This window comes from Ischnura elegans, chromosome 3, assembly GCF_921293095.1.
Source record: "Ischnura elegans chromosome 3, ioIscEleg1.1, whole genome shotgun sequence".
Taxonomy (NCBI): domain Eukaryota; kingdom Metazoa; phylum Arthropoda; class Insecta; order Odonata; family Coenagrionidae; genus Ischnura; species Ischnura elegans.
Window position 1 is genome coordinate 94170742 of NC_060248.1, and position 72089 is coordinate 94242830.

The following is a 72089-nucleotide window of genomic DNA, read 5'->3' on the forward strand; positions in this document are numbered from 1 at the left end:
TGGGCCAATCAGGGCCGTTTCCGGCTTCCGATGTCGGTTAGGTTTAGTCTTCCTAATTTTAGAGTGCTTTTTCACGCTTTCACTAGAAGCCTGTCCTTCTAATTCTCCTTCACTAACACTGGAAAGGTTACACTGGTCCGTTACACACTTGTATTGTCATAATTGTCCTGCGTACGCACCTTGCGTACAATCATCGCCGCTGAAGAGGTGGTATATATACTCACCGGCAGCAGGGCCATCCACGGCTATATATAAGCCGGTTATTTTAAATAAAATAAATAAATCTTTTGCTGCCTGCAAATCTCTTGTTACTCTCTAAGCAAAAGAAAAAATGATGTGATTTAATTTAAATAAACTTGTTCAAATGTTTCACAATCTTTCCTATTCTTCACAAACAATCACTTACACATGCAGCGATACACATGCGCCAATTCTAATTAATTTCTTTTGTAAACTGGCTGGTTGTGGTGAGTTTTGTTCTCACCGGTACAGCAAATATATACTTGCCTTCGGCGCTGACAATTACTGTGACCGTTTTGAGGATCACCGTTGTCGTCATCGGCATAATCAGCCCTGAGGATGTTGGGAAAGTCTCCCAACGAAACGTCGGCCTACAACATGCAAACACGGATGGAAACCCGAGAAGCTTCCATCTATATAGAGGGGGACTTGAGTGTACTGAAAGAATGAATAGGATCTCCTATCTCTCATCTAGGGTTTCTACCCGAAGATTAGCTAGGATGGGTGAGATTACTGTTCGCTCCGCACTGAGCCCCAGACGCATATCTATCACACGTTCAGGGTAAAGCAGGCTCGTAATTAAGCCTTAGCCATAAAGTCAACGCACTTCAACGTTCTCGTGACAAAATAAATGATTAACATTGAGAGAAATTAGGTCCAAATATATAGAAAAAAAACGTATGATAAGGAGAAAAATTTGTAAGCACTAAATATATTATTATTCGCATGCAATGGAATCATTTACGGAATAAAAGCCACCCACACTCGTTAAATACATCTAAAGTGTACAAATTTCATATGATGTATGTGTTTGTAATGGAAGTAAATGGGTTTAATGATTTTCATACATGATATGAAAATTATACTGATTGCGTGTTTCATTCGCAGGCGAAATATTTTTTAAAATTATACAGTGAGCACAATTAAAACTAAGCGTGAAATAGAAATAAAATAAAGCGAGGATTAAAATGCACAAAACAATTCTATAAGAATATTTGTCCTTGATTTTAACCACCCTGAGTAGAATGGACCTAATAAAATAAGGCACATAGGGACGATTTTTCATTTTGTAAGCACTAGACCTATTTTAACCACTCTCAGAAAATCTTTGCCAATGTATCCTTTATTTTCGTCCCTTCAATTTCCCTTTCATAAAACTGGCTCAAAGCGAGTAAACTCCCGGATGCACCCTACATTCACTTTCCCTACGTCATGAGAATTTCTCCCTGCACCCTCCTTTCCAACGCATATATGGGGATCTAACTATTCAAGCCACCAGATCTCCTTCATTACCTTCCTCCACGAGTAAAACACATATCATCAAAAAAGTTATGAAGACCGCATAATAATAAAAGATATTTACGATCGTCACTCATCGGACATACATTCAAGTCTTGTTTTAACTAGTGGTTAATGTGGCATTGTAAAGACGATTATAAATGTTTTAGGAATAGGGCTCAGCTAGCAGTAGGAAGATATCTGTGGGGATTAAGATTTCATCGGCAGATACGTCACTATGTACCGCTGAAAAAATGGAACAATATCATCCACAGTTAAGTTATTAGGTCACGATATATTTTTGCACCTTACAGTTCTCTAGAATTTTGTGTTTGCGAACAATTTTTTATGCTTATCTACATTGGAATATATGCGTTAAATTATTGAATAAGTGCTTATTTATTTTGGAATAACGTTCCATCAATCCACTTACTTTTTCCTTAATCCATAAAATGTTCGCTAGAAGTAATCTATCCAGCCCGGCCCAATTCGCAGCAAGGTAAAGGCTTCGAGAGCTAATCATAGGAACACGGGTTGGGTCCTGACTGACTGGGTCCCTATTTAGGACATTCCTGTGAAAAATAGTCCATTCTATCGTTCTCAGCAACATCAAATGAAAGGCTACGCTTGTTGGGTTTTAGCGGTATTCGCTACTACAAAACTGTCCGGAGGCAAAAGTAATTAGCATATGCCATTTAAAAAATTAGGTTTTAAAGAGATGCTTAGCGCGCACATCGTATTTTTCTTACACGTTGAATCGAAATATAAAATTGGCATTTATAGAATTTTATATTTCCTTGGGTAAGGCAAGGTTAGTAGGCATGATTTTTTACCTTAACCCACACGTTCTCACCTCTTGAAACTAATTGAGCTTTGGTTGGATGAATATTGGAAATACAATTCGAAACGAGCATAGAGTTCATCATTAAATAAAAATTAATATTTCATAATTTATGGGTAGCCATTGCGTTCAGCACTGGTATTACGTAATAGAAGCATTTTAGAAAAAAATATATTAGAAAGAAACGCTTATATGACCCATATTTACCCTATCTTTCTTCAATAATAAATTATGCATGATTTATTTATAAAACCTTACTTGCTATCAACGAATGAAAACAAATAATACGTTTCTTCTCTGCAAAGGCGTAAGGAAAAATGTCGTAGCAGGATATTCATTGGGCAAATTCCAGGAAAATTAGCACTCCGGAAGAACCAACAAACCAATGCTTAGAAAGAATTCATTAAGAGCATTGTTCTCAGTCAACAAGCGAGACGGACACAGATTCTCCACTCAACGATCAAAATTGACGACCCTCAGTCTCGTAATTATCATGCATGCAAATTTCTCGCGCTACTAAAGAGACACTAATTTCATTTCCAAATCCGATATGCCTCGGTTACCACTTTCATCACACTTTCAGATTTCTTACTCTGAGTAATAATTAGAGAGAAGTTCTTTGGCTGCAAATATGGTACCATTCGGCTACCATACTAGGTCGAAGACATTTAAAATGCAAAATACCACTCCTACAGCACTCCCACCCTTCATACCCCAACTAATCGCATAGGAATACAACGCACTCCTTTCTGACTCATTTTCTGACGGTTTCGGTTCGTTAGCCACTGCGCATTTTGCCAATCCATCGTGGATGAATTCCTTACGAAGCCAGTGCCTGCATCCCAGGAATCTTCAATGCAACTCATTCAATGACTCTGTGCTCACAATAACCATGATTAATGATATGTTAATTTCACCAAACATACAAACCCTCACGCGATACCCAACAAAATATTTTTTTACAGTTCTTCCGTTGCAAATATGGAAACGAATAGCTACCATACTGGGTCCAAGCCATTAATTGCAAAATACCACTCCAAAAGTACTCCTATCCTTCATCCCTCAACGTATTGCATGGAAATACGGGTTTTCTTACAAAGCAAGCCTTCCTAGATCTTCACATGGGCTCCGTTCGTTTAGTACTTCGCATTATGCCTATCCATTGTGGTTAAGGTCCCTACGAAGCCAATGCCAGAATCCCAGGAATCTTCAATGCAACTCCTTCAGGGACTAATTGCTCTTAATTACTCTTTCAAACATATTAACCATTTCTAACCCAAGGCTGCTTCGGGGAGAAATTGAATTTCAAGACTTTTCATTTAAAAGATGAGAAAATTTTCAACTCAACCATAATTATTGTGGCATCTACATATTTCGCCATTAAACGTTACAACGCAAAAGAACACGAAGGTTCAATCTCCCATGAATAGAGCTGAAAATGTATACATTTCTGATGTCACTTAAAAGCAACATTGGGTTATAATGGGTCATTGAGATGTTCCTTTCACCAAAAATTCATTAAAACCACAGGCAACATACCACAAAAATATATTTTTACGTACGGAATTGACTTTCATGACTGTTTCCGCAACCATTACGATAGGATACGGGGTGGAGGCCAAGTAGGTTAAGCGCAAGGTTACTGACGACACCATTTCCGTTTCAGGTCCGAGTGCCATCTAAGCACACTTTCTCATCGAATTCTTGAGATATGACATTACGATCGATGCAGATTCGTGAGATATCGAAGGTGACTCATGGTAAAGGCTTCCCTTTTCTAAGTGCTTCGGCTGAACATACCAGTGACTAAGTATGCGTTAAGCTCTATACAAATCAATTGAGGCATGTACTAGAATTCGGCATTTTGGTTTAATGCAAAGATTACTTGAGAATCGCAGAGTATTTCCGTAATGTCTAGCAGTAAAAAATGAGTGTTTTTCTGGGGCAAGGGACTAACCTTGAGTTTGCAAAACTGTGCCTGTGTCATAATATGGTAAGAGTTCTAATTTTACGCATAAAATCTGTGTCTACGTTTGGCCACTCAATTCAACGTAAAGCGTAATTTCCGTACACGCTAAATATCAAATATTGTGAAATATATTCTCGATGGGTGGAATGTGAGCCTAAAAAATATGAATTACGTAGACAATGGCTTCTCCCTAAGAAAACTGTCGAAGCATTTGCGTACATACGGTCAGATACATGCCATCAATTAATACTTTTAATATCGATTGCTGTCTGGTAATAATGTGAGGAAAAACTCTCTACTCTAATATAAACACCAACTGCATAGAGATAACCAGTTCACTGTGCACAGTGTGCATGTTCTTACCAAGTGAAACCATCACCCACTAAACACTTCTTTGAGTTCTATAAACTTAGCGCAGTACAAAAAATAAAAGTGTTCGCCCTCTACACATGTGAGGAATAAATTTTACGTGAGCCACGATTAGTAGATAATAAAATCGTTGGTCGAATATAAAAATATAACTCAAATTAAAAAACATAGAAATTATTGATCGAAAAGTTGAAATGTTCAAAAACCTAACTCTGTGGGAAAACAGATTTCATATTGATGTGAATCATTTTAAAGCGATCAATTTAAAACTAAATAAGAGGAGATATACTAATATTACGATTCAGAAATCCAGGCACAAAGAAGGAGAAAATACATGAGACAAAAATTATTATGTAACCAGCAGCATCATGGAATTCGGTGACACCGGAACGAGTAATTCACCTGGGATGAAATAACTTAGAAAATTTGTCAGAATTCACCGGTTTTCTCGGAAAAACTTTTTTTTCACTATTAAAAAACAACAGTTAAGTCCCCCTTAAAAAGTGAAAACTGGCAAAGGATGAAATTACAGCTGTAGTGCGATCAACTAGAAAGTGTTTTTACCTCAATTATATTGATCATAAAAATATCTCTCGGCGAGGAAATCAAAATTTTTGTATCAAATTGTCTTCAAGTCTTTAAATGGAATTTATGATGGCCGAACGAAGAAGCTGGAATTTCTGCTTTCCATACTAAGAGAACCATATCACACCAAACGATTTATGGCTCTGGTGCCTCCGAAAGTACGGCCAGCTTTTTTCCTAAAGTAAAACAATTATTATTAACCGCTAAGGCATTAATAACCGAGCAATGGTTTCAAGCCTATAGTACTGTTTTTCGTATTATTAATTTCCTCTTTCGATAATCTGCTTCGCACATAGCTTACAAATATACTTTTATGAAAATTCAAGCTTGGAATTAAGTGAGAAAAAAATTCCATGTCCACGGGTGGGTCACACAAAACGAGCTCCATGAAGCATTCATTTCAAATAAAGCCTGCTTTCAAAAATGTAAATTTGAATGAAACCAATTCTTTAATATTAGCTACAGCTAAGTTATTAAGCAACTGCCGATGAATTCGCAAACCTTTCCATCAGTTTCATAGAATTCAATGCTTTTGACTGTCAGTAGCTAGCTAGACTATAGTAGCAATAGTAGCTACAATATTATATTCATTAACTGGTGATGAATATAAACTTGAAGAAACTATTGCTATGAAAATAGCAAATCAATCCATTACTAACGAATAATAATATTCATTAACTTGAGCGTTTAGTTAAAGTTAAGGTTGAACTCAAGGTTCATTTTATAGCGTTTACTAACGTCCTGCAGTTATTTAAAGGATTAGGTAATAGCGCAGAAGTGTAACTTAAATATAATACCCTTAATGGTGCTTTGTGCAAAATTCTAACCTTTGAGGGACTAAATTTCACATCAAGAATCCATTTGTCGCGTAAAGCTAGAAATCGAGGAGCGGTTTACTTTTATGAATAGATGAATACCGTCCTTTGGGTCCCTTTATTCAACTTTCCTCGTCGTATCTTCCCTTTCCTCCTAGATTCGAACTAAAAATCTGGGTGACCTCCCGGAGAAACCATTAACAAGCAGAAGGTGTGGGAGAGCATAGGAGCTAGAGGAGCATATGAACGAGGGTTTTACGTATTTTGTGCGAAGAATATTTATGCTACTTTCAACCCTTTGTCGCTCTATCTAAGCCTATTTAATTCCCTCTTTCGACCCGTGTGCGCCATTTGTAAATCGTAGTATTTGAACGGAAGATATGGCGCGAAAACCTCTATTTTTGGTCATTATTTTATCGGCCTATTCTGACGACTTGCATGAAAATCGAGCCCGCATTGAATGTGTTAATGGTATTATTTCTTTAACGGCGTCGGGATCCTCGCCTACTAATTCTAAGGGTTCGAGTATATTCAAGGTATGAATAAACTTTTCTCGAGTTTCTGCACGGGTAAGAAAACTGTAGCCAGCCAAGGTTAAGTTCCGTCTCATTACCCATCATCAAAGCTACAGTTTAAAAATTTGAAGTCTTGAATTTTCCCAAAACGTCGGCTACCTCATATTTTCTTACGCGCGCGGACACCCGAGAAAAGATTACTGTCTAGGTAGCTCCCGTCTGTCCTGTATTCTCCTTATTGTTACCTGCTATCCCTCACATATGAAAAAGGCCCACTATGGCGGCATTTTTGGGGTATATAAATATAAAAAAGTTGCAACGTTGAGATTAAAATGCACCTACTAACGACACAAAAAAATCTTGCACTGATATAATTCTGAGCTTCAGCGAGATATGGCCAGACATACTATGCGTTTGCCGGTAATTATGCACATATTTTTTTCAGAATACAGTTTAAGGAAACTAAAAAATGAATTTAAAAAATATGTTAATTGTTACACTCTAAAAAGGAGAGGCATTGTATGCAACGTATCTTTCTTATGATTCACGTAACCTGGATTCGAGGAAACTCAGCATCCTACGAAAAAAGAGCGGGAGAAGGAAACATCGTCTCATTACAGGGCCATTTATCAGTAGGAACTTTCTTTCATCGGCCAACACCTTTCTCTCGCTGGTTTCTCAACAGCACATCACGCTACCTTCTGCAATCGAGTATGGTTTATTGCGTATGCTGCCTAACCATGGGTTAACCACTACAAGGAAGGGGTTTGTTCGTTTTCTTGACCCAAATACGAAATTTGAGTCATGTCGGCAAATAAATTTTACAATAATTTTTGACGGAAATAATACTCTTCTACAAAAATCTATGTCTTTGCGGTGATGTCCAGCAGCATGCTCAAAGGACTCACCTATGTCTTTTAAATGATATTCCATTCGCGAATTGAAACGTCGCGTCGTCCAACAAGGATTTCATAACCTGGTGCCCCACACAAGAAGTTCTTTGTAAGGTGAGAGTCTTGCAGTATCTATGATGGGTAGATGGATGCCATGATGACGTCAACTTTGTTCTATGATTGTTTCCGAGAAGCAAGTAACGACTTATATCCATGGTTTCTGAACTATTGGTCATTAAAAATATATGATAAAACGGGAAATTGATTGATTGACAAAAATGACTGATTGATTAGGAAGTGTCCAACGGCCCGTGAAAATGGAATAGGTAACCCAAAACCGTCGATTGAAACTTATAATAATATCCAATGGGAAAGAAAAATGAAGGATTAATAAGTAGCATGAGACCAAATGGCCTAATGAGCATGGTTTCAGACTTAGGATCAAACAAATTCAAATCCTGCCACAGTCGTATGCATTTATCAAACAGGCCAAATATCCTACTGGTAGCTTTTAAAGTATCAATCTTTATTATTCGATTCGTCAATCGATATATCGTCTTTATTATTCGATTGACACAGTTAAGAAATACAGATGCTTGAAATTTATTCATAAAACAATATTTTTAGAACCACTACATTCACATACAATCTCTTGGGTGAAAGCATACAACGAATAGAGAAATTTTTTTTCTCTCCCATCCATAAATATACTTTTAGCTTCAAATGAAATTTTCGTAAATGATAAAATAAAACAAATTATCTTATCTAGACCTAAAATATTAAGGAATATAATTTTTGAGGTACAAAATACAGTTTATGTAAATGATAATAAAAAACAAATGTAGATCTTAAAATATTACGAAAAACTTCCATTTAATGTAAAAAAAATTTAATGTTACAATTCGAATAGAAGTTCAAAAAATAGAATAACTCGGAAATTTCTTACAACCCCACCCGTGAAAATGATTGACTGTACACCGAATAGTAAACGTTGAATAAGGATTCAAAGGGAATCCTTTTGCAAGTTTTATTAATATCTGGAGGAGCAAACTTTCATGGCTACCAATTCTTCAGATGGTCACCGATGCAAAGCAAAGAAATTATGCACATGAACTACTTGTGACCAGTAATAAGAGGGGCGTCATGTTTTTTAAGACATAGCAACGTTGGAGTCTAAATATATCTCTTGTTAGGTTTCGGTGAGTGAATGTGCGAAACTAGCGGGCTTCAGTTCATCCAAAAAAAAGTTACAAAGCATTGACTTGTAACGAAGAAGAGGACGAACCAGCCTCATTGAAGGGCATTGCCCAAAGAACAGTAATACTCAGTTTGACACCTAAGATTCAGTCGTGTTTTCACCCCGTGGACTTGAACGGCATCAATTCAGACAGATGTTTCTGAAGACGTGACAATCTATCCGAAACCGTTTCCGCCTCGAAATATGCTGTCCACACCATTTCTTTTCGTCAGAGGATAGCGAGCGATTCTCTATTTCACTTTGTTTATCCCCCTCCTTTGTTCCCAAGCAACTTCAACCTCTGTTGTCACCCAACGCATAATGCTGACCTCTGTCGGCTCACGCAGGAGACGACGATAAACGTGAGGGGTGGTTGTTTATTTCTCGAAGGTCGAAACTCTCCCTCTCTTTCTCCTCCCTAGGCCGCATTGCGCTGCGGAATGATCGCTTGCGTTTGTTTGTTCATTCTTTTCTCCTACTTCTATCAACACGAGGCCGCCGCGGCATTTGGAAATAGGAAGAAGGACCACACATATTTTTGCATCAAGGTCGAGAGAAATCGGGTGTTTTATCCAAAGGATCATTCACTATGATTACTCTTCACCCATTCAGTGTTTGAATCCCAAGTTTGGTTGCACAGATAAAGATAGAGATTGTCCTTCGCCTCATTTGCATAGTAAAAAAGTCACACGTTCAGACTAGGGAGACATATGCCTTTCCCGTGAAATTTTCAGTTGCACACGTTCTGAAACTAAGAATTTCACATTGCAAAGATTTGAAGCTACACTCATGGGTTTCAGCAGAGAGGAGAATGGCGGTTTCAGCCAGATTTGAAACGATTCACGGACTCACTATCTATATGGCTGTATTCAACATCACGGTCTTTGATCGCCGGCTGAAATATATTATATTATCTCGTGGCCTTCCACATACCCCAAACAAGCTTTAAGCTTATCTGTTACCAAAAACTCAATCATTTATTCATAATTTGATCAGTTTCTTATTGGGCTTGAGCATACGTTATTTTCACTGGCATCAACTTAACCTGAATTTTTGAAACCAAAATTATTTAATTAATATCCAAACGTTTTAATATATTCGCGACAGTTTGAAATATTTGATCAGTTACCTGGTATTTACAAATTTAAGTGTACGAATTGGATAGAAATTTTCGCCTTTGACAAAACGCTCCGGGGCCCTGCGGTTGTTCCCACCTTATTTTATTTCTTCTTCGTGTTTTCCGGTGTTCAAGACTGTGAGTATAAATAAACTAAAACATTTCCTCATTTTAATTTTTTTCCAAGTTAATTCTCCACATTTTGGGACAAAAACCAGACTCAGGATAAACAAGACTAACGCTGTTCCAATAGCTCAAGGTGATGATAGTGATATAACGAAAAGCCGAATGTTGCTGAAAATAGTTAAAATATAATGAAGCGGCTATAACCCATGATTTAAATTCAGGTGACTAATTCAACGCGTTTCCCTAAGAAAATGCTAATTGAGCTGTCATCATTAACTCCATTACTTTACTACACTTATCGAACACTTACCCATAGCTGCTTCCCAAACGATATTTCCATTTCAGTTATTTCAGACATTATAAACTGCTAAATTACGGTTAATGAAATGGAAATGAAAACGAAGATATCTACAAGTCATTATTTTTATAAACTCGGTTATTCTACCACTTCATCGGAAACTTATCAATTGCTTCTCTATTTTGACGTCATTTCACATCTACAGCAAACGCTCACAACCATTTCATTTATCTACTATTTCATCCGGTTATGTTTCTCAACTAATTCAATCTTGTTTTCATCCGTGAGAAACAAGATTAGGATCGAAAAAATAGCGAAACTTTGCTCCGGACTCATCAAATCCTTCGAATGGTTTTCCCTCCTTAAACAGTGCGCAGTAGTTTTGTTTCGTGATCGCTGCGAGCGGAGAAAGCATAAAAAAGGAAAGACGGAGCGAAAGCGTAAGTTTCAAGGTGAGAGAGAGAGAGAGAGAAAGGGGCAGAAAAACACGCGTGCGCATACGAAAGTAAATGCGCATGCGTGAAAAAAAATGTATCATCCCTTTCCGTCCATCTCATCGTGGGAGCATTCAAGTGGGAAGTTAACACAGGTGCCCATTGTCTCAGAGTAAAACACAAAAGTTGCGAGTAAAGGGAAATCTCTACCTGAACTCACTTTTACGTCACTTTCGAAGAGCGCGAACTTCTCGATAATTCGCAAGTGACGCAAGCGAGATAAACTTCGCTCGGGTGCTGCAGCTTTGTAATTTAGTTTTGTAAAACCATAACGGATACACAAGCTGGCATCTAAAGACCACTCTGAGTCAGTATGGTTTATTATCGCAAATATAACAAGTTAACGAACATATTTATGAATTTGCTATCAACAAATGAAAAGTGATGAGTGAATGATTGGCAGCACCAGCACTGGGAAAGATATCAAATAACCGTCATATCGTGAATTTATCAATTTATAACTAATGATGATTAGAAACTGAAAATAAGGCAATTTTTGACGCATATTCGATGGTTACCACCTAACAAACGATTGCTTCAAGAAATCCACTCAGTTAAATTAATCTGCCCATACATGATAAATACCGATTATGGAGTATAAAAAACATTTTAAAATGTATGTTTAACCAAAAGTATAGTTTTAAAACTATGTATTTTCACTCATCAAATAGATAATAAAATTCTAAAACGACAAGGAATCCGTAATTGGGAGCATTGATTCTAGGCTTCTTGTATGGTATTAGATAATTTATGACATGCTATTAATACGAATAGTTATTTTTCCAAGATGATGCATTCGAAGTGGTAACTAAATACAAGTTCCGGTTTAACTGGAAGTAATTACCTTGATTAGTGTAACAGTTACGATTAGTTGGGATTAACATGTTAGATGCTGAAACGTCTAAATCCCACTGAAGAGCAGTATTCGTGTTTCAATCTCATCGATGTGTATGAGGTATTAACTTTGGAGCGCATGATACAGCATGAATTCATACCTGAGAGCAAATACCAATCCCGAAAGTAACTTAGTTGCATCCTAATTTATAATCTGATTTATTGAGAGGACCATATTTTATTAATACTTACCTTGAATTTGGACTAAATTTATAGCTATATTACCATAATTGAACTAACCTTTTTAAAAATAGCTAAAATAATTACAGCTCATTAAAGGGCTATGTACCTGGACAATGGCACAAGTTGCCGAAACCATGGTCGGTGAAAATAAAATAGTGTGGAAACAGACAATTTGTTTTAATAAGCTGAATATCAAAGATTTCCACCGCATCACGCCGGACACTGAATCGTTTAAAATAATTACAGTAATAAATAACATATCAGATGATTTTTCAAGACGAGAGAAAAGGGTATTAATCATGCAAGAATGACTTTTTTTTAATTAAAAGAGAAGAAGAAGTTTTTTGGACAAGAAGTGTCCTTTTAATTCCTTCAAAAAATAACAGTACCACCTAAATGATTAAAAGATGCTGCGCTCATAAAATCGTCTATACCCTTTGTCCTTTCTTTGGGTAATTACCGAGATCATAAGTAAATTCCCTTCATGATGCTCAAACCTTGACTGTTTACCCGGCCCATATGCTAGATTTACCACTCCTTCCCATGATTCGTCCGTCTCCCATAACCTTTTTCGAAAATCCAAAACAACAGCGAGAAACCTCGTATTGCTTTCCAACCTTGGAAGGTCCTTCCCACAAATTATCGAATAATAAAGGCACCCAACAGTGACGTAAGGCCAACCGAGGAAGACAAAACGGTGACGAATTGCCGGGGTCTTTTTTTGGAAAGCACATCCTCCGCCGGAGGCAGAAGAGAAAGCATGATTCACTCGTCTTCCCACGCCTCCGAGCGGCGGAGTTGAATAATGAATGCACCGGCAGAGTCACGATTATGCCACGGGCCGATGCATCGAAAAGGAAACAGCCCGCAAAATAAAAAAAAAGATGAGGACCAATATTATCCCAACCTCAAAACCTTCTTCCTGCCTCATTGTTTCTGCAGTATTCTCCTCTCCAAGGGTTCAGCCTATTTGTCCTTCCTTCTCCAAGCGTCTGAGGCCAATGAATTGCAATTCAATGATGAACTTTCTATATACCAAATTTTCTTCCGTAAATAACCGTTTCCAATCACCACATCATGATTTAAACTATTACAAGCTGCATTCTCACAGACAGGGATTGGTGAGAATTTCGTATTATATTCCAAATAACTATCCTCCTTCAATGGTCCAAACAAAGGTTTTGGAACCTAGGGTACGATGCAGGGACGCCGACTTACACAAAATATTGGGGGACCCAAACCGGGGATCTTGCCCCGAGAAATTTTATAAGTAGTGACTTTTTAGTTTTTTAAGAATTTTAGAAGAGTCATACGGTCAACATTAGAACCCTGAAAACTCGAATCTCGATGTCTGGACACTCAAGGAAAAATCGACAAGCCTGACACAGTTTTTCCTCACACTCATAACGAATTTTTGAGGGGGCTCGGGCCCCCTCAGGCCCCATGGAGTCGGCGCCACTGGTACGATGGTACTTGCAAATACATCCAAAACGTAATAATCTCTATCATGCATAAAAGTTGATCCATTTCAACCTTAAATATATTAACCAAATGCGGCAAATACCACTAGCGATAAGTTAAAGCTTATTCATTCATTATATTCCTCAATATAAATTTACTTAAAAATAATTTACCGAACGCTAAGTAATTGCGACACATAACTTGGGAATTATTTGATGACCTAAACTTTGTGCACTCCTAAGTACCCATTTTGATAATAGTAAAGACATCTTTGCATTGTGAAAATATTCACCAAAGTAGCTACTACCTTTCAGTTTGTTCAACAAAGTAAAATATTCAATGCTCTACATTAAACACATATGTAAAAATCACTATGAGTACATTTCACTTATTTAACTCCCCTAAAATTGCACAGACATCAGTCAGTCACCAACTTTCGTGGAATCGTACGGGGACAGATCCTTTCGGAGGAGTTCTTACATTCCAAAAATCAGCGGGTCGTCTGCACGTGCTAAAAAAGTTGCTGACGAGGTGCTGAATGGAAGAGCACCACAATGCTCAAAAAGAGATTTTTCGGGCGTAGAGATCTCTAAATCAGCGGGCGGGCGCGTGTGGGGAAACCGCCAGGTCTGCCTCTAATTCGCCGCTCGTTGGAGAGCATTTCTCGGCGGAGAAAGCTCGTTCACGGGTCCAAGGACGAAAGGGAAGATGTGTACGTGGGGAGGATAACCTGGAGAAGGGATGGAGAGAACGCAGAGAGAAAGAGAAGCGACGCCCACGCAGCACGAGATGAACGAGGCGCAAAGGCGGGTGGAATTCGTGTGCCATATTCGAGAGCATACCAAAATCCACAGATGATTGTCGAAATACATTTTTATCCACATATTTTTAATATTTAGGTAATACCATAATAGTTGTAGGTACAAATTATCGTTACTTAATCTTCGACTTCAAAATATTAAGCATATTTAGTATTTGATAACTGAAGAAGACGAGCGACACCTGAGATTATTTTCCCGATGAGGGAAGCCCTCTAATGGTTCTTGTATACCTATACAGGTGCCATAATAAAGAAGTGAGTTAGAAAAATGTATGGAAATACAGGTCTTCTGACTCTAGTTGCATGCGGTAAGATTTATCCTCCCTTACGCAAACCAATGAATGGTATTTGGAGGAGACAACCGACATCTGAGGTCATTTGTGCCGAAAGTGAAGAGTATTGAAGGAAGAGAGGTGAGAAAACCGGAATTAGAGTACTGTTAACGGAAGGCGCCAAGGGGACCATGGCTTTACGTCCCAACCGATGGACAGAGTGTTGTTCTTGAAGTTGCCTCCACATAGAACTCAAGTAGAGATTGGTCAGTCTTTGAAAATTCTCTGCCACCGCCGGGTTTTGAACCCGAGTCCATGGGGTGGGGAGTCAACAATCTAATCACCACAACAACCCAGCCCCATTAAGCATATTTTTACTTTAACGTATGTATGTAGATACTGAGATGAGGTAATTAATAGCTTATATCATATGCGCCAAGAGAGAAAGGTAGAGAAGGAAAACAGTAGAGATGGCATAAGGGTGCTCTTATCAGAAGGCGTCAAGGGGACTACAACTTAATGTCCCATCCGAAGGACGGAGTTCTATACTTGTATTGCTTTCCACAATGTACTTAAGCAAGGATCGCGCAGTCTCAGAAAAATCTCGGCCACCACCAGGATTCCAATTCGGTCCCACAGGGTAGAGAACCAACACTCTAGCCACTATAACAACCCGAGGAGAACAAAACGAGCAAATTTCTTTAATTGAATCGACTTCCTTTAGAAATCGTTCGTTGGAATACTAGTTCGAATATGTTACTGAAAACTGCTTTATTTTCTATTACCAACCATGAAACTTAATTATTTAAAATCCTTTCCAAAAATATTATCTCAAAGGATACCGCACTACCCTATTTTAAGATATATATAAGATTATTGAAACCTACGTCCTCTTTTTCGTTATGCATAGTCCATATTCTCCGGGATTGTTAACCATACGAAGTGTAGAACTAACTCATCATAAAACTTGAGTTGGAAGTGCATCCAGAAATTTTGTTTGGAAAGTTTTTTTTACATGTATTCCATCCACGTGCGTTGATTTGATTAAGAAATTTAAGACACCCCATTAAAATTCATGAGAAAGAGTACGTTGGAAGCGGGTCCCAAATAGGTATTAGAGAGGGTGAATGGTGTAAATATAATGAGCATGCAGATGAGTGAGGCCTTCCTTTGACAGCATATTTAGAAATTTAACCTACGACGCGTCGATAGAAGATTAGGTTGTAGTATATAATTACCGAGACTTTCCTCATACCATTGGTGAAAAAAATGTGAAATTCCGTAATGCATTGGTGAGTGAAACGTACCTTAAATACACGTATTTCAACAATTTAGCATGTATTACATAATACGTAACTCCATAGGTTATATGGTGCTATTATATTCTTAGAATGGCCACCGGAAAGACTGGAAATTTGAGAAATGACATCTCGCTCCCGTCCCAATGATGGGAATAAGAGGCCATCAATAATCGTGCATGGCCTAAAATACACAAGAATTCAATATCAAACAGGATACACAAAAGCATTTAGTTTAAAACGTAATACAATTGTAGCACAGGTGAACACCGGATATTATGAAAAGGTAAAATATATTGATGCATAATTTTATACTTTTTTCATTTATCCCAATTTCTAATTTATGAATAATTTGTGCCTGAAGAACTATCGTTGTATTTCCTTCAATTTAATTTGTGCCTTTACAACGTTATCTGCCTTATCATAAAGGATTATCGTACAATCGTAATCTATTTCTTGTCTGAGTGGAATTTCGTAATTAAAGATAAAAAATAACTGATTAGTTAATACGTTATAAAATACGCCATAAATATCATGCTTATCGTCAAGATCTAAGAAATCCGGATTCCAGGAACTCCTACATTTTCTTTCCTGCGAGAGATATACGGATAACGTACGGAACCTTTAATGTTTCCACTAAACCGCCGAAAGGAGGGAATCGTCTTCTCTCATATAAAATGCTTCAAATATTTCATATCTACCCAATGAACCTAACCAGAATTGGCGCACCTTTAACGATGATTTCCCTTAAAAATTTTAGCACGTTAACCATTATAAAGTCTTTCACATGAACATTAAAAAGGAGAAGTAGCCTCTGAATATGAATGAAAGTGGAAGAGCACTTCCACCATGTATTATTTTTGGTTCAGGACAGTAACCCACCATAATATTTAATACTCAGGAAATGAGATTTGTTATCGACAGTGGATGATGCAATCAACATTCATAATACTCTTTTACCTGTCTAAGAATGTTATATCATTTCTGTTTAGTGAATTCGACAATCTTATGAAGATAAAATTCTGCATCCAAATTCGAGGATACGAGCAACGCTTACTCATTCCTACATTACAGGTACATTACAGGAGGCGTACAGACTTCTTAGTTGTAAATGCCTTGAAACCACGACTCAAGCTATAGGAAGAATATTTTACGAGCGAGCTGCTTTTCTGGGAGACTAAGAAGGAGAATGACGGAACGCTATAATTTTATAATTCTTCGGAAGAACTTGGAATCTCAAATAAAATACTGTTAAACCAATTTTTCACCAAAAATATTCATGCATTTGATACTACTGTTCATTCATTTTACAAAATTCAATTTCTAAATTCAATTTTCCTGACGACCCGATCAATTTGATTGGCCGGTATTGTCAAAGATTAGTCAAAGCGGTTTTCCCTCGATTTTTATTTCCTTAATTGACTTACTTTTTTTGAAAATATTTAACGGTCTGTTTAATTGTGTGCTTCTGCATTCCTTTACTTATTTAGGAAATTAAAAAAATACTTGGCACTCAAAACGCTCATAAGCCCTCTAGTTCACCTTCATCAAACAAATGGCATAAATTCACCAAAATCTCCTTTCTGCGTGTGAATTCCTATCACTAAAAACTCTGTTACCCTCTAACTAAGAGACTAAACCGACCAACACTGACAAAAGTCTTAGGGGAATGGAGAAATAAATGGCGCGAGTGAAATATCATGCGGAAACGGATATAGTCCAGGAAATGGATTCCACCGCAATATGCAACGTCGAAAATTCACGCCGGAAGTAAATGTCACAGAGAAGCGTGCGTTACTCGATATATGCTTCAATGGAGGTGGTTGACACAACTGAGTGCTGCCGAAGACGTGCGTTTAAGACTCTTTTGGGACATCCCGTCTCCTTGGGAATCGTGGATGAGTGACCAGTGGCGCAACACTGGCTTGTTGGTGAAGAAGGAGGAGGGTAGGATGAATTGAAACAGGGGGAGGATGGGATGGGGACAAAAACGCAGTAAGGGGACAAGGGTGGGTGGAGGAAAATATTGTGGACTCTACAGGACCGACTGAAACGATGGGATTGGGCGAGCAGGTCTGGGAGGGAGGTGGAGGAGAAAGGCCTTTCTTAGTGCACTGCGTGGAGGGGGAGGAAAGCGTGCGGTTACTGAGCGATGGGGTGAGGTGAGCGGGAGGCTCATAGGAGTGGGGAGAAGTTGTACACTTGTTGATGCGGGGAGGAGAGGGCGTCCAGTGGGGATCTCCCACCGTCGCGATGCCCCAGTCTCCCTGGTGGGGCAGTGACTTCAACGGGTGGGGGTAGTCGGAGACTTCAACGAGCGAGTGAGTAGCTGGAGGGGTAGGGGACCCTTTGGAGGCGGAGCGCTAAGGGAAAGTGTTTGTGAGACGGGTGGGGGAGGTGAAAGATTGGAGGGGATGGCTCTGGTTTGAAGAAAAAGAGGGGTGGTCCAAGGATGATGAGCAGAGGAGGAAGGCAAGGCGTCCGCAGGCAGACGTATATAACGCGGCTGGCGATTCAGACGGGCGGCAAAGCGGTTTTCGGTGCTTCAAGCGGCGGAACACCCCCTCCCAAAACACCGAGCGTGGTGCACGAGACGAGATCGACATGAAGTTGCCGGTAAGTGAGTGAGAGAGTGTGTGCCTGCGCCAGTACGGAGAGGCGGCGAGAGTGCGTACTAACGCTGGGATATCGCATCGCTCGTTAAATGCAAAATAACGTCATCCGAGTGCTGAAATAAAAATGCTCAGTTAAACAACAGAGAGATGGCAGCAGTCCTCGCTACGAGAGGTTTTCAAGGACCTCTCCGCACGTTAGTGGCGGACGGACATGCAAGGTCAGATGTGACATTTCTCTCTAGTAAGACCACACGTACAATCGTGCTGTAAACATGAGAATGACCACGTGAAAAATAGTAAAAATCAATTGTGACGACGACGTTATAATGCATTTAATGAGTGATGCATGCATATAATTCTAAATAATCCCAAAAACAGAGCTTAAAACTATAATTAAAAGGATTACGAGACGAGGGTCCCAGAAAAGGTTGATTATACTCCAAAGGAGACTAAGATTTGGAATTACGTGCATCTATAATTTTGATAAAGGCAATTAATAATGTTAAATCAAAGTAAGTGATATTATTACCAAGAGGGAATTCGCGAACTTTTTTCCTTTGAATAGATAACTCGCTGACTTGAAACAGCCATAATTTTGGAATTTATCCTTCAAAATCAGTTTATATATGCTTACTAAAACTACGAAAAGTATTTCTTTTCACAAATACCCATGGTTACAATATTATAAATGAACGTTTTACATATCCATTTTCTAAATGTCATAAAATCATTATAAAATAAATTGCGTGAGCATAGCTATATATCATTTGACCTATGCTCCAAGGAAATTATTTGAAATATTTGCGTAAATAAACGATGTGAAACGATGTAATAGCTGATTAACAATCCATAACCATGAAGATAACCATGTATAAATTAAAATCAGTGCCTACAGTAGTAAGTCCACGCAAAAAAAACATTAGTCAATATTATGAATAAAATACGTAGCATTTTCATAGCAAAAAAATAATATCAATAGAATTTTAGATAGAAAAAATATTTAAAAAGAATTCCTGTGAACCTCTGCAGTTTTTAAACGTATCAGGTTGTGAAATCATCGGTGCTGAAAACTTTCGAACTTTACTCGTGAAATAATATGTAACTATTTTTTATAAGGCCACAGCTAACCGAGCGTCACGTCTTATCCACGCGAAGTTATCTTGATTACCTCTTAAAAGCTACCCTTTTTCAAGAGATAGATAACCTCTAAGTTTTCTTAAAGCCAATTTAAATGGAATATGCATAAATGTGAAATTTCAAATACCTTTCAGCTTCAAGAAGAATTATCCATTCAACAATACGTTCTGAAAGCGTTAAGCTACTTCATAATTAGGTTGCATCTCAATCGGAGAAAGTAGGATTTATCAATTTTCTCCAATTAACAACGCTGTAGATTGGTAGTAGTTGGTCATTCATAATGTGGGTCGGACGCTAAGCGATTAATGCTAACAAGAAAATGCAACCAATAAAAATTAGAACTGCCTACGATGAATGAAAATAAAAACAGAAAGGGATTCTTAAGGAAAGAATAAAGCGACAGGAAACGTCATCTGGAAACCAACGTCGAGACCACAAGGTGTGGCTGCGAAATGGAAAGTGGATTAGCGAAGTGACAAATTTATGCAGGATTTTGTGACCTCGTTCCGAGCATTTCTTTTGGATTGTTGATCCGTACCTACTTTCTTTTATATACATGTTATTTACCATCACCGGATGAATACTTGAAGGATTTGGGGCGTTTTACTGTCTTTGTTCAGTACAAGACAAATAGTTCAACGACATTGGCCTAAAAATCCACTTTTCCAAAAATTACTGATTACTGATTATAAAACTCATGTCTCCGTATTTTATTCTTTAATTTCGAGAATTTAGCAGAGGATCCGTACAACATAACGATGTATTTATCCCTTTTACAGAATTTCTACACTTATGCTTTAATATTTTTCTAATCACTAATTTGTTAATTTGATACTTGGAATATCTGTAAAACGTTTTTTCTTGATTATGTTATATTATATTATGCCATATTATATTATTTTCTAGTATATATCATATTTTTATATGATATAAACAAGATAATCCAAGTGGCCGATCAGCCGTACAGGTTTGTGTGTTGACTATTGAGCTTATTTTTATTAAATGGAGTAGTTTCTCATCGGTTATTTTGTGGAAAAAATCGCAAAAAGACGCCATGTTCGTAAGTTAACGACCCTGTTTTACATGAGTTAGGCTACGAACGATATTTATGCACTAAGAAATGAAATTTAACCCACTACATAACATGATTTCAGTCAATATTTGCTCATGTTTTTAATTGCTGTCACGTCACATTCGCTTTGGTCTACCAATTAGCGTGGATACAAAGCTTAATGCTCAATTGCTTGAAGGATGAAACGCTTACTACAAACATCGAATGCAAAGGCATTGCAAATCACGTTTAATCTCGGAACAATGGCGATTCAATTTCTTTTCATCCTTCATCGAGCACAAAAACAATCTATAGAAACAGCATAACTCGTTTATATTTATGGAAAAGGGCACACACGATCGTTGCAGCAGTCAATTTTCCTCTCAATGTTCGGGTTGATCGAAATCATAAAGAAGAACGCCCAACCCCTCTCTCACAAATGGACACATGAAAATCGGGAGTCGCTTGCGCAACACCAACCCTTGGCAACTTTCTCTCTTAGCGGGGAGATCGGCCTCGCCACCACAAGGAAGGTTTTCCCCTTGTTGCATCCCACGAGAACATCCAGTCGCAAGGGATACCAGGGGTTATTTCTTTAGCTTACTCGGCCAAATTGAAATTTTAGACATAATAGAGCACCTAAATAAATATAATGTTGCAATAAATAAATAATAATTATAATAATATAATGTTATTATACTATTAATCATATGCACACTCGATTATTTTCATAAAATAATCGATCTTACAAATTATTTCAATATAAAGGATACAGTTATTTGTAACAACTATTGGAAACAAACACAATATAACAATCAGCCTCCTGAAATATAAACTTCAGTTGATACTCGCAAGATAGGTTAGCCGTGACTTTCGATTTGAAATCAATAATGAAATCAAATGGTTGTCTTTTTATGCATCATGACTAAAGTTCAATTAAGTCATACACATTTATTAATTTTTCAAATGAAAAAATCAAATGATAACGAAACTGAGCTTTTTAAATAAATCGGTGAAATCTGTACACTATTAGCGACGATTGTTAATATTCAGGTTACATCAATGAAGACAATTTAATAAGATGTACCTCTTAAGACCGACATTTGTTCAACCATCTCCTCTTTTCAAGCAAAATGTTGAATTTTAAGATATCTTGGATAAAATGCAAGGCCATAAGGTGATGGCAACAGCGTATTCTGGCGTAAAAAAAAATAGTGACAAACAAAAAATACTTAAACGCCAACACATAAATGCAAAGAAGAACGGATCTTTATAGACAAATTCGGGATCAAAATTTTTCAGCATATGCATTATAGATGCATGCAAATCGTCTTCATCCTCCATGAACAAAGTAATTTTGAGAGGTAATTTATTTTACGGTATTATTTAAAGAAATATCTTCCTATTTTTTACATAACTTCTTGGGTAATGAGGGCAATATATGAGTTCATGCATTAATATTTGAATTTAACAATTTCTTTCATTGATACATGTACTAGAGGAGTATAGGTTTGGTTAATTATATAAACTATTAAGCATATGTGTCATAGCTATTTTCATATAATAATAAATCTAGCATAGTATTTAAATATAAGACAATACAAGTATTCTTTACAATTATTGCAAACGAACATAACAGGTATTCATAAGATACTTTTCAAAAATTTAATAAAAACTGACTCACACGGCAAAAATTATGCTTTTGTTGCATTCCTCGGGTATTATAATGCAAAGCAAGCGCAGAAGAATTTGGAAGGCAGGAATTTTCAAAGGATTCTTAACTTCTCAGAAAATCACTGTACGATTAAAAAAAAGGGAAAGGAAATAATAGCTAAAATCTCAACGAGTTAAATACTTGGTTTGTATGAGCTGCAAGTTAGCGTGTGAGATCAGCGGAACAAGAAATACCGGATACGAATCCGCGCGGGAGAGAAAAAGTGAAGAGAGGAAAAAAAAACTCGCTGGGAACTTGGCCGTCAATTTCTAGGTCAACGCTCAAGGTTGTATCAATCCTCTGCGAGATTAATCCTGAAAGTGATCGTGAAAGTTTCAGCGCCTAAGGAGGCGGTAAAAAAACATTTGATATTGAGGAACGCATGCTTTAACTCTCACTGCGGACCGCGGATGGAAAATGATGTTTCCGCGTCAAAAAGAAAAAGGCATTAATTCACAAAAATCAAACGCTTAAAGTGCTCGACGTCAATCAATGACAAAAAAACGAGAGAAAAGAAACACGCATATCAAAAGGAAATACTCAATAAAGGAACATTTTTTCCAGAGAACTGACGGAAATACATGCAAAAAATTATTGCAAAAAAATATATTTCCTCTTCTGATCATTGCAGAATAAAAATTTTTTCTTAAAAGCATCGATTGCAAAAAAACATAACTTATTGAATCACTACCGCTGGTCGGGTCTAAAAGAGAAGAAAAGCCGCGGTTTTGTGAAAAGTTCAGTTACTAATTTATTGTGATGGTGTGATTCCCATCGCTTTCGCAGTATATAAAAACATTTCACCTCGCCAAAAAGTGTAACATTTTTTACAAAAACTTATCAGGTGCGGTGAGCTGGCTTGCGATAATTTGTTTAGCAGGTAAGTATGAAAACATAAGGGTGAAGACGAAGACATTAAAAAATACGAGAATTTTGTAAATTATCAACAATTACTTAAATTGCTAATAAAATATGAAGTAATGCTTTATTGGTAGGCATAAGCTCATACTGTCACCAAGTGTCGGCTTAATTACAATTTTTATGACAAAGCAGGCACATTAAAAAAAAACACCAGAAGGCTCCGAAGAAAAAGTAATTTGTGTCACGCGTGATAGGCTTTATTCGTAAAATAGATAATATAAATGACTTTAAACTGTATCCAAAGGACTAAGTAAGCATTTAAGAGTAAAAATAAATAAAAATAAACATATCAATGCAAAGGAAGAGAAAATTTAGCAATCCTATGATCGAAGTTTGTACTGCATTGCAAAAAATAAAATGACAGCCAGTGGAGATAGAATGTTAGTTGGTTTGCCAATTACTCAGGAATATGAATGAAAAAGATTATATTGATACATTTAGATAAATTTTGAATGAATTTATAAGTAATAGGACTACATAACGGATGAGAATCACTCCATAAATCCGCAACTCGAAGCATGTGGAAAATCAACAGTTTGGAAGTGGTAAGAAGAGAAAAATATAATTAAGAAATTTCATAGAGAAAAATTTGACGGCTATATAATTTGAGACGAATCACTAACAAGAAAACTATCTTCGCGCCGAAAATTGTGAGAAAGAAGTCTGTGGGTTCTCCGGTTGGATGACTGAAATGAAAAGTGCTTGAATTGGCTCTGAGTTAGGCCTTCCGTTGCCAATTTCTTTGGAATTTCCATCTGATATAGAAAGTAGGAACAGTTACCAAATGGGGAAAAAATTTTGGGCCAAGATCAAGGTATATACTTCAGCACGAATTGAATGGGCCGTAATTCTAATCAACCAAAACATCAAACTTAACTTATTTGTAATTCTAAAAGCTAAAAATATTTATTATCATAACATTATCGCCATAAAGTGTACACTACCGATCCTAATCATCAATATGAAATTATTCTGGAACATGGCTGAAGCCAGGGTCTTTCCAATGAACTTCAAACGAAATAAGTGACGATTATATCACCTTAAACGATGCGATAATAAACCTATTCTTGTCTCGTAGCAAATACTCTAACTCATGCGTAAATAAAAGTTAATCATTTTCTCTTAATAAATATTATAGCCATCAATTCAGCCTCTAATGACATATTTCTCATTTTTTCTTCATATGTACAGATACTGGTGGCCTTATTGGCCATTGGCATCTTAGCAGAGGAGACTGCGGTGAAGGAAGAGGCAGTAGAACAAGGAAAGGAAGTGGAGCAGCAAGGAGATAAGAAGGTATCCAAGCGTGGGGCCATTGGTTACGGGTATGGGCCTGCATGCTGTCAGAATTCAGGCTGGAAAACTCACAGCCATGGGTGGCAACCAGAACCTCAGCCTGAGGTGAAAATCGTTCGCGTGCCAGTACCTCAGCCATACCCAGTCCATGTTCCAAAGCCCTACCCCGTCAAGGTCGAGAAGAAGGTGCCATATCCCGTCGTTCGGGAAGTCAAGGTACCCGTCAAAGTTCCTGTGGACCGTCCTCGTCCCATCTACGTGTCGAGACCCGTACCAGTCGAGGTCGTGAAGAACGTCCACGTCAAGATCCCAGTCGTGAAGGAGATTCCCTACCCCGTGGAGAAGAGGGTCACATACGAGGTTAAGGTTCCCGTAGACAGGCCCGTACCAGTCCACGTTGACAAGCCCGTCCCCGTGCCGGTCATCAAGAAGGTACCATTCCCCGTCGAGAAGATCGTCACCTACCCGGTTGAGAAAGCCGTTCCGTACCCCGTCCACGTTGTCAAGCAGGTGCCTTATCCCGTCGAGAAACCCGTGCCATACAAGGTCGAGGTTCCCGTAGACAACCCAAGACCCATCCACGTGCCAAAGCCCGTACCCGTCCCCGTCATCAAAGAAGTCCCAGTCAAGGTCCCGATCCATAAGACCGTCCCCGTACCCGTATACAAGACCGTCCAGTACCCCGTGAGGATTGAGGTCGAGAGACCCGTCCCGAGGCATATCCCCAAGCCCATTGACGTCGTCCTCGAGAAGAAGATACCGGTCCCCGTGACGGTCGTGAAGGAAGTCCCTGTGCCAGTCCATATCGACAAGCCCGTCGCCGTGCCTCAGTACCATAACGTCCCCGTCCCCGTCACGGTGACGCAGGAGAGGCTGGTCCCAGTAGAAGTAAACAAGCCGGTGCCGGTGACCCTTCACAAGACGGTGCAGGTACCAGTTCCGGTGAACAAGCCCTTCCCCGTGACAGTCGAGAAGGGTGTTCCAGTCAGCGTGCCTTTCCACTACGATCGTCACGTCCCAGTCAACGTGAACAGGGAGCGCCAGGTTGAGGTGGAGCGCCCGATTCCCGTGCCGGTGATCAAGAAGTTTCCTGTGCCATATGAGGTCAAAGTACCCGTGAAGGTTGAGCATGGACACGGACACGGTCACGGTGGCTGGCAGTCGTCTGGATTCGTTCCCGGCGTCCCGGCCCCGGCTCCGATTGATTATTCAAGCCACGGAACTTCTGGTTCGGGAGCATTCCTGCACGGAGCCCAAGCTCAATTTGATTCCTCAAGCCACGGTGCCGGTTTCTCGAGCTCGGGATCCGGTTTCTCAAGCCATGGATCCAGTTACGCAAACCAGGGAGGAGGCCACTCCAGTGGTGGACCGTACTAAACTCAGACTTCGCCGATTTCACATCTAGCTTTAAGTTTACAAAATGAACTGGCATGTATCATACCTCGACGATGTTGAACTATTTTCTACGGGTATAATAATGCATCGTAGATGCATTGTGCTAAAATCCACCCACAAAAAACATTTTTGTACTTCCTTTTTATAAAAAAGTTACATAAATTATTTTAAAAAATAACTCTCGAATTGTATCATTTCGTTCCATATCGTGTCCACCTACCCAAATTGATAAGAAAAATCCTCGTGTTTCCTAGTATTTTAAAATTAATTTCGGTTGATTGCAGCATCATCAGTAGTAATAAATTGAATTAGCTTTTTTTCAGCAATTTGGGGCTACTCGTAAGATTGCAGATAAATTGAACTTACTTTTTTCAGTAATTTGGGGCAACTCGTAAAATGGATTGATATGCAGCATTTTTCAGAGTTCCTTTGTATCGTTATTTTTCTCCCGAGCTTCCATATGCATGTAATTTAACGTGAGTGAGATAAATTTTATAGTTATCATGACAAGTACCTGTATAAAACCGGATGAAATGAATGAATATGACTGAAGGAGATGATTTAGGCCATGTAAATTGACCTCTTACTACAGTAATGAAGTACCCCTTATAAACTGAAACAAAGCCTTATTGATAAAAATAATTAGAAAGTCATTACCGCCAAAAGTTATCGCCTTTTCAAAGTACTAATCATGGTGGTGAAAGTTTTTCCTCCTGAAATTTTCAAATTCATTTTAGAACACCAAATCAATAAGATTTTTATTATCCAATCAGGAAAGATAAAATGAGCATTAAAACAAGTCAACCACCTCTGCTACTTTAAATTTATTGGTTATTTTAACAGAAAAAAGTCGTGTGCATACATTCGTTTATTAGTAAAATATAGAGAAAGAAAACATACAATGGTCCTTTACTCACCAAAATATAGGAATAGAGAAACACAAATAAAGATTCATTTGTCCAAGACGCAAAAAAAAGCGTGTGCCAGGTTACCTATCACTAAAAATATCAGTCTCTCGAATATTAAAGAAAAGACCTGGCTATATATAGTTCTCCGGAAATGAATAGTGATCAAAATTAATAGAATGCAAGCAGCTTCACAGTTACCGGGCGCATACCAATGCCATACCATGAATACCAACTTTGGACCGTTCAAAACTTGAAAACTATAAAGGAATACCTGGTTTACACACAAGGAAACTTAGATAAAACTCAATTCTGCTGTTCGATGAATTGTATTTGAGTATTCAACTACAATATGAAGAAAGTTAAAGAACCGACTTCACGTTAAAGGCATGGTTTTATATTAGCCAACAGAACAAATAGCTCCGAAATAATATATTGAGGGATGTAATTATCGAGATGCTGGTATGTTCCCATATTCTGAATAAGTGTTACTAAATTTTAAAATAAGTACGTTAATAATTTAAATTTTGATAAATTAAGATTTTCGAATGGCTATAATTCACTTATTTCACAAAGCAATGATTTCATAGCATGAATAGAGGATCTACGAGACATTGATTCAGACTGGATACTAATAGAGATTCAGACGATATTTCCGCAGTAAAATATCCAACCAATATGGCTCAGCTATGAAATAATCAGAGGTTAATAATGAAAAGTTTTTTGTATCAAAAATGAGTTGATGTTATTTCATTCACCATTATTCCATACTATGGGAGTTTATTGTTTATAAACTTTCTGAGAGACAAAGTTAACACTTTAATAAAAATCAATCCATAGCAATCTATTACATTAAGTGTGCTTATTAAAAGAATTTACATCTTTCACCTCTTTGATCTCAAATTTAAGACATTACTTAACACTAATTCGGGTATATAAAACATGAGCGGGGTCTCCAATTCCGCTTTTCTCCCTAGTTTAACTTATTTATTACCTTCATCTAAATCTCTGTCCACACGAACATTCTTCCACCGTTAGCGAGTAATTGCGTGTTTTTCACGGCCAGTTAACTTTCCGGATGAAACTCCTGTCCTAAATCGCTAATTCGCTTTTTGATACGATATTTCGAAAGCGGAATATGTCAGTAAACATGCAGAAACGCTTTTAGGTTTGAGAGGGGAATGGAGCAAGGCTCCTTTATATCGTAGTCAAAGATGATGTCAGAGAAAAGTGCGACGCCTCAAAAGACACTCTATATGGATGGCTTGTTTGACTAGTTTTCCTCCACTGGGAGTGTATTTGACTGAAATGGTCATTTTTAACGGCCGCTTACAACACCAACATTCCAGAAAAATAGCTATTGCTCAGTCATATTCGGCGGTATATTACGTCACAGTCTCTGAGAATGTAGGGTTGGATGAAATAGGTTGCGCCATGGCAACACAACGCAAAACATATATTCGCTATGAACTATTCTTAATACTTCTTAAAAATTTTGATATTGAAAACAATGGTAAGCTATACTGAGAGGTGAAACATTCTATGAAAAATATTTTCGATTAAAACTTGTGCCAGCAATTTTGAAGGGGTGCAACAAAATTTTTAATTCACCGAAATATTTTTACTTGATTTAAAATATCATTTACCATTAACACAGGCCATAATATTATGATATGCCTACGTTTTATTACTTGCATAACTATTAATTTTTGGTTCATAAAATGTAGTTTTTTTTTCGAAATTAAAACTATGTTCTACCATTAGCCCACAGTTCCGCATGGAAATGTAATTAAGACTATAAATGTTGGAATTTCATAGAATACTTTTAATTCAAAATAAAAATAATGAAGAAGAAAGTCCAGGGTTTAACAATATCGCATAAAATGCAATGAGGAGAACATGTTTTGAAATCATGACATAAAATGTACGTACTTGGTTTCCTGGTTCCACTTCCTTAAACGAATATTAAGTGACGAGATATGAATCATATGCATCACCGTGACATGACTAACTAGCCTTGTGCATGAATCCTCATAAAAAAATTCTTACCACTCAATGCTTCGAGGTTCAATTTGGGCTAGTTTGTAACTAAACACCGTCAAACAATTTTAATTTTATAGCAGCCACTTTTATTCATACGACCTTAAAATCTTCGCTATTATCTTTTCAATCTCTATTGACAACATTTCGGGTAATAAAAAAACAGTGCTTTCAACGACACGTAGCGTCTCACCGCTTAGATACAACTATCAGCACTTTACTACTGTACAACTATTTGCTTAAAAAATTCTGCTTGAGGTTTTCGCAGCGTTGGGTTGCAGTTCTCTCCATGATTTCCGGATTGGCTGTGTAAAGTTGTTTCCAAGACGTTTTTCTTGGCCTATGCTGGTCACATCTTCAGATCAGGTCTGGTCAGAGTGCCGGCAAATTAAAATGAACCTCTACGTATACCATCCTAAAAATAAGCATTGCGAGCAACCAGAAGTTGCATAGTATGCGTTCACTAATCCCGGGCACTGATCAAGCAAAATTCCTAACCAAAGGGAAGCATTATATCCTTCGCATCATTCGGGAGGCCTCTAAAATTGAAATGCATAGGAAAATGTCAATAGAAATAATGGGCATAGACAAACTGCCACTTGGAAAAGACTCATACGAAAAAGCATGCCAAAATCAGGGTCCTCGACGTTGATTGGTCGCGCCACCGGTAAGTCACCCTGGCGACGGTATATCTGGGGCCATTTCAATATGCCGGCACTCAGACCTGATCTGAATATCTAGCCAGCATATGCAAAGAAACGTTATCTTGAAAACAGCTTGACGCAGCAAACTTGGAAACCATGGAGAGAAATATCTGTTTTTCTAATGTTGGATGAAATTTTACGACTAAACAAACATGAATGAGCATTATCTCCTGCATTTATTAGTCATCAATCTTGGTTATCTCTGCAGACTTTTTCCCAAAACTCCCACAATAAGAATTAAACGAGCTCGTCACATGGGATGAATAAAATTTGAGCTTACAGGCATAAATATGGTAAACATATTGTTTTGGAACCCTAAAAGTGGGAAAAGTTAAGGAAATATGAGAATAGGTACCAAATAAACATGAGATAAATTCCAAAGATATGTGACAAGCATCGGGAGGGATTACCATTTAAGCATCAGGACACAGATTTCCGGAGGGTAGGACTCGGAATTGGAAAGGAGGAGATAGCTTTATGCCTCAGATGTGCTAGCGCAGTCAAGAGAGTAAAATGCGTGCGTCCGACTCGGTGAGTGGTCTCAGATTCGCATCCAGCTGGGACCACTGGAAGCGCTCGACCTGATTATATGAGTAGCGGAGCTTTCTGAGAAACCTCATATGGCGGAGGAAGGCCTGCCCTCAAACCCTTAATTTCACCCGCTATAGGGTTTCTTACCGTCGGGAACTCACCCACCAAACCGGCTTTCGGACGAAGACAAGAGACGTTTCTCTTTCCCGCTCATCACGTTCAGCAGTCTCTCCAAGTGGAGAGGGACACATATAAATTCCAAAAGTTTAATCTCCTTATAACCCTCCGTCGATCTAAACGTGTCTCAAGCAAGCCCCCATGAATTTTCGTGTATCATCCAATGCTTTCTTTCATTTCATCGACCAGAAATGAATTCTACACGAAAACATTTTCTTAACTTTTTGGACTATGGCAACATAGTTACACACAAAACATCAGACATTTTTCAATTTGTATCCATTATTTACCAAAACGAGCGTTGGGTAATCTGATTTTTAGCGTTTGCACGCAGTAGGTATCGGATTAAGAAGTAAATTCCCAGAACATTCATTCAAAAATAATTGTTTCTTTAAACTCTAAAAGCACCAGTTTATAAATAATGAATTTGATCATAAGTTAAAACTAAGACCACGATAAAAATTGGTGCAAATATTCTTACCCTGCGCCAATCAGTCTACGTTATCCCACTGGAAACTAAAATCGATATAATGACTATGAAATTGATACATAGCGATTTTGGGAAGGCAAATCAATTGAGCGGAAGCATTTTTAAAGTACTAGCTCACTGGATTCCTTCTAATTTAAATTGGCTCGGGATCAAAAATATTTTTATTTCAAATTAGAGATATATTTAGGCACATTATTAGAAGTATAATCTTGAACCACAGAATACGATTATCCACGTCCTGACAGCGTTAACTCCAGAACCACTTAAAAATACATGTAGCCAAAGGAAATACGAGATCTCATATTATCTGAAAAAGATTTCAAACCGACTATTTTAACTGGATAAAACCGTTCCTAAATCATGAGAGAAGAAGAAAGAGAACAATGCAACAACACTGTAAATGTAAATTTTCCATGTAAATTTGCAATGATTTCTCATTTTAAGATTCCCGATTGAATATTCCAACCAGAGAGGAGGGAAAGAGTTTCGTTTCTGGAAATTGACTATCATCTTTTCTGAAGGAGAAAAAAACCACATAACAAATGAAATCTCATTTAAGAGAGTGGAACGATTTACACCAAGGGTGAATTCATTTATTTAGCCCAAAAATTACTAAAAAAAAAGTCATTCGGAAACCGTGCTCAAAGAATACGTTGGATTACTCCATAAATATGGTACTCTAAATACTTGATAAGGGTTTTTTAGACATTGAAAGTATACATTCAATGGTCTACATGATGCCTTAGGATAATGCTGTTGACACGCAATGCAATAACATGAAAATTGAAAAATATAATTCAGCATGTCAATCTCATCGAATATTTATTAAACATACTGTCAACAATCAAAACCGTTCCGTTAATTAGTAAATATTCAAGAGGAATATTGAAAAGTTATATCTTCATTTGTAAACAATATTTTCACAGAAAGTGGAAGCAGAGTTGCAGCATTGTATTCGTTGAGGTAAACTAAAAGTTTATTTTCATATATACTTGTCTGAGAGGAAAAACTGATAGTTAACAAGGCATCATAATAAATGATACACAGTTGTACGCTCCACAGAAGTTTACTCAACCGACCTAGGTTTCGAAATTAGACTATGTTATTTTCAAAGGTTAAGGGACATTATGTAATGTCGAACCCTGGGTCAGTTAAGTAAACTTCTGTGGAACATGCAACAGTATATCTTTTACTATGTTTCCTGTCACCAAGTTCCACCAAGTATCGCCATCCAGCCTCAAGTTGATCAGTTAGCAGGCAGATTTTTCAAATTGGCAATGAGCGAGCTCCTTCCGCTTCCGTTAAAACTCATCTTCAAATGCAATAATCGCCAAAAAGTGCTTCCAGTACATCCCAGCAACGAAAAAGAAACGTATGATTCGAGAAACGGCCGAGTTTCTTATCATCAACAAAATCCATGTCTAGACCACGCCACTTTCCCTGCACGTCTACTCAGTACTGCGTGACCATGCACTTGACCCTGCGACTCAAGTCCGCTTCCCGAGCGGAATTTGTCGTTCACGAAAGCAGCAAACCAGTTCCTTTGCATGAAATCATCCGCCGCAGACGGGTTCAGTTTAATCCAGGCTGTATTTTATGGAAAGAACTCAGACAACGCAGTCGGGATCGAAGAATTCATTCCAAGACAAACAAGTTTCCCGATTCATGCAGTCATCGACTGAGGACAGTTTTCACTTGGCCTAAGAAAGCGAGAGCTACTGAATAGTCCACACAAACACTAAGGAATACTCTCCCAGTTAAGATACTCACCGATGAATCCTTATTTCAATTCAGGTTTTCAAAACATCTCCATTGATCGAATAACGCCGGACTAAACTGCTTTTCAAGTGACAGGAGGGATACTTGATGAAATAGAAAGCAAAAAACATCAAAATTGCGTTCCTGATGTCCCCATTCAGAGGTTGTTAAGTGTATTACTATCAAAAGAATGAACATAAATGTAGACGGAATAAAAAATAAAAACAGAAGTGAGATGACTACAAGATCCGAGCATGTTCCAAGTACAAGCCGTTCCGCAGCAATTATACGTAAAAAAAAACAGTAACATGTTCAACCCGCTCTTTTCCGATTCCCTATAAAGTTGGTATGTTTTGTGAAACTTCCATCATTACTTGAGAATTAACGATGAAAGGCTGTAGAAAAATGTTAGCAAGATTTTGCAAGATAATAAACCTAGGTTTGTCATGTATACATCCTATATAAGATGGGCCTCGGTGGCGGTGGGGTAAAGTACTTGCCTGCCAAATCGAAGGTCGCGGGTTCGAATCCCGCCTGGGTAGGTGATCCCTATCCAGGGCATGGATGTTTGTGTTGTACCTGCTTTGTTGATATTGGAAACCCTCTTTGTAAAAGGCCGTCATGTGCTGTTTAAGGGGAAGTTGATAATAAATAATAATAATAAATAAGATACTTTGAAAGTGTGAGTCATTTTCCAATTCAGAATTTTGACAGAAATATTGGCATAAATGTTTCATTACTATCTCAAAAAAATTATCACCTCTAACCTCAGCGTTACGAACTATTTAAGTTTTTATTGTCTGTTACACACAACCCAGTTTGCGTAGCTATGAATTTTTTTAAGAAAAATTTAACTTGTTGAGATCTAGAATCGTACGTCAATTTCCCAAATGAGCATGTCAATGGAGGAGAAACGATAAAGTTTGAAGTGTGTGGAGAAAGTTATCTGGACGGAAGGGAGGCAAGAAAAGATTAACTGAATATGGAATGGAAGTAACCGATGTTGCCGGATGAGACAAGGAGTGGGCGGTTAAACAGGTAATTACAGACGGAGGGATGCTGCTCAAGGAATAAGGACCTAGGGAAAGCGAGTGCAAGGGAAAGGAAAATGGGAAGACATCGTGAATGGGATGAAACAGCGCAGACACGGATATTAACTATGTTCAGAAGGAAATAAAGTAATGAGAGCTTAACACTAGAACCGCTGAACTTTCCAACCCCACCAAAACCGCGGCATGGGACTTTTTTGTCCCATTGTCGAAATACGTTGATCCTGTCATGTTTAAGTATAATTGACGGTTTTTTGTGGTTTGTGTGAACAAAACACGTGTTTAGGTAATGTTTAATACGTTTTATTAAGTATAACTAGGAATACAGTAAACTTATTTTGACAGCAAAAGTGTTGTTTGTCAAGAGGGGCGTAGCGCCGGGCAGAGGTGACGCGGCCGGCGCTGCGTGAGTAGGCGCCCAGCGCACTCCACACATTCGTAATAAACTGTTATTATGCTAAATACAAAATCAGTGTACAAAAAAAACTGAAATTGTATGTTTTCCCCATATGGGAAAAAAAAGTCCCATCCCGCGGTTCTAGGTAAATCGTCGTTTTTCCCGCGAACCAAACATCGTGCAATATTTTCAATATGACCATTAAAAAGAGCATAAAAAATGAGTACAAGTCAGTAAATTTCAAAGGGATCAAACCACTAGTACATGAACGGCAAGAATTTGCAAAGGGGGATGGGACAAAAAAGTCCCGTCCGCGGTTCTAGTGTTAAGGGTTAATGCAAGTTTCATCTCCTCCTGATGTGATATCCGCTAATACTTGACGTCCTGTATCATGGCTAATAATTTGTGGCAAGGGATTTGATAATAATGAGGTTGGGGTATCTAAATCCCGAGATGACAAGAAATTTAAATTGTAAGTACCAAAGTAAATCCTACTTAACATAAAGCCTTTACTATCTCATGTATCCCATCAAATATTCCAATTTTACATATTATATTCATAAGATAGCGATATAGAAATAACAGAGATAAGGTAGGATAAGATAGAGAAATAGATATATATTCCACATCCTGGATTGATGCCTCGCCAACACATAGTAATAATACTGGGAAATAATAATAAAATAATTCAGGGATTAATTTCCAAGATTGTTTTAGATATTTTAGGGCAGAGCTCGCCCAGCACTGACCACAACGAAAGAGGTCTATTCTATCCTACAATAGGGCGCACCCTGCATTGACCTTCGCTAAATTCACATATACGGGTTGGTAGGGCCCTTTTTTCTGAGAGGAGTTTTATATTTGAGTTTACAAAGCTTAATAAGGATATAATCCAGGATCTCTTCAATTGGGGCACAACATTCTAAGCACTCGGCAACCTTGCTTTTACCAAGGAACCGCATGCCGTATATAAATCCTTTTTTATATCCGAATATAATTAGGATAACAGGTATAGTCATTTTTTATTTATCCTCACCAAAAACTGATCATCTACACCCTCTAATCTATCGGCTATTATCAAAAGTCTAGAGTGACAAAAACACTTCCCTCTTGATGGAGAAGCTGAATTCATAACAACCACAAAGACTTTTGTTGATTTATAATAAAGGTAGTCTTTTTGATAATATTGAATTTTTATTATATTTATGCATTATTATTTGTAATTTTATTTACATTGATACAATAATTTATACTTTATAGTAATTGAATAATAGCCATATGACTCAAAGCTAGATAAGAGAGATGAGAACAACAACCTAACCTCAACCGTGTCCGTTTGGTTAAGAACGTTTACAGGCGTCAAAGCTTCATGCTCCTTACAATTGTAATAAAAAAAAGTGATACGGTGGCTAGAAAATATAGTAGTACGACAGTTAACCATCATGTCACTATTCAAGCACCAGTGGCGCAGCGAGGGCGGGTTTTGGGGGATAAACCCTCCCCCACCACAGCTCATAGAAATTTTTAGGTTTAATCGATTTTACTTAATTGAATTGATATTACTAATAGAACAATGTAAGGATTAATAAAATACCTCTCAGAAAGCCTTAAAACTCACCAATTTTAACCACTTATCTTAAAATTCCGCAATTTATTAATCTCGCACCTACCACTTATCCTGGTGTATGTACCATACGCCCACACACCACGGTATTAGTTGCACCTAAACCTCCCCCAGCCCTAAATCCTAGCTGCGCCCCTGCCAAGCACCACTTGACAGTGTTCTGAATCCATATTAAAACTACATTCTAAAGTTGCATGGAAAAACAGCGTAACCTAGAGAGCATCCGAATAGCTAAAAAAATCCTCAGAGATATCAAAATTACATATTTAAGAATCGATATAGATAAACCGTGAAGGGATTTTGGTATATATTCGCTATCGTTCTTTTCCTTCACGTTAATAGGCAATCTCTCAATGCTGGGGAAAAGGCTTCATAGTCACTTACGATTTTGCAAGAATAACGCAATCAATATTTAGTTTTCTAACCCTCATCATCACCAGTTACCGAAGATAGGCTCGATATAGCTTTTCATTCGATTCTACAGTCAGATTCCCTTTTAACACCTACATTATTAATTTATTTAAGTAATTGATCACAGACGGCGTTTCTGCCAATTTACAGTGATGCAGTGACAAACATGAGATATAAACGTAAACATTCGTAAACAATGAGTACAGGCTAAAAATAGTGTAGAACAAGTATATAAGGTACGTGTAAAGGGAGGTAAGGAAAGAGGTTTATTTATTCGCTGGGGAATGGTCGCCATTACCCATTAGTGCGGAAAGACGCCGAGTATGAGGAAGCGATTCAATAGGAGACATTATATAGAGTGTTTATAAATTAAAATCGGGGTTTTAACGCATTATAATATTTATTGCATTATCCTTACAGTTATAAATTATATGTCAAATGAAAGACCAACCCAAACAGTTTTGTTTTTCAGCTACAATGCACAAGTGCGTGAAATGTTTCCGCCGCGATCCGCTAGATAGCGGTAGTAGCAAAGTTGACGACTAGTGAACAGAAAGCGTTTAGTGTTTTACAGTTTGCAAAGACTGAATCTGTAGCTATTGTGCAACGTGTGTTGCACAGTAACCCCAGATCCGCACATTATGAGTGTTTACATGTCCACTGAGGTGAAAGGTCGACTCATCACTGAAGACAACATGATCCAGAAAATCATCATCGTCATGAAACAACATTTCCAATAAATTTGAGTTGCTCTTTCATTTGACATATAATTTATAACTATAGCTATAATGTAATAAATATTATAAAGCGTTAAAATCCCGATATTCATTTATAAACACCCGGTATTTTAGCTTTCCATCCTTCAACATGAATCTCATACGAGGCCTACCTCTGCCGTACTTCCTTTCCTTTATAGTTTTTCATACTCTATGATACTCTATGATAGTCTTTCATACTCTATGAAACATATCTTTGTGCTACCATATTGTCATATTACCACTCAACACTCTTTGGAGATGATTACTGGGTCAAAAATATAGGCAGAACAGAAGTGATACAGGATCTTAGCTTTGTTTACTCAAGTATTCCACTATCTTTTCCAAAGCTAGTCTACTGTTAATCATGTGTTAATAAACTGTCTATCAAATCCGTTTACAGCAAGGTCCGTAAAAATGCACCGCTTTTCTTCAATCGAATAAAAAAGATTAAAAACCCAAAATGTTTCGAGATCGTAAATATACATGTACACAAAATTATACTTATAAAAATACATTATTATGCACATCTCATTAAAATTAAGCAGATGAAGCGCCTTTGTCTATCCATCAGGTGCGATTCACTCAACTGGTAACGTAACACTGCCAACCGTCTTCTATATTATTTCTACTGTATAGATACCTTTTTCTCAACTTATACGCAACCAAACTCTACAAATGAGGTACCAAAATGCACAGAATTGATCAGAGAACATGCGACGGCATATAATACTTCCTAAATATTGCTATTGTTTCCTAAAATTGGTTTTTAAATAATAATAAAAAACTAAAAACAACAACAAAAACCGGTAAATATTCCTGACGTTAACGGCGTACAAACTGATACATTTGTTCATTTGCAACAATATCTCGCATTCTTTAAATAACTTTTATCAAAATGCGGCTGATTCCACATTCAAGTCTCCTGTTGATGCGTAAGTATGAGTCATCATGTGCGTTTAACAGAGGATAGTGTAATTACTTCCAATGTTGTGTTTAAAGAGGTCCTCTGACCTTAATTTGTACATGAATATTCCAATTAAATTTGTACATAAGACTCTGCCTTTTTTTTCTACATTTTAAAATTAGAAACGCGCGTCCCTCTGAGGAACTGCATTGAAAAGAGCGGGGGAAGGCCGCTGGGAGCGGGCGCATTACGCTCGTACTTTATTAGTTCATTAATAGATTCAACGACAACCGTAAGAGAAACACCCTAATTTTACATCGACATATCTCTATCCGACATGAATACTGTCTCTAGGTTTGCCTCCCATGAAATATGTTGAATGTTGAAATGATAGACGTTGAATTTGGCTATTTAAAATTTAAACGGCTGTGAAATGCAGTTCATTGGTATGACAAATAGGTACCTAGAAACGGAAATGGAACATTGAATTTCCCTCCATTTCGTTGGCTACGACGACGTGACTCTAAAAATCGCATCTCATGCGATAAACTCCGTAAAATTGCCATGAAAATGAATCCCATGAACTTTACACCCACCATAATTTTATAATACACCTACGATGAAGTTCAACGTGAAAACATATTTGACTTAGCCGGGAATCAAACGCGGCTTTCATAATTACCGGTCAGGCGTGTTATACAGTTACACCACCAAGCCATTTTCTCAGGGCGAACTTCGGTGGTGTAACTCGCTTGCAGGCCTGACCGGCAATTGGGAGATTCGGGTTCGAATCCCGGCTAAGTCAGATGTGCTCTCATGGCGAACTTCATCCGTGGCGTACTAAACTTTGCACCCGTGCGCGTGACTGCGTACGAAGTCACATGTTTCATGCAGCGCTTTACCATAATTTTGCTTAAATTTTGCTATACAATAATTTTTCAACTACGAGAGCAGAATTTTAAAACGAGGTAATTTGGGAATATTTGCGTTGAGTTGTCGAGGCGGGGTCGTCTACTTAAACGATCCACTCTTTTCTAATGACGCAATGACTTTAGCGCTCTAAGTTCTACTAACTCCCTCCAGATCCCGCTCACTTAACGTCAAGGCGTGTTTAAAAGCTTTTCCTTGCATTCCTCCAGATAGCTTTTTTTCGCCCCTCCTCTCTTCCCAACCCCCACTTCTCTTCATTCATGTGGACATCCCGATTGCGCCCAGCGGCGTCGTGAGGCCCTCGATGACCGCCAGGTGAAAGGGACGCGCTCTATTTCGCGAAATTTTACGCAACGAACGCGAGAACACGGATTCGGATTTACAAAGCGAGAAGAGGACAGCTTACAAGGTCGAAGGGACCTTTGATGGAATGACGACTCTTCGGAGAAAAAAAAATTCGGATTTTCCAATTTACACACTCCCATCCTTTCTCCATCTCAATACGTTCCTACCAACCGTAACGGTCTACATTTTCGGTGCTCGAAGGACACTTAGCTCGTTTTTTCGCGAATAGAAGTACTTACCTATATTATTAAGGCCTGACTTGGAAGCTACTCTGGCGAACTGATTCATGAAACAACTACCTTCGTATGCGGCAGTTACGAACCGTAAAAAAAGGAATATCGAGCCCAGGACTCATGATCAACACGAAAAATCAGGATAATAGATACTATCAATGTATCAGACGATTAAGTGCAACGCTAGCGATAAAAATTACGGCCCCTTTACCCAGTGATTCATAACCATATTATTGTTGAACGGTCAAAGAAGTGCATTTGGATGAAGGTTTTTTATCAAAAGAACCCCTCTACTTCTCGACTTCCAATACGTCACAAATTCGCTTGGTAAGAATTTCGCATGCATGATTAATAGGTATGTGTATAAATATAGGGCAATCCATTCATTATAAGAAAATATATTTTTTATCATGAATGGATATTTTATAGTCCATATCTATTCATGCAAAAAAAACGAAGAGATAGTTATGTCGTTAGTAGACAAAGGGCAAAGAAAATGATACGTTAAAAAACAGCGTTTGCGCTGCTTTGGAATTCACGGCTGAAATTACTTGATGGTTACACATGGTTTTATAAATGCAGTGAAAACTTGAGTCTTTGAAAAATGGTATTGACACATGAATAAAATTAACGATAGAACAAAATTAAAAGCTCACCTACTCCGAGACCCCGAAAATGCGGTGACTTCGATGAAATGTGGGCTCCTATGGCTGACTACTCCCGTCGAAAATAACGCGAAGGTATTCAGATAGCACCCCAAACCATGGGACTGGCTGCATTTGAAGACAACCCTAGAAATATAGAGCAGGAACCACAACATTGAGTCATTTTATTGCGCGTTTCCCTTGACCTTAACAGGTGTACTTAATAACACACTTCTCCCGTGCGGTCTTCAGTAGACCTGTTTTTTATAATATTTTTTATTTAATGCTAAATTGTGAATATTCTATAACCTTGCACACAAAATAAAGCATTAAACAGATTTTTTTCTGAATAAATGCTAATACATATGAACTATATCAACATAGCAATGAAAATGTTGGGTAAAATTTTTTTTAACGATTGTTTACATTCATAGTGCAAAATAGAATGTATACGCCGCGGCCGAGCACAAATTCGGATATATAAAATTTCATATAATTCTTAGTGGCATACATTTTAATAATATGGTAGGAGGAGGTAATTTTTTTTACTTCTTAAGTTCCACGCAATGTAAACAAATGGGAAAAATGCATGCAACTCTATACACCTACATTCTAATTCACAATTTTTAATCAATACAGCGAAAACTTTATCTTATTGACTGTATATGTGCAAGAAATAAATGGATTGGTCATTACTAAATTTATAATAACATATAAATTGGTTGAAAAATTAATTGTTTATATTGTATTAATATTCTTCATTTCATAGATTTACAAAATGCGTTTTATATTCCACTGAAACTGAATTGAATGTACACATTAAAAGTGTATTTTGGCGTACAAATGGTCTGGAAAAAGGCTCAACGAGGCAGCTTGAGCTATTATTTATATGAAATGCCTGACATACTCGGCAAAGATTGATTTTAAGAATAAGCAAAACAAACCCCGTTAACATTTAGCACGGGCTTCGGGCTTGCATAACTGGGAAATGTAAACGCAGGTAGTCATAACCTCATGCCATTTCTCTCGCCGTTGTTCGAGGTGCATTCCTCTCACGTTCCACATTTCGCGAGCGCGCGTGCCCACCTGGTTGTTCTCCGTTTTGGTTAAAGAAAGTGAGAGGCATTGTTGACGAGCCCCTGGAAATGAGTATGTACTCTTCTTAACTCGCCGCCCGACGCAGAGACGAATATGGGACGGTGAAGGGGAAATACGCACCTCTACGAGGCTACTGAATATTGTTCTTGGGAGAGAAATGTAAAGAGTTGTGCAATGAAGAAAGCGCTAACTATTTAAACTATTTATCTTTAAGGAAAGAAACTCAACTTTGATATTGACTGCTTTCTGACGGTTATTCATTTCTTCAAATTTTCCAAAGAGGGATCAAATCTTTATAACAGAAAATATGGAGCACAGATACCTACGTTTCGTCTACGTTTCTCTAAATCATTCAGGTACCCAGATAAACAACGTTTTACAGATTAAATATATTTTCAGATCGTTAAAAAAACAAGCAACATAAATAATTGTTTGCACCTCACATAAAACCCTCTCAAAATGATATTTATGCAAACAATCACCTACGTTATTCATAATATTCACGCTAATTTAGTCACAAAGACGAAAGAAAAAGAGAAAAAATATCATGGAAATGTGATTTAACTATGAGAATGCACCATTTTCATTGAGTTTGACCTCAAATGCGACATTATGTTCAACTTCTACGTAGTTCACACCCATATTTTCTCGATACTAGAAATATAAAAATCCAATGTGAATTGAATCTAATATTCGTTTCATGGGGATCGATTCCCTCCCCAATAGTAAAAGATTATCCGTAAAGACTATTTTACGAAGAAACATGCATGATATGTCATGGTGGTATGGTATTTGGAGGAGGCGACCGACAGCTGAGGTCATTTGCGCCATGAGAGAAGGGTATGGAAGGAGGGGTGGCCAAAAACCCGGTGTCGGCATTAGCCTGCGAAAGGCGCCAAGGGGACTACGGCTTAACGTCCCATCCGACGGACGGAGTGTTGCGCTTGAAACGTCCTCCTCCACTTAGAATTCAAGTATGGATCAGGCAGTCTCTGAAAATTCTCTACCACCAACGGAATTTGAATCCGAGTCCACGGGGTGGGAAGCCAACACTCTAGCCACCACACCAACCCGAACCCCATGATATCTTATTGTGAAGAGAAAAAAATAGTATTATTCTTGCCGCGATTACTAACCAATGATTGAGTACTGAGCCGGGACTCAATGGTTACACTATGTTTATGAAAATAGAATGACAAGAAAATTTGGCTATCTAAGCTATAGTATTGTAAGATGTTAAAAAATAGCTTATATACCTCCGAGGCCCCAGTCGATCACTATGTTTCTTTGAGCTCACGAGGCATACTTTAAAGTATTTTTATATGAAACTGTGATGTTACCAAATTCCAAATATTAATAGTGCTTGGTCAGTTAATTGTGCAATAAAATGGTATTTTAGGTTTTCGCTTCGATCAATACCCAGATAAAGAGGTGTTGGGGTTGGATTTGACTTGTAAAGGCCTTTTATTTTGTCATAGGTCACTTAAATTGTTATGCACCAGAGAAATATTTTAATAAATGTGCACGAGGCGATGGTTTGGCTAATTTTTCATGCCTTCATATTTTTCCTTTTATAAATAAGTTACCATGAATATTTTTTCTATTAGTAGTCACATACATGATAATTGCTTTATCGAAACTTATAGCCTTGGAAAAATAAGTATTAAATTGTTAAAAAAAAATATTTGTTTCTTATTTTATCAACAAAAACCAAAAATTCCTTCAATACTTACGCCTCAAGAAAAACTTGTCCTATTAAATAGCAATTTTGTAAAGTTACATTCTCGTTATTAATATAAGAATAAAAAGTGTTATAAATGAAATCAACTATATCATGGTTAAATAAGGAGCAGTTGGTCATAGGATGAAGATTTCAGGTTCTAGTTTATCCGAGGTACTAGTCACTGGTTTGGAGCACAAGCCAAAACTCCAAGATTCCAAAACTCTCTACTGCCTGGAAAATGGCAGATTGCCTCAATCGGAAGATTCAGCGGGGGTAAAAAATTTCGCTTTTTCGTACGTTGACCATTCTCTTATATTATTAAAATCTGGATGTTGCCTGGTGCTGCGTAAGAACAAGGTGCCTGAATAGAGTTTCTGTTCAGATTTTAAAACACAGGAACTGAGAATGGCACCAAGGTAACTAGGTAACATTGAACAAAAGGTAAAATAAAAAATCTAACACGTAGGCTATATATATCGGTAGAATTTTTAATATTTCTCCGATGGTAATATAAGTCCAGAAAATCTACATGATTAGCCTAGTTTTCCGCTACGAGACGCTCCGGGAAGAACGCCAAAAGAAACATCGGACGTCACGTCGGTGTTCCGCGGAACCGATCAGACGTGCACATTGCTGCTCGACAAGTCCTTCCTTGGAATTCAAGCCACTACCTTTAATTCGTTCCACTCTCACTTCTAGGTTCGCCAAGGCGCAAATTGCAGCAATGAAAAATTTTGGGGGTAAGAGAAAATTGGAAACGAAACACATTATGTCTTATTAACTAAATAATAGGTTTGGGGGAATACGATATAATTTGGAGGAAAAGAACACCCATTCTCTGCACTTCATCCGCATCAGCCTCTTCTGTTGGAGCGGAAGTTGGATAGATTATATTTATTAAAAACATCATCGCATAGGGATTCAACCTAGATGCTAGCTTACACTGGAGAGTATACATTTCCACACATACCAAAAAGAAAAATTGTATTAATGAAAAGAGTAGACCAAACTGTAAGCAGCTTCACTTTTACGGCAATAAATGGGTAAATAATGTAGCAAAGACTAAACTATTCTGCAGAGAAGCAATATCTTAGAAGCAGCATAAGAACTCTGACACTTTCTAAAATATTTACCTCTAATTTTAATTCCAAGCGAAAAATTACTAGCTGTACAGCTTCAAACAGAAGATTCTATTTCATGAAAATATAAAAAAACTTGAAGCAATAAAAGCCTTAAACCTCTAATAAAGAGAACCTTATTATTTCTTAAATTAGGGGAATAGCATCCATAGTGTGAGGCACTGTCTGTGTGTGCTAAAGATAGCTTATTAATTTCCGATGGAGGGTTTCGAAATGTGAACACCTGAAATTGTTGAATATCAATGATATGGAGTCAAAAACAGTTGATGATAAAAAGCATCTTGGAAACAATTCCTCATAGAAATAAAGATGAAAAAAAAGTAAATCTATCATATGATTGCGAGAAAAATTGTGGAGATATTTGCCATGGAGAGAACGACTAGGGATATCATTCATATATGAAAGTAATGAATTGAATAAAATAAGTCAAATAGAATATACTTTACTGGAAAATCAAGGATTTAAATGCACGATGGAACCTTTTAAACCTTTTCTCATAACTATAGCCGCTCATAAAACGTAAGCATGGGACTCGGAGGATTCCATAAAGGCTAATTACACAACAAACGAATAAAATTTAATGATACAAAAACATGCGGTAAAACCTCCGCAATAAGGTCACGAGCAAATTTTACGATGACCAAAAGAAAGTAGATACTAAAAATAAAGGTGCTTTCACCTCCAATAGATCATATAATTACAGGAAAAAAATATGCTCATATTTGACCCCATGAAAGAGCGAAATAAAACGTTTAGCAAAGTAAACAGTCATAAAACTTCACCTCATACCTGCTAATTACAGAAATGTGCCTCCAAATGCACTTCATGAGAACAAGATTATACTTTCAAGAATTCCGACGAAATATTTCGTTCAAACAAATTTGGGAGAGGAATGGAGATAAGACTGCTAAAGCTGAGGCAAATAATTTCAAGTTAATTGATTTTGGGAGAGCCTCATTCTATGAACAACCTTTTTAACATGCCCCAAACTCATTCTGAATAATTTTACTGAAATATTTTGATGACTGCCAAGATTAATAAAAATGTTATGGCTGCAAAAAAAGACTAGTTTAAAAAATCACTCCGCTGTACATTTAAGTCAAGTAAAAGCATAATAGGTACCTGTTCAAGTTAGTATCAAGAGAAGAAATAAAGTGTTTTTTAAGGAAGTACAAACTCCCTGTGAATTGAATTTTAGTACAGCATTTCGGAGATTTTTCAAAGATTGGAGCTCATTGATATTCAAACGAGACAAATTTGTGTCAGATGATATTATCTTTATGAAGTTAAATATTTTTCCGTCTATTCGATTCTCAAAAATTTCCATTTATTTCGGCCCCACGTCTTCCAACCTGAAATTCTAGTTTATTTAACAATGAGATCGTCTCTAAAGAATTTCAGATACGAATTTCGCTGGTTGCCTCGTGAAAAATAAATTTCGTTGTTATGATCGCTCTGGTTTCATCTGGTTAGAAGCTTTCCAATAGGCATGATTAAGCAAACATAATAAGTTCCCTTTATATTGAGATATATTAGAATTTGCCGTGGACAAAATTTACCTCTAAATGGTATTAAAAGCATGCTTAATTTCATCAATTATATATTTATAAATAAAAAAATCAGCTCAATGTAGTGTTTGAAATAGTCTTAATTTATAATTTCACATTTTAATCTCCTAAACGAATAATTTATTCCCACGAACAGGGTGAGTGAATACCTATCTCAAATACATTAATTGCCTAATGCATCGCAAATATAAAAGATACGTACATAATTTTGATCACAGACACCTTTTTTGTGCCAAAATAGTCGACGTTTTGCCAGAATTTCTACAGAAAGCATCGTACATGTTGTGAGATATTATTCATTATTCATGAAAATGTGAGGTAGGAGTCGAAATGCACGCAGAATGGTGCAGTACACGTTTATTGTCTCGTTAATATCAAATTGAATTACTGATAGGAAGCCTCTGAAAATCGTATCACGCAACGTATTAATAACCTCAAGAGTCAAGAATATGAACCAATCTTTCGGCGAAAGTTTACGAACTAATTTCAGGGAGCAAAAATAAAACCAGATGACCTTTTCTGAGCAATGTTAATGCCTCAGCATTTATTGTTTGGCAGTTCATCGACTTTTTGATACAGAGCCGAAAATAATCACCACACCCTCGACGGGTTCAAACGTTTAGCGACATTACGTTTCATTATGCAATATTGATACAAAAAAATTGAAATGATCAGGAGTATTTAAAAAGAGAAAGTCCGTTACGCGCCCTATCATTAATTATAACCTTCATCAATAGAAGAAATTCTTATCAAATTATTCAAGCTTCACTGTAATATCAAAGGTGGCTTTCTATTCAACAGCTTAACATTTAAATTCAGCATCTATTTTTCACGTCATAGCCCATTAAACGATCATTAGAGCATTAAACGATTAAGAGCGGTCTTTTAGAGATTAAGGTAGAGCGGTCTTAAATATTGAAACCTAGTGTTGGAAGAAGCGATCGAAAACTTAGATCACTAGATCACTTAGAACACAGATACCCCATGATACTTTTGTGTCAAGAACGAGTAATTAAGTGAAGGAAATTCTAACGAAAGAAAGGTTTATACGTCTTTGAAAATTCATTCATTGCCATAGATTAGGATTACATAGGATAGGATACCCTAAGCAGCATTTCCCTAAATTCAAACTTTATGAGTCCATCTATCATATAATCAGTAATAAATTATCCATGATAACATGAACGATTTACTGAAATTCTCTCTGCTAAAAATATACCAGGTATTAATATAAGTTATAAGTAAATCTTAAAATGCCAAAACCACCAAAATTGGAGCGAAATGTATACAAAAATCAAGTCCATCTGCTTTATTGAAAATTAAATAGAGGGAATATTTCAGAACATCTCCATGATCTCAGGGGCGATTAACGTTGTTTTGGAGGAGTTCATCACACTCCGGACGCCCTGCAGGTATGCAGTATTTCTCAGTCTTTTAGATTGATTAATTATTTGCAAACACTGCTATTTCATCTGGTGAAATAAAAAATTCCATGGCAAGCCTTAAGCATTGCCATTTTTTCTATTTTCCTTCCTTCCCTCCCCCCTGTAATTCGCCCCCGTCGGAAATGATCTCAGAAATATCAAAGTCATGCAAAACCTATCCCTATTATTCACAGGCTCAATAATTGTAATAAATTAATACAATTTAATTTTCATTTGAGTTTATAGGAGTGACTTGAGCATAATTGCCAAATGTATAGCATAAAAGTCTTCATAAAGTAAAGCATGGATTTAAATTTTATGAGGCTCATCTACGATACGAACAAGAATGCAAAAAGATAACATATTGAGTAACTAAGATGTATGGACGCAAAAGATGTTGCTAATGAAATATTTGGATTTAATTTACACTTGATTAATTTTTTGCTGTACCGCAATACATGCGGTGCAAGCCACACATGCAGTACGTCAACGGTCGCCGTTATTACCGCTGCTCAATAGTTACGCATTTTAGTTATCTTCGAATTTCAACCGTTGTGTGACCGCTATCCCCTAACTTCTTGCCCTTACCCTCTTTCTAACCCCTTTTTCGGGGCCAGAAATGCAAATTTAATCTTAAATATTTTATTGAAAAAATTAAAGGTGTAATAATAGAAGCGAATTTATTATATTGCAAATCTAATCGGACAAGTCTCTGGGATGAAGGACTGAAAGATGGACTAAAACAGGACTTGATAATCATTGTCGATTTTTTAAAACTGTGCATAAACTTATGAATGATTAGGGTCAATAATAATCATTTAAGACGACTTATCTCTTTTTGAAATTACGTACAATGTCACGTCTGTTCGGGGACGCTGTGAGGTCCATTACAGTAAAAATGAAATTGCAGCGTTGAGCTAAAGGCCCTGATCCTTCAGGAAATAAATAAGGGTTAAATCTAGATTGCTTAATCCACTAAACGCTCATAGCGCAATAAAACTAACATATGAAAAAATTGGTATGACTCTTGAACCGGTGGATAATCATTTCATGTGAATATATGATGTTTGGAGATATTTAGCCTTAGGAAAAAGCAATTCGTTCTCTTCAGTAAGTAGTACTGGGGGTATTTTTCCTATACTAATCATTCGACATACAAGCGCATCATATAGGAGAATATGGGCGATCTGATTTAAGTACACCAGTTACCATAAGCATATATAAGCACAGTTGTTTCTGGTGTGGGAGATACCCTTCTGCGTGAGAGCAATGGATATTTTCACGAATTACAATCAGGAAATATAATAACATTGCATTACGCGATGCAAAATAGGAGGATTTATCGAAAAATGCACTAAAGAGTATTTATAACATGACCACAATTTATATAACGAAATGAATATGGCGCGTCTCCCCTCTCCAATTCAAAGAAAAAGTTGACTTCAAGGTGTTTCACTCCTTGAACGGCAGAGAGCAGCACCAGACGTCCAACACAGGTAACACGGTCGGAGGTCTGAGATTCAGCGGTTCACCTTCTCGCAATTGCCTGCCGCTTCTGAGGACCTCTAGCGTCACCTTTGCAGACTCGGATGACTCCTACATAATATTCCGTACCCGCCGTCTCTGATTCCGCTAAGGTGACGCGCGCATTCCCAGCATTTAACCCAGTGACCGCTCGGATTATCGCTATACCGTTAAACCCCGCGACCCTGAAGTCACAAGAAATTTGGAGCTCAGATCCTGATGGGATGCATGGGGAGGTTAACAAGAGGGGCCTTTTTTACAAATCCATTAATTCAGTCACAACTAAAGTTAGGCCAGGAAATATTTTAGTTCGTTCGTATTATATCTCTCTCCAAGTTTTTTGGGGCAATGAATCCGAATAATTGATTTATTAACAGACTTTCGTGGAGCATCATTGAAAGGATGGCAATTGATTGTTATTTATTGTATTTTTTGCCTAAAAATCGGAATTTCTCAACTTTTGACAAATAAAATCTCTGTTCAAAATTATGACTCTTAAGTTGCCCTACGAAATGATTTTTTATCCGAAGAGCCGTTTAGATTCCAGAGCAATTTGGAAACTGTCAATTTTTGTCAACAGGGTTCCCACTCTAACAACAGTATAAAATTCACGGTTTTTTCCAGGTTTTCACGGTCTAAATGTCATCAAATTCACGGTCTGTGGATAAGGTATTTTAGGCAGAAATATTGATCACGCAACAATCATCGGCCGCACGTTAACTAAAAAAGTAACAAACGCGACAGAGGCCTTGAATGCAAACGCAGCAATAACATATGACGCAGCAATAACTCTTATGACGTCACCTATCGTTAGCAAAATTCATGTCCGCCTTAAGGGTGTGAGTGGGAAAATGGAGAGAGCAGGTTGGCAGGGAAGTGAAGAAGTGCCTGATTTTTGACAAGGGTTAACGTCTTCCAATCGCAGGCTTAAGGTCAATGTGCTGTCATGGCGCACGGACCAATTAATAATTGCGCTTTGAATACACGTGTGCAGGTAAATGCGTGGACATTAGCTGCACGTGACTCGGCCTTGAAACATGATCGAAACATCGATTTTTCTTTAATTCCGTCTATCGTAGTTCTACAATCAAGTTTGAGAGATTTCCAAGGTTTTATGGCAAAATTCACGGCTATTTCCAGGTTTTTTACGGTAGACGAAATTCACGGCTTATTCGCGGTTTTAAGGTTTTCACGGTTGAGTGGGAACCCTGGTCAATCCGCACAAAAACGAGCTTTCTCAGCCATTAAATAAACACACCTACAATGGCTGCGTTCAGAGTTTTTGATAATACACATGGATTTCAGTGCTTGGTCGGTTTTACACACAAACGGAAGCGACCGCCTCCTCTCGGCGCAAAAAGGATAGAACGCTGTATTTTAAGCAGTTGCATAAAATCCTGCCGAAGCTCTATAGTGTTGTGTCATATTTCGTTTTTCTCATTGTTTATTCCACTACAACCACGAATCCTTTAACCATTTTACTACCAGCCCATTTCAGGTGGGATGTGCGAAGACTGCCAGGGCAATTTTCCGGAATTTGCAACATTTCCGATTTTAAAATTTTTCAGCTATTTAATTTTATATAATACATCTAGATTTTTCCCAATACTTAAGATACATGTATTTATATCTTATAACCATACATAGATTATGAGGGTTTACTTAAATTACACCCGTTGAAAAGGCCACAATCACGAAAAAAGTCAATTAAGTCGGGCCGATAAATCGGCCCCTGGCAGTTTTCGTTCAACCAGCGAGGGCCGATATATCGGCCCGGTTGCAGTTAAAGGGTTAATTTTGTTCAAACTTTTATTTTATGGCCCGCGGCAATGCAAATTACCAAAACGGCGATTTTCGTCTTTCTAGATTGTTTTAAGTGAGAGGAACAATATATAAAAATTTCCTTACATGAAAAACCTAGATTATTTTTTACATATAGCACGCGTAACTGCTATATTCATTTGCTGTTCCACACCTCGGAAATTAAAAATCCACCTTTCAGCCATTTAAAAGTCAAAGAATGGGTAAAATTTAATTTTAAAAAGCCATTTGTATTGCGAACATGTCGTTCTCTCTGTGAAATTACGATGATGGGCACCAATCAAATATTTTGCCCGTAACGAGAATAAGAAGACGACCGTTTCGCCGCACTCAAAGTTTTTCGTGTGTTTTTATCGCTTTTTCGACCGTATGAACTAAACGTTTACGCTCAAACAATAATCAATGATTCACAAACTCTTGATTTACTTTGTGGTCCATTATAAATTTTCCTGGATATCAGACAATTAATTATACCACTTATTTTTTATCAGAGCGCGACCCGGGTTTCAATGAATTATCATCATCTTCAGGTGCAAATTATGATTCATTTTTCTTATTATTGTTACCTAGTTACTCGATGAATTTTAAAACGGACGCCAGAATAGGGGAAAAAGATGGGTAGAGATATTCATTTATAAGAGTTCTATTTTTTAAAGTCAGGACAGATCATAATTTGCGCCTGAAGATTATATTAGTAGGTAGTATTCCATTATAAGTTTTCCTGGATATCAGACAATTAATTATACCACTTATTTTTTATCAGAGCGCGACCCGGGTTTCAATGAATTATCATCATCTTCAGGCGCAAATTATGATTCGTTTTTCTTATTATTTTTGCCTAGTTACATGATGAATTTTAAGAAAGACGTCAGAATAGGGGAAAAGGATGGGTAGAGATTTTCATTTATAAGAGTACTATTTTTTTAAGTCAGGGCATATCATAATTTGCGCCTGAAGATGATGATAATTCATTGAAACCCGGGTCGCGCTCTGATAAAAAATTAGTAGTATAAGTAATTGTCTGAATTCCAGGAAAACTTAATATTTAATGAATCATTGTTGTAGTCGAATAAACAATGAGTAAAACGATATACGACACAGCCCTATGGAGCTTCGGCAGGATTTTATACGAATGCTTTAAGTTCAGCGTTCTACCTTTTTTTGCGCCGATAGTAAGTCTCTGATAGAAAAATGGCGGTGTTTAGGCTGTAAAATACGTTTTACGATGCTACTTTCACGATTAATTATTTTCAAATACGTTTTAGATTTTTCGTTCCATTTCTTACCAACTCAGCAAATATCCGGCTAATAATAAAATGAAATATTTTTTTCTTTTTCCCTTGCATTCTAGATTAAGTGATTTCGGGGGCACATGTATCAGAGGTCACGTTTTTTAATTTATTAATATTTTGTTCTCACCGAAGCCAGACTAATATACTGCAATAAACACCCGCCCTCCGCGTATCAGGCCATAATTAGTCTTTAATCCTTTTTTTCATTTTATCTCTTCAACTTTTATCCCTGTTCACATCACTAACAAAGCAGACAAGATTTAAACCAATAAGATTTTAATACATGGTACTATTTTTCGGTTTATCAAATCGAATCTCCTTTGATGGTATTTTGATACCTTGGTAATGCTATCCTATAGGCTAGAGAGGCAATATATCAGAAGCACTTGACGAAAATTTTGAAACATGATAACTTTTAGCCGGACTACGAATATTAGCCCGGTCATTGACACTTGCATAAATTGCATAGACATTGACCCTTGCATAAATTGCCAACAAGCTGAAAATTTGCATGAACCTCAAGGACACTACTCAAATGAAATACTGAAAAGTCCCCATCGATCCCGTGTGTGCAAAAAATTTTATTCAAGGTCAAAGGTCACAAAAATGAGTTTTTTGCATTTTTTGGCCAAACGGTTAGTTTTATGATAAAAGTTGCTCAGACCAAAATTGTAGATCAAAATATTATCTACAAATATTAATTGTAGTGTTAATTAATTGTTATATTAATTAATAATTAATATTAACATTAATTAAACAAATAAAAATTGTGATTTCACTTTTTTCTCTAAGATTTTCCGTTCCTGAGAAAAAGCCATTCGAATGTAGGCTGGAGCTGTATTCTTCCTAATATGCATGAATATTGTTGCACTCTCCGAACATCATTGGGCGCGTAACTCGCACACAAATGGCTTTTTCTCAGAAACGGTAAATCTTAGAGAAAAAAGTGAAATAACAATTTTGTAGATAATTTTCTGATCTACAATTTTGGTCAAAGCAATTTTTATCACAAAACTAAACGTTTGGCCAAAAGTTGCAAAAAAAACTCATTTTTGTGACCTTTGACCTTGAATAAAATGTTTTGCACTCACGGGATCGATGGAAACTTTTCAGGATTTCATTAGAGTGGTATCCTTGAGGTTCATGCAAATTTTCAGCTTGTTGGCAATTTATGCAAGGGTACCCCTATTTTTTGGGCTAATTTGACCGGGTTATATGCAGTACCATTTAACACCAGGCTATATTTTTTTGCCAGAATCCAAACTTATAATGCCACGATGATGCCGTTTGAGCAAAATAGCACTTGCAAATTTTCGGACAGGTTTCAATCATAGCTCTCCGCGTTTTACGATTTAGATTATGAGAAATTTACCGCCACTGGCGGCGGAAATTAAACGGTAACCTTGCCTCATATTTTCCTTCGTTGAACTCTTGCATTTTCCATGGACACCAGCGTAAAACCAACGACCGCTTAGCAATTCTTCTGAAGTCGTTGCATCATCCGCTGAGTCAAATTAGGGAGAGCGGCTTTTCATTCTTTATGGGTGTGATCGTCCTCAAGGGCGTGGTTTCTTCGTTAATCTGACGCAATAACCAACGGTAAAAGGAAAAGCATTCATAAGTCAAACGAAGCTTACCTACCGCGAAATATTCACGCGAGGTAAATAATGCTGAGACGCATTTCAACGTATCTAGTAAAGATCTTTCAATGTAATAGTGTTTGATCGAACAACCAATGTAAAATTTCCCGAGTATTATTAAATATAATAACCTGCAGATAATATAGTAGCATTTGAACAGTTAAAACATATTAAAAATCATTCGTACGAATACTTTGCATATTTTATATATTTAATTTTCTCAAGATTCCGTGCGGCTAAGATTTTCTAAGAGCGCCGACGTTTCGGATTCCGACTCGCTAACCATTCTTACGGCTACCCGCGAGGAATCCCGAAAAAAGTTAAAATATTTTATTCGCCGAGAAAGTTTAAAATCTTCTATATTTTTAAAAAATTTAGTACCTCAAAAATACTAATTTTCTGTCACATGAAGTACCAGGTTTATTATACAGTGGGTGCAAACATTTTTATTTAACATATAAAGAAGCGAATTGCTCATTAGCGGTTATATGGTATCATCGATACAGAGGTATAGTTTCTATTCAGCAAGCTAGAGGTGCATTTTGGATACGACCTAAACCCATTAAATCCCAAGCAACTTTAAATTTACAACAAAGTTAATAACTTAAAAATTCCAAATATTTTGATGAATTGCCAATAAAACAGATTTCTAAATTTTTATTGTTTTTAGTTTGCCGTTGGCGAAACGTTGCGTGTACGCAACAATGGGAGTTCCCCGGGTCAAATGAGCCGTTTTGCCTTTTTTTCGGAACTCTTTTATTTTTGCAAATAATTCCCTTTTATTTCAACCCAAATATATACTTATGCCAAAATATTGATTAAACTTTGCATTGTTCATGAAATTTAGAAGAGCAATCAGAGTAAACTATTGTTGAGTAAACTTGAAGAAATACAGATTTATTTATTTCTCAATTTAATGTCGGTGAATTATTAGCTACTTCTGATGTTCGAGGCCACGTGAATATTTTGGATGCTTCTCAAAGTTATCGATGTAATCAACAAGGTTTTGTTCTATTCCAAGTAAGTATATTTTACCGCAATCACTTCCGTCCATTTTTATTTTTCTAATATTCGGATTAGGTCCAATTAGTCGGTCCATTTCCTCGCTTGAAGCTTCATATCGCAGCTCTCTAGTAAGCCATCGGGAATGTGCTGAAATTATAAAGAACTCGAGAGCCCAGCCCCATTCCCTTCGCAAGAATTAAGAATGATTTCTTTCTTCATTGCCTAAGCGGACGGCTTCTTCGTAACAGGAGATTCGATACAGACATTCAATCTTCATCAATCTTCGCAGGCTAACCTATTCAAATCCCCGAGATTTCTCTTCCTGGTAATGGCTGACAGCTTCCTCATCCAAAAACTAAACACAAACTAATTCCTCGTAAACGATTCTGAGTAATATATGACATTAATTTATCAAAGATGTTACCAATTTTTACTTTCTTCTTTAATCCAAATATCTTAGTAGATATATTTAATGCATAATTTTAGCTAAAGTCGCGTTATTTAGTTCATTCGAAAATGGCTTTGCAATTGATGCCTCGCCCAATAGGTATGAGTAATATCAAATGAATCTGGAGAATGACTTATAGGGTATTTGAGTTGATGGGTTTTTACTATTCACAAGCTTAATATTTCACCCATTGTCTTCAACACACAAGTAATCTCACCTACCTGCTTACTGAAAAATTTAGTAATGTTAAAAATAATTTCTGCCTAATCAAGCCTCTCACCAGCATAAATTATTTTTCACATCAAAGATTATTACCAGCGGATTATTTTTTTTAAAAGCATTTTCCAGCTTGTTATCGAGATAACTATAAAAAATTGATCTTTATTTCGAATTGAATCGAGTAATTGTAAAATTATGCATTCCAAATGAAAGGTACTTACTCTACTTTGAGAGCTATTGTCTACGTCTTTTTGGCTGCATTTTGTGTTTCTAAGGTAAGTACTTACAAAAAAGTTTATGTGCATTCTAATTTTATTACTTTTTCAAAAATTTTCTACTTATGCTAAAAATTAGGACTGCAAGTGATATAAGTAAATTTTACTCAAGAGGTAATCATCATCGATATTTAGATTGATTTTATACCCTTATGTAAACACTTTTAACGGAAAATTTGTAAGGTATTAGGTATAAATAAGCCCTCGTGTATATCTAAACTTAAGTATGAAAAATCCTTCACTAGAATTGAAAAAGAACAATAATACAAGCAAAAACATTACGAGTAAAAACTGGTTGTGACTAATTCATGATAAGCCGCCGCTGCACCATGTTGCCCTTTAATCCTCTATGGAAACGCAGCATCTATTAACGCCATTGGAATGTAGATTTTTAAGCTCTAAGTCGTGCGTCAACCCATCCTTGACGTCCTTGTCCTTGAAGTCATTAAATAACTATCTAATGGAGCAAATAATAAGAGCGATGCACCAATGCTTTTTTCACTCAGCCTCATTATTTGTGATGGATAAAGGAACTTTCACGAATCGTCGACACCTTCGTGAGTAAACCATGTTCTGCCAAATACAGATGAGATTGGTTCCATGATTGGGGAAAGTTTGCATTGGCATCTAAGCTTAATCAGTCAAGTACTTATTGGAAAGCAGCCAACATGAGAAGCAGCTAAGATCTTTCCTTAAAAAGCAAGATATACCAGAGGGGACTTTGTGACTATTCTCAAAGGCGGCGAATCGCGATGACTTTGAGCTAGTTCAGCACATCTCCACGAATGATGCATGAGGTCTTGGATACGCCCTTCATACCCCTTACGCCCTAATTATCCTAAGAGTTAGGTTAACAGGTGCCAAGAGGCAAAAAATCGAGGGATGAAATTAAAAAGATCTAGCTCCCCATTTGATATTCATTTGTACAGAGAAAGTGGAAAGGTTATGGATGAACTATCCGGTTAGTATTAATTTTAATGCTTAGTATCATTTTTATTCGTTTCTCTAAATAAATGAAAGCAAAGGCAAAAACAAAAGCAAAAATTTGTAAAAATGGTGAAATCTTAGAATTGGGAAGTAAAATAAAATAAAATTACTTAGTTCTTACCCGGGTTTCAGCATCTCATGCTATCATCAGGCTGTCACCTGATGAGATGCTGAAACCCGAGTCGTGCTATTTAAAATAAAGTGTGGAATAGAACAAAGTACTTTTATTTTATTCTATGATGAAGCAGTTCCACAAAGTAACGCCTGAGACCGTGTCTTGTACTGGGAAGTAAACATTTCTTACGAAAATTCCTTTAAACAGAAAAGGTCTTACAACACGATTAGAATACACTAAAACAGTTTCATCTCTTGAAGAAAATAATAGAAACTACTGATAACGCCTAAACGCCCAAGGTAGTGGGTGCCAAATGAGAATAACTCAAGGTCATTTAAACTATAAAAGAGTAATGATTGAAGAGCGGTAGCAAAAGATTTTTCGGATTCTCAAAGAACAGCCATGAGAAATATTGGACAGGAATAACGAAATGAACGACAGAGGTAACATGAGGGAAAATTGAGTGAGGAAGAAACGTTGGGAGTAGCATAGCACAGCAAAACAGGAATTTTTGAATCGCAAATTATTCTTTGAACTAAAATTAAAAATTCGCTTCTATTATGTTTTAATATGGAAGAAAACATTCAATATTAAATACTGCATCATACATAAAGCGCTTAAAAACATGTGCAATTTGTGTTGCGCAGCATTTTACCTGAGGCTTAACATCATATCAATAGGCTTTTCCCGAGAACATATATATCAGGCGTCTCAAAGAGTGCAGAAACTGGCTGAATATTACATACATGTGTATGAAAGGTTGGTTATGCAACTAAATATATCACCGTAATGTAAAAGAGAAAAAAATAATTTTTAAAAACAAATACTCCTTCTTGCAACACATTTCACCCGTTATATTTTGTAACTGCCATTATTCCTGATAAGGAGAGGAATAAATCTCCTTATCGGTATGGCGGAAGAAGATGATTGACGAGAGTTGCTTAGCGAGGAAAACTTTTGATGGGGTAAAATGAAAGAGATTCTGTGGATGGATGACGCACTGAGGAAAGGTAAAACGCACAAACGAATGATGGAAAAATCGGGTGGAAATATGGTAGCGTCCGCAGCATTGCATGCTACTCATACAAACATACCTGAAGGACAGATTTCTTTATCCCAATACAATGGAAAAAGAGTAAAATTCCAAATATACACGTTCTCTTTTCTATTTTATCGTTCTATCGAGATAAATTCCATTACATTATGGTAAAACCTGTAAGATATGGTGCACATAATTATCAGTAAGATATTTGCTATGTTGCAACAGTTGAAGCGGAGGAAAACTTGCGAGAGACACGGGCACGATGTGAGGGACTCATTAAATAAATGGATAGATTTTAAAGTGGCACGGCTCGGGTGTTAACTGTAGCATGACGTCATTCTCATAACACTCTTGCATGTTTGAAGCATGCACGACGAAGCAGCAGCCTTCTCTAGGGCTTGAGATATTCATCGCAGGGCGGTGAGGAGAGAATTCCAAAGACAAGCGGACGTTGAAGCCATTTATAGGAGAAAGGGCGAATCTACTGCTATGAAGTTGTTTTTAGTGGGAGGGTAGGCATGGCAAGAGGAAGAGATTGGGAAACGTGAGACCGCAAAGGCACTTGAGTAGAAGAGCTATCGTTTCCGCGTTCAATGCACATAACCTTTCCCTCTTTATAATCTCTTACTCCGACCCGAAAAAATGAAAAAGTCTAAAAAATAAGATATCCTTTGCACCCGACGTGGTAATTTACCTATGGTATAAAATACAAATATTCGAACGTGATCGAGTGAAATTTTCTTATATATAAATAAATACTTGCAATTTTCCACGATTGTAAATTATAGTATGACCTTGTATTCAATGTTACTACATACTTAATTTGAAAATGATGTTGTACCGTTGAAACCTTATAAATAAAATTCATAGTAGTGGAAAATTGAAAGTATTTATTTCAGCAATTACAAATTGAACTAATTGGTCACTGAACTTTGCCTTGCTAAATTCATGTCAAAATCTAGGATTACATATGAAATTTTCCAGTACCTAATAGCAAGTTACTTATCACCTTGAAGTAATCCCTACTTTCGACCAGGGGCGCAGCTAAGAACTGAGGCTATGGGGGGTTACAGGCGCAACTACAACTGGGGGTCTGGGGGTATAGAATACCCGCAAGGGTAAACGGGAGGTGCGGGGGCCCTCCCCCAGATATTTTGTAAGATAAAAGGTTCAAAATGGTGGCTATTACGGCTTTCTGAGGGATATTTTATTAATCCTAACACAATTCTATAAGTAATATTATTCCAATTAAGTAAAATGGATTAAACTTCAAAATTTCTCTATGCTCTGGGGGGTTTTTATCCCCAAAACCCCCTCGCTGCGCCATTATCTTCGACTACCATAATTATGAGCGTCACACAGGATAAGTTAAGTTTGATTAGAAAAATAAATAATGTTAGAATGAAGGCTACCGCGTAGTTTGTATTCAACCCTTCATTTTCGGAGTATTCTTTACTGCATCAGCAATATGTCATGAGTCGATCCGATTTCCGCTCCCTGTTTCAGCAAATCGGTGATGAGAATATGTGAAACTCTCAACATCAAGGAGTTCTAAACGAAGGAGAATGAGAATAAGAAAATTATTTGCAACTAAGGTGACCCGGAGAAATTCGTATCGCCTTCAAACAATTCTATTGGCGGAAAATTTTGAATAAATCGTTTTTCTGATGAAGAAACGTTAGTAGTTCTTGGACAATAGATCGCTTCTCTGATGGATTCACAAAAAAAAACCTTTAACTTCCGCATCTGGATTGTCCATAAAAACTAATTTGCAAGAATTGATGATCTGCATCTGGTAGCGGTAATAGCGGTCCCAGTAAGTAATAAAGTTAACTTGCAACAGCAATTATTTAATATTTGTTAAATTATTTCTGATACGAATACAAATTTGAATTTTAGTGGATGTAAATCATGGTGAAATACCTTGTAAATGCATGAAATTACATGCACAATATGCGTTTCGCCAAACGAAGCAATTTGAAAACAACAGCTATATTTTTTAATACTGGCCAAGAAGCGTAGAGAATCATTTTCCACCCTAAGAACTAATGAGCGTAATGGATCTGGTGGTGTCACCAATTACAGCATTCTTATTTTCCACCAGCACACAATCCAGTACATTTACAGCTTTATTTTTAATGCCTTGCAATATTGACAAATGATTTTTTATTGTACCTAATTCTTACTGATTTTTGGCACAATAATCGGATCGTGGTTAAATGAACTCGTTCTAGGATCATAGGAGCACTATGTCTGCCGAATCACTCAATTTCATTGTGTCGTGCGCGCTAATGTTGTGTTTGATGTACACGAAACTCGTTGTATCCTAAGTATAACCACCTCCTTTTCACACACTCTAGAACAGAATTCTGCAATACCAATACCACTATTATTATTATTATCTGTCTCTTCTGGTCATCAGCACAGTGAGCAAGTAAGGTAGCTCGTCGCACACTTCATTGAATTTGAAGACCTTAGTTAGGTCGTTTTCTCCTTGGCATTCATTTTCAGTCATTTACGACTAAAGAAGTTAAAGTTCTTGCGCACTTAGTAGTAAATACTCGTAGTATTGCTATGTGAAACTACATGAGAAAATGACTGTATTTGCAAAAGCAATAAACGGTTAGTAACAAAATGAGCCAAAAGTAAGTGAAGAAAGTTTTTCCGCTCTAAATTTGTGACTAAATAATGTTAGATAAACTTTTAAACGACAATAACAAAGGATTTATTTTGTAAATAACAAACTGAGAAAGAGATGTTGAACTACTTTAACAATACAGACGGTCAAGGGGACTGTAAGCCGAAAACGCTAAAATTTCAGCGTATTTATGAATGTTTTTTCAAAATTCGCCGTTTAACACGAGGAAAATGAATTACAAGAATAAGAATGTGTATTTATTTTTATTTCCAGTAGTATATGTTTCAACTATATATTCCAAGGCCAATGGGTCCTACTTTATTATAGTCTCACCTTTTAAACCTTCCCTGAACTTTCACGAACATTTAAAACCAATATTAGTCAAATCGGTCTAGTCGTTCTCGAGTCTTAGCCCGACTAACGGACAACAATTCATATTTATTATATACATTATTCCGGTCTCAAACTGTAAACTATTCTAATATCACGCCCACTACCATGCATCCTCCCTCTTCATTTCTAATCTACTTTCATCTTCTTCAATTCCTATCTTACAAGTACAGACATTAGACATTACCTAACGGTCCTTCTGAACAAATAAAAAGTGAGTGATACCAGCTAAGCGATTAGTAATCATTACAGAGATTTTATGTAAAATTGGCATTTATACCTAATAATTTAGAGCTTTTCAAAGTTTGTTTTCTTTTACATTTCTTACATTTATTTTTATCTCTCGAACTCTAGGAGATAGTATAAAAACGATTTTACGCCTCTGTATCCGCACCACGCATAAAAAATTATTGGTGCTTGAACTCAGAAACTTGTCTCCATATCGCGTAGGAAAACTCAAGAGAATATACCATTATACCGCTAAGAAAGAACGGGGAAGGGTGTTCCATAATATACAGGGAAAATGGAAGTAGGATGAAAAGAGATACGGCATTAGGGTGTCATTCCATTCTTTACGAAAACGGTTAGATTGGATAACTAATTGGATCCTAATTATGTCCTCTCATCAGAGCAATGCACTTGAAGTGAGGCAAGCATAACTTGAAACCGGTTTCCATTTGAAATAAAAATTAATCAACCACGAATGATATTTACCATGTTTGTATCTATGTCATTGACGAAAAAGCCCAAGTCAACCGGAAACTTAATTGTAGTAATTACCTAAACTCCGAAAGCATATTGAATAGCTTCTATACAGTCAGAAATCATTTTTTACAGTTTTATCATTATCTTAATAGCGAGATGCTCAGTCCTGCATTGCAAAGTTATGCATGCATTTATGTATTATTCCCGTTTGCCCGGTCTTTTTCATCAATTCTTTAAAGCTAACGTTATTGCCTTAAAATTTTCAGTTTAAAGAGAGTCAACGCCTGTCAATATTTGTACTTACATTGACTCTAAAAATCTTAACTTTGCATTTTACTAGGTATAAAGTTTTCGTGAGATATTAACAAATTTTAACAAAGGTCTACTGAAATTACCCTTAAATCACATTATGAAATCGATTTTAATGGAGTGATTCGTCGCGTAGAAAAGACAAAATACCATCGGTCAAGCGGCAGTGATGCCTCTTCTCGAGAGGGCACCAACAGAGTTCACTTAAGTATTCGTAAATTTTCCACAAGAATTAAGGACACTATATTGCGATAAGGGTCTGCATTACAGACTTTAAGAGCGCAGTTTACTTCTAATTTCAGCTATATGTTGTACGTTTAAAATCCACGCGGATTAACTGATCATAAGCGAATAAATGATTGACAGCCTAATGAAGGTAAGAAATATAGAACTCTGAACTTCCAATTTGGACGTAAACACCCACGAAGCGAGCGGAAAACCTTGTGAATTTCATTAACAGAATGAAATTTGCGTGAATAGCCTGATTAAACGGTTCGAAGCCCCACTGCAGAATAGAGAGTTGCGTTTTCTTCAAATGAGATAGCAACACTTATACAGAACCATCTAATTCGCCGGTTCCATCCTCTGGAGATACCTTGGCCGTTCACATTGCAGCGTGACCGGGTTTGGTGAAAACCAGTTAGTTGGTTGCCCACTATTCGGGAAATGAACGATGACTGATTAAAAGCCGCCAGCACTTCGAGCTATCTCGATCGAGTTGGTTCTAATTTGTTTCATTGCGCGTGATGCAGGCGAGGAAGCGGAGTCAAAATGGAGCGGTTTCGTTCGCTTCTCCTCCGCATCATTGTGTGCTGTCCCACGAGAGACTTCAACGGGCGGCGTTTGGACATAAATCGCTGTCAGCGTGTGACTCCCGGCCGTCATCAATCCATGCGTGAAACTAGTATGCACGGCTGTGGAGTTCGTAAATAAGCACGAGGAAATAGAATGGGATAGTGCTGGGAAGTGAGATGATATGCAAGTTGCCCGTTTGCTGACCCAACGCGTTGATAACAAACGACTGAATCCAAGCGTGCATCAAGATCGAAAATAGTGTGAGAAGAAGGTACTACCTTAAAGTTTATTACCAATACGGCAATGCTCGTGTAAGATATGTATTTCAGTTCCTTGAAGAAACAGACTCAAGGAAAGTTTAAAGACTTCTACGAGCTTAACTTGATATACTTCCATGTTCTCAGGCATCCTTCATCACACACTCAATATATGTGTGACGCGTCTGCTGCTTAAGTTTTTGTAAAAGGAATAAAGTGACAAATCCTTGCATTCAAGATATTTACACCTTAAGTTATTATCTCATTATCATATTTATTATCTCGAGGAAATCAAATGAAAAAGTTCGGAATTTATAAAGTTGATTTATTTACCCTTAATTCATCTCGTAAAGGGAGTGTATTTTGCCAATGACCCCCAAAATATTTAGGAGTATTACTAGTAGAGCAGTCGATACATTTTTTCAGTCCATTAAAATGATTTTGTGCCGCTACGTTTTACCAACCATCTGGTTGTTTTCTTTTAGCTAGACTTTTTGATTCAGAATTATAGTAGGACTAGATGTATTTTACTTCCTAAAATACCTCAACTTTAAATGCTCAGAGAATAACAAAAAAATAGGTAATATAATCTAACCGAAGGATTTCCTTTCCAACGATTACCTACTCGAATTATATTTTCCGTAAACATATAGTGCTCCCTCAGTCAACGCATAATCTATAACCATACATACGTGTAGGACGAAAACCAGTAGCAATGGTCTGATATAGGGTCCAATGAATCACTTTTTTACAAGAAATAATCGTCAGATTAGTAAAATAAATATCTTTATTCCTTCTCATATTTTTTCGAGAATTTTAATGATGTAATAATGTATCGCTTATATATGAACAACAATTTCGAATAAATTCAAAGCATACTTAACAACACCATCACACCAAAAGATATAATGAAATACTTACTACCATGGATTCAATCACCAGCCGGGAGAAAACACTACCAAGCGGAAGGGGAACGTCGGTTCTTGAAGTATATGATACCCAGAAAGAATCTCCTAGTATGGTAGACTCCCTATTCCTATTGAGAGAGTATAACATTTTTATCGACTTCAACAATGATAAAAAATTATCATTCCACGACTTAAACTAAGTACGCTTCCTAGAAACCTATTTTCTAAGGGCGTCAAAATATATAAAGCAATACAAATGTCGGCCCCGGGAGGCGGAGGTTTAGAGTCCTTGTACGCTAATCCAAGGGTAGCAAAGGTTGTGCTAATTTCTACTAGACCGGTCCCTGGGAAGCCTAATCATAGACCACGCGTTCTAGGATTCCAAGGGGAAACGGCTATGGAAAGAATCGTCATATTAGACATAAAAAAACAAAATATCTTTACGAAGTAATTCTTCCCCAGCTAATTTATAGCACGAAATAATCTCGAGATTTTCACCAATTTAATTCGCTGTATAGCACCAATGTTTCAACGGACGACTCGTCCATCGTCATCACGGTGAAAGAATATTTTTTTAATTTTTCGGCCAACATTATTCTTTCATTCTGAGGTTGATGGACGAGTCGTCTGTTGAAAATTTGGTGATATACAATTAAATAAACCGGTGGAAATCCCGGGAAGGCGTCATGAATCAGAATATAATTTTTTTGTAAGAATTAACTTTGGAAACTTGAGTACGTTATACTCAGATATGATAATATTACTTGGAAGCCACAGTCATTACTGTATGATAGTGATGACTAATACATCAAAACATGTTGTCAGTCAAATCTTGATACTATTCAGTCAGTTTACTCAACTAACGATCCTCCAAGTTATCAGTCACTAAAACCTAGATTTTCTGCCGGAAACTGACAATAGTTTTACTTTTACATAATTGGTAAGATATTACCGCAACTACCAATGGATGCATCGGCGCAGTATTTTTTCTACAAAAGGTGTCATAGTGGCCAAAAAAAAGTTACACAAAAAAATTATACTGTTAAGGAATATTTTCAACCACCGTCATAGTCCCGAAGATGGTTTGAAAAGAATTGCTGTTATTCATGCACAAATCTGTAGGCCTTGTGTACAGTAAAAACGAAGGTGAAATGAACTTAAGTCTTAAAGGACTCCATATATTCCTTACATTTCCACGGGGAGACAACGAGAACGTAGTTAATTAAACACTGAAGCCTGAATGTAGGATTAAGATTCATAGGCAATAACTGTAAAGATTATCTAATCCAGTCCAGTCTTCACACCGTTTTCAGTCACATCAACTCTCCAAGTTCCTAATGAGAGACTTTTCTACAGTATTGCATACTAAGTGGGTTTCAACATGTTCATATGCTAAAGCCATTACACCGCAGGCATTTTAAAGTCCTAAATCGGTAATCGAGTAAATTCTTACGCTCATTTGGATCCATAACGTTACCGTTTTTTAGAGGCGGTAAATGGTATGCTGAACTGCGGAACATTATCAACAGGCATAGTTAAATTCAAGGTTCGGAAACCTTTTTACGCCTGAAAGCCACGCGTTTAAATTACCTATATTCTTCTCGTGTAATCAGTAGTCAATGAAGTGATTCGTATCTTATTTACCGCTTTTCACAATGCATCGCATCCCATTTAAAACATCTTTTTTCATAAAAATTTACATCTTATATGGCTAATTTTTCCTTCACCTTGGGTCTGTAGACGTAAACACTCACTCAAGCTAAGGAATTATTAAGCCTGACGATAATTCGTAAGTTCTGAAAGACTTGAAGTTAGTTCCCGTACAGCAAAACTGCTGTCAGCACATAACTACCAAGCTATCGAGAGTACTCGGAGTAAGTAATCCATTCACGAGGTATTTCAGTAAACGTCAGGCATCAAGTATACCTACTGATCAAAGAGAATTTCGCAAAAAAGAATTTGGTGGTCTAAATTACATTTCATATTTATTTAATTAGTTTAGGACTCTTATAACCGCCTGCTCCAAATTTTCCAGTGGCCCATCTACCATTTATCTATTTCGATATCCTAAAATATGTATAGCTTTAAGCCTACAGATCACATGAAATTCCTTCGCAGGTGGCATGCAGCTAACTACGACAAGAATTGCAAACAGTTTACGCAACACCTTCTTCCTGAGATGGGAAAGAATTGCATGTTATCCCATCACTAACCTCGGGAACTTTTAGAATTCCTCCGCAGCGATCAACATCAAAGCACTGCCTCGCGAAGAGAAGTGATTCGCTGGGTCAATTCAGGCTCGCGGTCTCTCTTGCCTCTCACTATAATTGCCCCTGGGGGCAATGAATGCTGCCCAGGTCCACCTTATCGGTACACGAACGTGCATGAGGAAAATTGCTTCCGCAAAAGATAGGGGTAACACAAAACTTTGTATGATGTGAGGCACGATGTGGAGGAAGTTCTTAATGTTAGTAAAATTGGACATTGTAATATTTCCACCTAGTTTTATTTTGACACGCAAAGTGTCCACAAAGTGAGTATCAAAATAAAATTCATGCCTCGTTCACATTACGATCGTCCGAGCCGTAGTCCTCACGATAGTTGACCGAACTAGCCGTGTGAATGCAAGTTCCGACTATAGTTGACGTAGTTCCGAACGTTGCCACTTTACGATGGTTAGGCGCTGGGAGACCGGAAACGGAAGCGACAAGAGAAAGACGAAAAGCTCGTGAAGCTCTACTTTTTTTCATGGATTTGTCCTAGGAAGGAAGAATATGGGCGGAGGAAAAATTATTCGGTAAATACACGTTGAACACAGTAATATCTTGTCCATGCATACCTCAACAGCTTTGCTAACCTACAATTTCCCGTTCACTTTAGATGTCAGCACTAGAGGGCAGCACAGGTTTTAACCATCGTTGTGTGAATGCACGATAGTTCCGACGACGGCTCGGACGATCGTAATGTGAACGAGGCATCAGTGAAGATATTGCAACATTTCCACTGGCTTTATTTTGACACGCAGTGTCGTCAAAGTAAGCGTCAAAATAAAACTCAGAGGAAATATTGCAATGTCCAATTTCACTAACAGTAACTTAAATTGTCCAAACGTTTGGGCGTTTAAGCGTAAACTCCGAACATCAGTCAGCCATTCCTTCCTTTGTCAAATCATGGGAAACGTGGTAGCTAAGGGATATGGCGAGTTTTAATTCCTGGTGAAGCCTTGGGACTTTATAACAAAAACCCTCGACGTGTGAACTATCCAGGAGTAACGAACTACCACCCCCTATAATGCCTGAAATTCACACGCCTGTGGCGTGGTTCGAGGTAAGATCTATCCTCGCCTATCAAAAACAATATACCGGCTGAATAACTGAGTAAGTGAGTCAAATTAACTACTATTCTCTGAAACTGTGGCGAGAATAACTCGATTTACTTTTCTAATTTCACTCAAATTTGCCATAATATCAGCCTAACAATTCGCTTTATCATTCATAAGGGATGTCATTGGTGAACTACTGAGAGCAAAAAAAATGAAACGGTGCAAATGGGACGCCTTGCCTATAAAAATAAAGAAATAATGCTCGTTAACTTAATTATATTAATTAATATTGATTACAAAGTAATCCCACGTTAGTTATATACCATAAACAGCTACAATATCAACTGTGAGAGAGATGGTAGTGGTCGCTCTATTTGTGTGCAATACAAATGTAAAGGTTGCAGAGAAAGTGGATGAGTGAGTGAAGGGAAACATAAAGTTTGAAGAATGCTGAATTGTAAAGAAAAGTGGAGTGAGTATATATACAAGTATGTCAGTTGGATGATTTAATCAGCCTAAATAAAACAGTTATAATACGATTAGGGTGCGCAGTTGAACAAAATCAGAGCCGCCAACATCGGCTCATGTTTACAGTCACAGGAAAATTTCCATAACAAATTAGAAAACAATTAAAACAAAGGAAATTAGCATTGGATAGTCGAAAAGAAACGACTAATATACGACACTAACTATATGCTTTGATTAAGCTTATAAAACTACTGTTTAACGTAATTTGGAAATTGATTTCATCCGCTACTTGATAGGTAGAACCCTTTCTTCTCAATATGCAAGGTGGTAAATGCTAGTTAACAGGCGCAGGATCTGAAAATTGTACTATTTATTTAACTCCATGTTATAAATTCTCATGAATGGTTACGATTATTGATTTTATGGTGACTTCCTATAAGTGGTGCGACACTACCACATGAATTTAAGTGATTAGCCTTTCTAGGGCCAATTTACGTGCCTTATTTATCAGTTTAATAATCAACTATATCGAGTATTTTGCTACAACTGACTTACAAAGTCCTTAAATGAAGAAATAATAGCACGATGCAATATTTCTTTTACTCTCGGTCTATGTCACTTTTGCCTGCTCATGCCCCTCTTTCCCATGAATTCTTCTTTTATTTTTTCCCCCTATTATTTCCAACATTCCATAAAATGTATTTTTTTCTCCTTTATAATTACGTGGAATGGAATTGAGCTCTTATTTCCTTTGAAGGGTGCCCTTGCTCCAAGGTCAATTGGTGGAAACCTCAGTCTATAGACTCGACCACAATATTACACGTAGTCCAACAGATTACACAAATGAGCAAATAAATCAAAAAGTATTTTTTAAACTCTTACATCTGTTGCAATTATTTAAATTCTTTATGGCGAAGGCAATGTTTTCAATTTTCGTACGCTTTTAGCATAATCCATGTTTGCCATCTCATTATGCACAATGTAAAATTGAGCAGTTGGTCACCCTGAACCAGTGTGATTCATTCGCCCTCTCATGAGGCAATCGATGCATTGATACGGTGAACTTGATCAATGAACCTGCCAACAAATCGACTGCGAAAGTCTCTCTCATGGAAATGGTCGCGGTAGGAATGCGCTCACGAGCAATCGGTCTGAAGGCCAACACACTGCCCGCGTTCTACCTTCTAAGATCTCAACGACTGCAAGTATTCCACCCATTTCCGTCAGGTTTCGTTAAGCCCGTAAAACAGCCATGAATGACGGAAAGGTATGAAAATCGGATGTCTTCAAATTACTCATATAGGGGCGAAAGTAAATAAGGACTTTTTTAAATTTTACACCTTTACCTCCCGTAACAGGAGCCAATACGAGTCTCCGAACAAGGTCTAATTATTCAGAAGTACCTACAATTAGGAAAAATGAGGTTCTCATTTAAATAAATAGTAAAGTCTTGGTGGTAACTCTAATTTTTAACATACTCCTTCGCCAGTTTCATGTGTATATCTATGTCACTAACTAACTGGTTCTTTCAATTCGAAGGTGTGTATGGTTATGCGATAGAGGAACTTACACCGGACTTAGCTGCAAGGGTGCAACAGACACTTTCACAGCATGAGGGTAACTTACTTTCCCTGGGCTGGCGAGGATTTTCCGAAAGTTTTTACAAATATCTACTTGCATGTGTTATCGAGCTTGATGGATTTGATTTTAATCATATATTAATATAAAACTGGTAATAGCATTAACGATGGGATAATAGCATTATTTGAGCGATATTGGTACTATTACGTACAATATTATATTTAATGCTGGATGGATAAAACTAGTCCTGGAGGACAAGCCACCTAGCCAGACTTGGCCTCTTGATTGGCAAGCAAAGACTTCATCCCGTCTTCGTCTAGACCGGAACTAGAGGAGTTGATTTCCTTCTCAATAATCATTTCCTGCAATTTGATTTTACTATTTCAATAAATAACGAAGAAGCGGCATTAAAATATTCCAAAATGCATCATTAACTTTATTAATATCATTAAAGAGCCACGTCATGTCTAAATTTAATTCATCATGATGAAGGTAACCTCAGGAATGGCATACATGGTCGACTCGTATCTTGACGATACATATACATTAAATTTCATGAAATTGTATTATTTTTATTCACCGTATTGGAGTGAGATGGCAATAAACGTAAACGGGGACTGCTCACCGCTGGAACGTGGATTCAAAGATGCGAAATGCTGCTGCCACACATCCATCACGCACAATGTTCCAGTCACCCGCACTCACCTTTAGCATTTCCGGGTATTCTTTTTTTTACCCCAGACCTTCGCCCTTTCGTCAAAAACTCCCCTCTTCGTTCTCATTTCTGACTTTCTTTGAATTGCGAAGCATTGAGCGGGACATAATTAGCGGTGCAGGAGTCCAGACGGAATGGTCGGGCGTGGCTCTGCGTTGGCGGGCAGCATCGCCCTCTTCTCCGCCACACACACAGGGAACCCGGCCCGGATCACTTGACAGAAGACGCTTAAGCAAGAGGAGCGAGAAGCATTTGAAGAGAGGAGGATGAGGAAACGAGACGGTTCGCGTCTGCTGGCCCGAAAAAAAAACAAAAAGCGGACGGGAAGGCGGAAATTCTCGATGGAGGAGAGATAGACGCCCGTGAAATCGCACGTCTGCCCACCATCGACAGGTGGCGCACATGCCTCCCTACCCTAAAATTTACATATAATGGTCGGATTCCGAACACGTAATCTCCGTATGGGCTACCAATGATCACGCCTTTCGGCTAAGCTTAATTATTTGCGAATGGAATGGAAGTGAGCTAAATGCTGAGTTGGTGGTGGGTAAAGCACCTTAACCATAACCCACCACCGACATTAAAAGTGTTTTAACATCCTGCGTCATGTTGCACAACAGATGATGAAAACAAATTAAATCGGGCTGAAGCAGACCCACGCAAAAAAGCACGTTCATGAGCAGCGGTAATTCACAATATTTGTTGGGAACGGTGTGGGCATTGTGAGTTTTAAATGTTTTAACCGCGCAGACAGTGGGTATTTTTTTCACCACGATTTATGCAATCTTGCGGATTGCGTGAACTGCTGAATCATGTTTCGTGAAGATGTTTTTGCGTTTACATCCAAAAAAGTGCATCTCTTATCCACTAGGGTAAAATTTCTTGGCTACGGCATTTAAATATTTGTTCTTGCTACTTCCTGCTCTAATGAAATATTGAAATTTGGAAGCATCCTAAATGAATACACATTTAAAACGAAACTTGCCCCCACAACAAACGGTTTAATTAGATTTTAAGTTCCATTTTGAATTTTTAAAATTTGAAAAATATCACCGCATAGATGCCGAGGGAATAATATTCAATAAGAAAGAGCGCGCTTTCCAAGAGAGTAGAATTTTTTTACTATTTCGGATATAAAGCCAATCCAAAAGCATTAGGGTGAGCACTAGCATTTTTAGGTAGACCAAGGAAAGGAACTATTTCAATAACAAGAATTTTCTGGAATTCATTTGTGTTTGACTGAGGCAGTGATACGAATTTATACGCCTTTCCTATCAAATTTAACCTTAAATTCGTTTTGAGGCGCTTAATGAAGGAATATTGTTTTACCATTTACAACCAAAAAATCCTCTGAAAAGGGAAAATAAGGAGGATATTTTTCTTAATATAAATATTTTTATTATAATATATTAGTAATATTTTCCATGCATTAATTATAAAATGAGTAACGTTTTGAATTTCATCTATCTTCCACGTACACGGAGCTCAAATACGGACTAATGACGAAGAGGAGAAATACTAGCCCAACTTGGCTTCTCATTAAAAGATACATCAACTCCCTCGACTAAAATATATCACCTTCCTGGTTCGCCTAGTTTTCGGCGGCCCCGCCCACAAACTCAAAAGATTATTAGGTAAACATCGCAGACAAGATAACCGCCATGGGCTAGGGTGCGCTACAGTAAGCACCGGGGAAACGGATAACTATGTAACTGTAAGTCCTATACCAGTCCAATAAATTAAGGCATTTCTTTCGGCGCCAACCGATTTTCTATTTTAGTTTTATCACCTACACTCTAAGCTTCTTCACTGCTTCACATAAAAAGCTAATTGTATACCTACAAATGGCATGGAAAAGTTAATAATAGAAAAAAATTCAGGTTAAAATCAATATAGTCTCCGGAACCGACAAAAACAGGACTTAAAATACCTTTTACCCCAGCTCTAAGCCTAGTAGTCTAGACTAATTATGTAGTACTATGCTCTTCTATGGCATTGGAAGTGTGTTTTAGTAACCAGCGAGAATACAGAGCCAATATGAACAGTAACATTTGTGCGAATTCATAGTTACAAACATAGCAGATAGTGTTATTTGATGAATTTACCCATTTATCAATCATTTTTCCATCACTAGAAAGTTAATCCGGAGTTAAGAAAGCGTCATTTTTTAAATTGATCAATGTGTCGGAAGAGCTGAAAGATCTAATAAATCGATAAAATCTATTGGGTGGGGCCTTGCATCTATACTTTCTTGGTGATGCAAGGAGTCAAAACTATAGCAGGCTCCGCTTTCACTAATAGGAAAGTATTCAGCAACAAATAAGTTTATTTTGCAACAGTAGCTCAAAACCTCCCATAATAATGAATTTGAGAAGTACCTACAGGAGAAAGTTACGGATTAGGAGCAGAATTTTTATGAATTAGATACACTTAAAACGGTAATGCTTGTATTCTTATACAAAGAGGCTAAAAGTCAGAAAAAAACGTTTTTACCGTTATTTTTTATTGATTGGGTAACTGCAAATTTCTATGTATATTAAAAAAGCTAATCAAACTGCTCTCATTTTTAAATTTCATCGAATCTGATTTCCCAACAAAAATATTGAATGAGTCGTCTTCTCTAGGCAAAACCTTCAATCGTCAATGGCATGAGCATTTTCCATGGAGAAAATTTTACATATTCACATACGAAAAAAATCATTAGAAAACTCGTTTGTTTAATGCAACACTAAACTACAGAAAACAGTTGTACTTAAATTCAATATTCAGCTGAACTGAGAAACTCAACAGATGACTTGTTCAATTTGGCATATTGAAAGTAAAATACTTGATCAACATTAATTTAAGATCTGGCGGTTTATCCAAGATAACGGAGATAAAAAAGAACTCCCATGAAGCCACAACCGGTTGAACGTCTCAAAAATCCGCTAAATCCGCGCACATCGGT

At 37.3% G+C, this 72089-nt stretch overlaps 1 protein-coding gene across 1 annotated transcript; it reads left to right on the forward strand.

The window, feature by feature from the left end:
* Positions 1-18088: 18088 nt before the first annotated feature.
* Positions 18089-26012, forward strand: LOC124156161 (skin secretory protein xP2-like). Its single transcript, XM_046530518.1, has 2 exons — positions 18089-18321; positions 24335-26012. Exons 1-2 carry the CDS (start codon positions 18310-18312, stop codon positions 25814-25816), a joined length of 1494 nt encoding a protein of 497 aa, XP_046386474.1. The 5' UTR covers positions 18089-18309; the 3' UTR covers positions 25817-26012.
* Positions 26013-72089: the final 46077 nt, after the last annotated feature.